Source organism: Piliocolobus tephrosceles, chromosome 1 (assembly GCF_002776525.5).
Source record: "Piliocolobus tephrosceles isolate RC106 chromosome 1, ASM277652v3, whole genome shotgun sequence".
In the NCBI taxonomy this organism is placed as follows: domain Eukaryota; kingdom Metazoa; phylum Chordata; class Mammalia; order Primates; family Cercopithecidae; genus Piliocolobus; species Piliocolobus tephrosceles.
The window spans coordinates 178,934,946-179,003,249 of record NC_045434.1 but is presented as its reverse complement, the minus strand read 5'-3'; the positions used below and the strand labels follow the sequence as shown (position 1 = coordinate 179,003,249).

At 48.4% G+C, this 68,304-nt stretch overlaps 6 protein-coding genes across 13 annotated transcripts in view; 4 read left to right on the top strand and 2 right to left on the bottom strand.

Moving 5' to 3' along the window:
* TIE1 (tyrosine kinase with immunoglobulin like and EGF like domains 1) overlaps nt 1-2,653 on the top strand; it is a 23,182-nt gene extending 20,529 nt beyond the window's left edge. Inside the window, exons 20-23 of the mRNA XM_023221569.2 lie at nt 816-856; nt 943-1,039; nt 1,163-1,262; nt 2,196-2,653. Coding sequence (XP_023077337.1) covers nt 816-856; nt 943-1,039; nt 1,163-1,262; nt 2,196-2,267 — 310 coding nt within the window. The 3' untranslated portion in view covers nt 2,268-2,653. The remainder of the gene's footprint in view (nt 1-815; nt 857-942; nt 1,040-1,162; nt 1,263-2,195) is intronic.
* Nucleotides 2,654-11,170: 8,517 nt separating this feature from the next.
* MPL (MPL proto-oncogene, thrombopoietin receptor) lies at nt 11,171-28,764 on the top strand. The gene is made up of 12 exons (XM_023221348.2): nt 11,171-11,280; nt 11,452-11,584; nt 11,899-12,077; nt 12,634-12,932; nt 13,327-13,489; nt 13,746-13,872; nt 20,068-20,252; nt 20,415-20,557; nt 22,422-22,581; nt 22,839-22,935; nt 25,711-25,798; nt 26,002-28,764. The coding sequence occupies exons 1-12, from the start codon at nt 11,202-11,204 to the stop codon at nt 26,254-26,256; spliced, it is 1,908 nt and encodes a 635-aa protein (XP_023077116.1). The 5' UTR covers nt 11,171-11,201; the 3' UTR covers nt 26,257-28,764.
* Nucleotides 28,765-32,173: 3,409 nt separating this feature from the next.
* On the top strand, nt 32,174-36,730 carry CDC20 (cell division cycle 20). The gene is made up of 11 exons (XM_023221349.2): nt 32,174-32,526; nt 32,687-32,916; nt 33,013-33,161; nt 33,248-33,344; nt 33,492-33,620; nt 33,716-33,912; nt 34,022-34,116; nt 34,256-34,484; nt 34,643-34,768; nt 35,719-35,836; nt 36,483-36,730. Exons 2-11 carry the CDS (start codon nt 32,736-32,738, stop codon nt 36,659-36,661), a joined length of 1,500 nt encoding a protein of 499 aa, XP_023077117.1. The 5' UTR covers nt 32,174-32,526; nt 32,687-32,735; the 3' UTR covers nt 36,662-36,730.
* A 193-nt stretch (nt 36,731-36,923) lies between these two features.
* ELOVL1 (ELOVL fatty acid elongase 1) lies at nt 36,924-41,612 on the bottom strand. 5 transcript variants are annotated; one of them, XM_023221351.2, is made up of 9 exons: nt 41,434-41,574; nt 39,803-41,125; nt 39,094-39,153; nt 38,719-38,909; nt 38,448-38,528; nt 38,258-38,314; nt 38,062-38,167; nt 37,844-37,980; nt 36,954-37,659 (listed from the first exon to the last, which is right to left on the bottom strand). In XM_023221351.2, exons 3-9 carry the CDS (start codon nt 39,137-39,139, stop codon nt 37,438-37,440), a joined length of 840 nt encoding a protein of 279 aa, XP_023077119.1. In that variant the 5' UTR covers nt 39,140-39,153; nt 39,803-41,125; nt 41,434-41,574; the 3' UTR covers nt 36,954-37,437. The 5 variants fall into 5 exon arrangements, with proteins under 5 accessions (XP_023077118.1, XP_023077120.1, XP_023077119.1 ...); XM_023221353.1 differs by having other exon boundaries at nt 41,022-41,125; XM_023221350.1 differs by lacking the exon at nt 39,803-41,125 and having other exon boundaries at nt 36,924-37,659; nt 41,434-41,612.
* A 16,698-nt stretch (nt 41,613-58,310) lies between these two features.
* MED8 (mediator complex subunit 8) lies at nt 58,311-64,183 on the bottom strand. Of its 2 annotated transcripts, XM_023221354.1 has the most exons (8): nt 64,133-64,181; nt 62,683-62,801; nt 61,883-62,027; nt 61,238-61,378; nt 60,969-61,050; nt 60,359-60,607; nt 59,427-59,487; nt 58,311-58,936 (listed from the first exon to the last, which is right to left on the bottom strand). In XM_023221354.1, exons 1-8 carry the CDS (start codon nt 64,136-64,138, stop codon nt 58,720-58,722), a joined length of 1,020 nt encoding a protein of 339 aa, XP_023077122.1. In that variant the 5' UTR covers nt 64,139-64,181; the 3' UTR covers nt 58,311-58,719. The 2 variants fall into 2 exon arrangements, with proteins under 2 accessions (XP_023077122.1, XP_023077123.1); XM_023221355.1 differs by having other exon boundaries at nt 58,320-59,487; nt 64,133-64,183.
* Nucleotides 64,184-64,268: 85 nt separating this feature from the next.
* The window catches only part of SZT2 (SZT2 subunit of KICSTOR complex), a 61,199-nt gene continuing 57,163 nt past the window's right edge, over nt 64,269-68,304 (top strand). For all 3 annotated transcript variants that reach the window (XM_023221356.2, XM_023221357.1, XM_023221359.1), the window contains exon 1: nt 64,269-64,360. In XM_023221356.2, coding sequence (XP_023077124.1) covers nt 64,334-64,360 — 27 coding nt within the window. In that variant the 5' untranslated portion in view covers nt 64,269-64,333. The remainder of the gene's footprint in view (nt 64,361-68,304) is intronic.

The window sequence follows — 68,304 nt, the reverse complement described above, 5'->3', positions numbered from 1 at the left end:
TAAAAATGTTAGCTCGGCTGGCTGTGGTGGCCCGCGTGTGTAATCCCAGCACTATGGGAGGCCAGGCAGGCAAATCACTGGAGACGTGGAGTTTGAGACCAGCCTGGGCAAGATGGCAAGACCCTGTCTTTACTAAAAATACAAAACATCGCCGGGCGCGGTGGCTCACATCTGTAATCCCAGCACTTTGGGAGGCCAAGGCGGGCAGATCACGAAGTCAGGAGATTGAGACCATCCTGGTTAACACAGTGAAACCCCGTCTCTACTAAAAATACAAAAAGAAATTAGCCAGGCGTGGTGGCGGGCGCCTGTAGTCTCAGCTACTGGGGAGGCTGAGGCAGGAGAATGGTGTGAACCCGGGAGGCGGAGCTTGCAGTGAGCTGAGATCTCGCCACTGCACTCCAGCCTGGGCGACAGAGCAAGACTCTGTCTCATAAATAAATAAATAAACAAATAAACAAACAAAACATTAGCTGAGCATGGTGGCATATACCAGCTACAAGGGAGACTGAGGCGGGAGGACCACCTGTTCCTGGGAGGTTGAGGCTGCAGTAAGCCACTGCACTCCAGCCTGGGTGACAGAGTGAGACCCTGTTTCAAGAAAAAAAAAATTAGCTCTAATAGTGTTGAGCCCAGGGATGGGGGCAGTATGAAGGAGCTTCACTGGAGCAGAGACAACAGCTGGCCAAGGCCAGATACTGAGAGAGTAGACACATACAGAGGGCTGGGAGGTACTGCACATCTTGGGTAGGTAGAAACTAAACTGCTAGGGGCCAGGGCCTAGAAGGTAACTAAGTGCATCCTTCTTATTTCAGCTGGTCCTTTGGGGTCCTTCTATGGGAGATAGTGAGCCTTGGTGAGTTCCTAACCCCCATTGCCCAGAGTGCCCCACCTTACCCCACGTGGAACGCTGGACCAAGAGCACTTTGTCCCCTCCTGCAGGAGGTACACCCTACTGTGGGATGACCTGTGCCGAGCTCTACGAAAAGCTGCCCCAGGGCTATCGCATGGAGCAGCCTCGAAACTGTGACGATGAAGTGTGAGTCACCCCATCCTTGAGTTCCATGACCCTGTTTCTGTGATGAGTGACCTCAGCTTTGATCCCTGTGACCCCATCACCCCAGCTGGCCTGACTCCTCATCTCAGCAATGCCCCCTCGCAGGTACGAGCTGATGCGTCAGTGCTGGCGGGACCGTCCCTATGAGCGACCCCCCTTCGCCCAGATTGCGCTGCAGCTAGGCCGCATGCTGGAAGCCAGGAAGGTGAGGAGACTGGGGCTGAGGTGGCGGGGTGGGCTCACAGAGTGCTCCAGAGTGCCCTCTCAGAGGTGTCGTGACCCTGTCCCAACCACACTACCTGCCCAAACTCCCTCACTAGGGGCTGTCACCACGCTAGGCTGGGCCCCAGGATGCAGCCTGCCTTTCCAGCCCTCACTGGGTTAGACACCAGGCCCTTCCAAAACTCTTTCAAGGCCACTGCTTAGCCCCAGCAGCAAATCCCTCCCTTGAGTCCCAAGTCCCAGACTGCTTGCCTGTCCTCTGCTGAGGCCATCAGCCCATTCTCATCTGGGACACCTCTCCCCACCTGCCAGAGCCAGAGCAGAGTGCATGAATGGTCACTAACCAAATGGATGGATGGGTGAATGAGTGATACAGTAACTGTATGAATGAATGAATGGATGGAATTAGTGGATAGATGATACAATAATCATATAAACATGTAATTCAATAACTGAATCTACTAACCATGTGAATAAGTGAATTATCAAATAAATATAATGAAAAATATATCAGAATTAGTAAATATGAACAGTTCTTCAAGTAAATGAATGATTAACCATCTTAAGAATGAGGGAATGATCAAATAACCATATAAATGGGTGAGTCATCTAAAATGGCTTTTGAACAGATAAGTTACTTAATGAATGAATGTATAAGCCAAGAATTCACTGAAAGAGTGCATGTAAAAACCGTCCTCTAACAATGGCATTGAGGGCCTCTCACCTGAGGCCCCAGCTGTGGCCTGCTGCCTTCACTGCCCTGGGCTGGTAAAGGCCGCTCTTGGCCATGGGGCCATCTTGAGTCTCCAGAACAAATCAGTGTCAGTTCAAATGCCCCAACCACATGGAAGTCAAAGAGCTTGCAGCCAGATTCATCCCCATTCCTGGCCCCTACTAAAGCTTGCTCTGCCCCCAGGCCTATGTGAACATGTCGCTGTTTGAGAACTTCACTTACGCGGGCATTGATGCCACAGCTGAGGAGGCCTGAGCTGCCATCCAGCCAGAACCTGGCTCTGCTGGCCGGAGCAAACTCTGCTGTCTAACCTGTGACCAGTCTGACCCTTACAGCCTCTGACTTAAGCTGCCTCAATGAATTTTTTTAACTTAAGGGAGAAAAAAAGGGATCTGGGGATGGGGTGGGCTTAGGGGAACTGGGTCCTCGTGCTTTGTAGGTGTCTCATAGCTATCCTGGGCATCCTTCCTTCTAGTTCAGCTGCCCCACAGGTGTGCTTCCCATCCCACTCCTTCCCCAACACAAACCCCCACTCCAGCTCCTCTGCTTAAGCCAGCACTCATACCACTAACATGCCCTGTTCAGCTACTCCCACTCCCGGCCTGTCATTCAGAAAAAAATAAATATTCTAATAAGCTCTATTCAATGTCTACCTTTTACTGCTGGTCAATCTTGGGGTGAGGGGCGTAGTTAAACCCAAGAGACAGAAATTGGTTGGGCGCGGTGGCTCATGCCTGTAATCCCAGCACTTTGGGAGGCCGAGACAGGCAGATCACGAGGTCAGAAGATGGAGACCATCCTGGCTAATACGGTGAAACCCCGCCTCTACTAAAAATGCAAAAAATTAGTTGGGCGAGGTGGTGGGCACCTGTAGTCCCAGCTACTCGGGAGGCTGAGGCAGGAGAATGGCGTGAACCCAGGAGGTGGAGCTTGCATTGAGCCAAGATAGCGCCACTGCACTCCAGCCTGGGCCACAGAACAAGACTCTGTCTCAAAAAAAAAAAAAAAGAAAAAAGAAACAATACATAGACATGGCCTCTACCTCGCTGGATCTTCAGACTTATATGGGAAACAAACATTAAAGTATACAAATTTTTTTTTTTTTGGCAAACTTTTTTTTGGATCTGAATAGACCTTTCTCCAAAAAAGAAAAAGAAATGGCCAATAAGCACATGAAAAAGATGTTCAACATGAGGAGTCATCAGGAAATGCAAATCAAAACCAATGTGAGATACTACTTCATACACACTAAGATGGCTATAATGGAAAACATAACAAGTGTTGGCAAGGAAGAAAATGGAACCATCATACACTGTTGGTGGGAATGTAACATTGTGCAGCCTCTTTGGAAACCAGTCTGGCAGTTCCTTAAACATGTGGAAACTCTACACATAGAGTTCTCAGAAGACCCAGAAATTCCACTTGTAGGCATATATGCCCAAGAGAAATGAGAATGTATGTGCACACAAAAATATGTACATGGATGTTTATAGCAATATTATTCATAATAGCCAAAAAGTAGAAACAACTCAAATGTTCATCATCTGACGAATGGATAAATGGTATATGGTATATCCATACAGTGGAATATTATTCAGCCATTAAAAGGGAATGAAGGCTGGGCATGATGGCTTGTTCCTGTAACCCCAGCACTTTAAGAGGCTGAGGCAGGCAGATCACTTAAGCCCAGGAGGTCAAGACCAGCCTGAGCAACATGGCAAAACCCTGTCTCTACAAAAAATACAAAAATTTGCCAGGAGTGGTGGTGCATGCCTGTAGTCCCAGCTACTCGGGAAGCTCAGGTGACTGGATCACCTGAGCCTGGGAGGTCAAGGCTGCAGTGAGCTGTGATGGTGCCACTGTACTCCAGCCTAGGCAATGGAGTGAGATCCAGTCTCAGAAAAAGAGTGGGGGGCGGTGAATGAAATACTAATGCATGCTGTATTGTAAATGAACATTGAAAATACCATGCTAAGTGAAAGAAGCCAGTCACAAAAGACAACATATGGTAGTCGTATTCCATTTATATGAAATTTCCATACTAGGCAAATCTATAGAGGTAGAAAGTAGATTAGTGGTTGCTTAGGACTAGAAGGAAGTTGGGGAGATAAAAGGATGAGTGTAAAAGGTACAGGATTTCTTTTTGAGGTGATAAAAATGATCTAAACTTGACTGGTTGCACATATCTGTGAATATACTAAAAACCACTGATTTGTACACTTTAAATGGGTGAGTTGTACGGTGTGTGAATTATATATCCCAATAAAGCTGGGTCGTTTTTTGTTTGTTCATTAGTTTTTTTGAGATGGAGTCTCGCTCTGTCGCCCAGGCTGGAGTGCAGTGGTGTGATCTTGGCTCACTGCAAGCTCCACCTCCAGGGTTCACACCATTCTCCTGCCTCAGTCTCCCAAGTAGCTGGGACTACAGGCGCCCACCACCACGCCTGGCTAATTTTTTTTTTTTTTTTTTTTTTTAGTAGAGACAGGATTTTGCTGTGTTAGCTAGGATGGTCTCAATCTCCTGACCTTGTGATCTGCCCGCCTTGGCCTCCCAAAGTGCTGGGATTACAGGCATGAGCCACCACGCCTGGCCAAGCTGGGTTTATTTTTTAAGTGAAGGCAAGGAGATCAGTGAAAGACCACTACATATAGTAATGTGAGTGAAATGATGGTGTGGTGGTAGCAAACTGGAATAACACGAAGAAAGAATGGACAGGGGTTGAATATGGGACTGAAAGGAGAAGAGTCTAGGATCGCTGCCAAGCTTCTGTTTATATGATGGGTGGGTGGTGATACCAGTCACTAAAAGAATAAAAACAGCTAATAGTTACATAGTACTTAATTGCTGGGCACCATTCCAAGCATTTTGCATGTATTAATTCATTCAGTCTTCAACAATCCTATTAGTAGGTACTATTATTATTCTCATTTTACAGAGAACAGGACCAGAGTGGCTAGTAACTTGGCTAAAATCTGATAGCTAGTAAGGGGCAGAGCGATTTTTTGTGGATGTTTTTGTTGTTCTTGTTTTAAGACAGGATCTCACTTAGTCTCCCAGGCTGGAGTGCAGTGATTCAATCATAGCTCACTGCAGCCTCAACCTCCTGGGCTCAAGCAATCCTCCTGTCTCAGCCTCCCAAGTAGATGGGACTACAGGCATGCACCACCATGCTCAGCTTTTTTTTTTTTTTTAATTTTTTTGTAGAGAGGGGTGTCTCCCTATGTTACCCAGGCTGGTCTCAAACTCCTGGGCTCAAGCGATCCTCCTGCCTCAAGCCTCTCAAAGTGCTAGGATTACAGGCGTGAGCCACTGTACCTGGCCAAGAGCTGATATTTAAACCTGGATATTCTGGCTCCCTCTCTTAGCCACAGTACTATGCTGCTTCTCTGGCACAGTGTTTGAAAGGGCTAGATTTGGGTATAGTACACTTCCAAATTCACCACAAATATATCAGTCACACACCACGTTCCAGGCTGTGGGCCCCAAAGATACCCTCCCCCAACAGAAGGTCTCCCCATTCCCACTGTAGCACTGAAGACCCAGAACCCTAATACACGCAAGTCAGCAAACTGCACGTCCAGAGCACAGTCCTAAATGCTCAGCCTCGCCTGCCCGCACCTGTTACAGCCTCAGTTCTCACTGCTTCACTCAACAGCCATATTCTCACAGGAGATGGCCTGGGTTGGGTGGGGCTTGGAGCAAAAGACCAGACCAGTAGCACAAACTTGTTTCCAGGTATAGAATGGAAAAGGTCAGAGGAAAAGCCTCATTAGGAGGCAGCTGGGAAAGGCGAACCCAGTGAGTACTTCATCCCGGGAACCTCCCTACAGCCCATCCTGCCCCCAAAAACAGAACTCCCACCAGTTGGCCGAGTCATTCATTCCCCTCCCGCCCCCAGGGAAGGGGTGATTTCCTGCAGGCAGCTCAGGCTCCTCCCAGGGGCTGTGCGTCGCACACTACACTCCTGCCTGGGTGACAGAGTTAAGACTGTCAAAGCAAAAACAAACAAACAAAAAAGTTGACAAAGATGTGGGGGAAATACAGCACCCTAACGCGCTGCTAAATGTATAAATGGAACCATCATTATTTGTTTATTTATTTATGTGTTTATTTATTTATTTTGAGATGGAGTTTCACTCTTGTTGCCCAGGCTGGAGTGCAATGGCACAAACTCGGCCTACCGCAACCTCCGCCTCTTGGGTTCAAGCGATTCTCCTGCCTCAGCCTCCCGAGTAGCTGGGATTACAGGCATGTGCCACCACGCCCGGCTAATTTTGTATTTTTAATAGAGATGGGGTTTCTCCATGTTGGTCGGACTGGTCTTGAACTCCTGACCTCAGGTGATCCGCCCGCCTCAGCCTCCCAAAGTGCTGGCTGTGAGCCACCGCGCCCAGCCAGAACCATCGTTCTAGAGAAACAACTAGCAATGTTGAGAAAGAGATGAGGCGATAGAGAATCCTAGTGCCTAAAGCTACCTGTTCCAAATTTTCTAACTGGAAAAAAACTGGCAGGTGTTGGGAAATCTGAAAACATGGGGAGATAAAGGGCAAGTGCACAGGCACAGGCTCACGAGAGCCAAGAGCCAGTTATCTTCCCAGCTCACTGCTCAGTGACATCATTTTAGTAGCTTGAAACAGGCCATGACAGAAGTATTTACACCACAAAAAGCAGCATATGCTACCAAACGGAACACCCTACCCCACCCCAGCCAGTTTGTCAGCACACTATAGCCTGAGCCAATCCTCATCCAGCAACCCCTTGAGTTCTCTGAACGATAGCTACCCAGAGATCAAGTACCAGTTTTATAAGCCAGGTCTTTGGCCTTATATCCCAAAAGGAAAGCCTAGGCCTGCTGAGCAGTACTGGACCTTCAAGAGCCTGCAGAATTCCTTCACCAAAGCAGGCAGACCTATATGGCCTCCTTTCTCCTAGATATCCCAGTTCCTGCTTGATTTTCTAAAGAAATCAAGGCCTGGGCCAGGCGTAGTGGCTCACGCCTGTAATCCCAACACTTTGGGAGGCCAAGGCAGGTGGATCACGAGGTCAACAGTTCGAGACCAGCCTGGCCAACATGGTGACACCCCATCTCTACTAAAAATACAAAAATTAGCCAGGCATGGTGGCAGGCACCAGTAATCCCAGCTACTCGGGAGGCTGAGACAGGAGAATTGCTTGAACCTGGGAGGCGGAGGTTGCAGTGAGCCGAGACCGTGCTATTGCACTCCAGTCTGGGAGAGAGAGCGAGACTCCATCAAAAAAAAAAAAAAAAAAAGTAGGGGGGAGAAGGAAGGAAGGAAGGAGGGAGGGAGGGAGGAAGGGAGGGAAAGAGGAAGGAAGGAAGGAAGGAAGGAGGGAAGGAAGGAAGGAGGGAAGGAAGGAGGGAAGGAAGGAAGGAAGGAAGGAAGGAAGGAAGGAAGGAAGGAAGGAAGGAAGGAAGGAAGGAATCAAGGCCTGGAGAAGACTACTTTTTTCAGCTGTGTGGAAGCAAAAGAAAATGGGAAGGCCGGGCGCGGTGGCTCAAGCCTGTAATCCCAGCACTTTGGGAGGCCGAGACAGGCGGATCACGAGGTCAGGAGATCAAGACCATCCTGGCGAACACGGTGAAACCCCATCTCTACTAAAAATACAAAAACTAGCCGGGCGAGGTGGCGGGCGCCTGTAGTCCCAGCTACTCGGGAGGCTGAGGCAGGAGAATGGCGTAAACCCGGGAGGCGGAGCTTGCAGTGAGCTGAGATCCGGCCACTGCACTCCAGTCCGGGCGACAGAGCGAGACTCTGCCTCAAAAAAAAAAGAAAAAAAAGAAAATGGGAAAATGACAGGGATAGAGAGTGGACCACCTCCCATGCAGAAGCAGAGAGCCCCTTTCTCAACTCTCAGAAAGCCCCTTTCTGACAGTAATACACAAGCCCCTTGCGGTCTCTGCACCTTTAACCGCTATTATACTGCCTCCCTGTAGAAGACACAGGACTTAGATGTAGGTGTAGAAGGAGAAGGAAGATTTGAGGATAACTCTCAGGTTCCAGGCTTAGGAGCCTAGGTAGCCCATGAGAGATGCAGAACAGAGCTTGAAGAGAGGACCCAAAGGGTGTATGGGAGTTAGTTATATTTGGGGCTTGGGGAGTTTGAAGTGCCTATGGGATAACAAATAGAGATGTCCAATTGAGAATCTGAAGTTCGAGAGACTGATGAGATCTTGCAAGTTACCAGTGTGTAGACAGAGTTGAAGCCACGCAATCACTGTGGCAATAGAAAAGGCTGAGCAGGGACACCTGGAGGCAGCAAGATTTAAGAGAAAGAGCAACCACAGAAGGAAACTGAGTGGGGATGTGATAGGAGGTAGCAGGAAACCAGGAGAATGTGACATTGGAAGGATGAAGATTATCAAGTGTTGCAGAAAGGTTGAATACAAAGAGGATTAAGATGAGAGACACAGTGAGATGACTGTGGCTGGCTGAGAGGGAAGAAAGAAAGTAGGAGATAAGATTCAAGTAGGCAGGGGCCAGGTCAGGCAGGGCCTGGCATGCCATCAGAAGGCATTTGAGTGGTATTCTAAGTGGGAAATCTTTGGAGGATTTTAAGAGGGGAGTGAAGAAATCCAATGTGCATTTTAAACATATCACAGTGTTGTGTGGAGGACAGCCTGGGGGGTGAGGGTGGGAATGGAGGTGGGACACCAGTTAGGAAGCTATTATAGTAACCCAGACTTGGACTAGGACAGTAAGAGTGGAGGTGGTTAAATGTGTTCAGATTCAGTATACATTTTGAAGGAAGGTCTGACAGGACTTGCGAATTAATTGGATGTAGAATGCAGAGTAAGAGAAAGACAGGGATCAATGAGTATGGAGGGTGTTGGTTCGAGCAACTAAGTAGGAGGTAATGCTATTTATAGAGGTAGGCAAGGCTAGAGGAAAACAAAATCAACAGGGTTAGAGGTGGGAATGAGAATCCAGAGTTTTATTTTGACCACCTTAAGTATAAGATGCTTGCCGGGCATGGTGGCTCCCACCTGTAATCCCAGCACTTTGGGAGGCTAAGGCAGGTGGATCACCTGAAGTCAGAAGTTCGAGACCAGCCTGGTCAACATGGCGAAACCCTATCTCTACTAAAAATACAAAAATTAGCCAGGTGTGGTGGTAGGCGCCTGTAATCCCAGCTACTTGGGAGGCTGAGGCAAGAGAATTGCTTGAACCCGGGAGGCAGAGGTTGCAGTGAGCTGAGATTGCACCATTGCACTCCAGCCTGGGCAACAAGAGCAAAATTTCGTCTAAAAAAAATTTTAAAAAGTATAAGATGCTTTTAGATATGCAAGTGGGGAAGTCAAGTAGGCAGTTGGCTATCCAAATCTGGAGCCCAGGGAAGAAGTCACAGCTAGAGATATCATTTTGAAGTCATCGGCATATACAGAGTATCAAAGCCATGGGACTGCATGAACACTCAAGTTGTGTTTCCCCTCTCACTTTATCTCACAGAAGTTTGGGTAGCCCTTGCCTGGGGACTGGGGAAGGCATCCAATGTCACTACCATCAGTCCTCATAATGTGAGAGCCAGGTACAGCTAAAGACAAATCTGAGTCAGGGACTGCTTGCAGAGAAATGGTGCCAGAGAAACTAAGACTTCACAGGAGGGCTAAAGGAGTTCCAGCTCCTCCAGCACCTCCCACAATTCTGTTAGTAAAATTAATTAAGAAGGAAGAAGACAGGAAGGTGATATTGAGGATGCTTAGTCTGTACAGCCAGCAATGGGAGCCCCAGCTAAGGCCTGAGGGGCTAAAAATGGGAGTTAATGTGGCTATGCACCCTCCCCCCAACTCACCTCCTGTCCCCACCCCCACCCACACAAGAGTCAAGGCTCCTAGAATTGGCATAAAATCCACATACAGAGCAGTCCCAGGAGAAGGCTTGGGGTTCAGTAACAGGAGATGAGCACGGGCTGAAGAGCTGAGACCAGCCATCCACCGAATTTTTTTTTTTTTTTTTTTTGAGACAGTCTTGCCGTGTCACCCAGGCTGGAGTGCAGTGGTGCAATCTTGGGTCACTGCAACCTCTGCCCCCTGGGTTTAAGAGATTCTCATGACTCAGTCTTCTGAGTAGCTGGGACTACAGGTAAGCGCTACCACGCCTGGCTAATTTTTTTTGTATTTTTAGTAGAGATGGGGTTTCACCATACTGGCCAGGCTGGTCTCAAACTCCTGACCTCAGATGATCCACCCAGCTTGACCTTCCAAAGTGCTGATATTACAAGTGTGAGCCACTGCACCCAGCCCGACCCAATGGTTCTGAGCAAACAGGATAAAAGTACTGAAGACCATTGCTTCTCCAACTTTAAGTTACATTCAAACCATCTGGGGATTTTGGTAAAATGCAGGTTCTATTTTAACAGGCCTGGGGCGGGGCCTAAGATTCTGCATTTCTAATAAGTGTCCACCTAATGCTGTTGCTCCTGGTCTACAGACCACACTTTGAGTAGCAAGGGATTAGAGGCAGCCGTGGAGGCTGCCCATAACGGAGAGGGCATGTCCAGTTCCAGAGACAATGTGTTTATTCATGCACAAAGTCACAGAACTATTAAAGTGGAAATACCCACCATTTGGCATGTTGTGGGGCAGACAGTCATTTCTCAGCAGATTAGCCTCCTAAGAGCATAGCACAGCATGGTTGTTACTCACATGGGTTCTGAAGGTGGACCTCTTGAGCTTTACGTCTTAGTACATATGTAATCTTGGGCAAATCCTTAACTTCTCTACATCTCCGTTTCCTCATCTCTATAATGGAAATAACAAGACTATTGTGAGGATTGTCTAAGTGAATGGATATAAAGTGCTTAACACATGGCAGCATAGTAAGTACTCAGTAAAGTCTGCTATTCTGATGCTGTTATACCATTCTATAATCATTAACATAGATACAGAGGCTGACTTGCCTTTTGGTACACGGTCAAATATACAACCCCCATCTCCCTCCCACCAAAAGGCCTGTGTCCTCTCTTTCAAATTCCTCCTTCCCTCCTGCCCACTCTCCCTCCCCTGGCCCCTGGCCCCAGTGTGGTCTGGATGGGCCCCAGAGGGGCAGGGACAGGGACAGGACGTGGGGCTGTATCTGACAGGAACCTGAGGGGCTGGCCTGGGAGGGGATTGGGGCCCGGCTTCCTGAAGGGAGGATGGGCTAAGGCAGGCACACAGTGGCGGAGAAGATGCCCTCCTGGGCCCTCTTCATGGTCACCTCCTGCCTCCTCCTGGCCCCTCAAAACCTGGCCCAAGTCAGCAGCCAAGGTGAGGTGCACAGAGGGTGGAGATCACCTATGCCCAGGAAGAGGGAGCCCTGGGAGGTGATGCAAGGCCCTGGGAAGGGAGGTAGAGTAAGAGGCTCTCCTGCTGGTCCCCTCCTCTTCCACGTAAACATGCCTGGGAGGACCCAGGGCCAACTCACCAGCTGTTCCTTAGATGTCTCCTTGCTGGCCTCGGACTCAGAGCCCCTGAAGTGTTTCTCTCGAACATTTGAGGACCTCACTTGCTTCTGGGATGAGGAAGAGGCAGCACCCAGTGGGACAAACCAGCTGCTGTATGCCTACCCGGGGTAGGTGCTGGACTGTGCCCCACTCCCCACATATCTATCTGTCCCTGAACTTAGCTGAGTCCCACACCAGCAGCTTTCCTGCCCATCCGAGGATCACTCTGAATACAAGCCCTAAGTACCCAGTTTTTGAACAGATGTGCTTTGGATATATGTGGGCCCCAACTCCAGCCCTACATAACCCCTAATCCCACCTATCCCAGGCATTAAGAAGAAAAATGGCAGTACTAGAGACAAAAGTTGGGCATGAGCCCAGGTCGGGGTCCTCAGGGCTCTGCCTGGTGGCTGTGTAGGAGGGATCTCTGCTATGCCAACAGGGAGAAGCCCCGTGCCTGCCCCCTGAGTTCTCAGAGCTTGCCCCGCTTTGGAACCCGATACGTGTGCCAGTTTCCAGCCCAGGAAGAAGTGCGTCTCTTCTTTCCGCTGCACCTCTGGGTGAAGAATGTGTTCCTAAACCAGACTCGGATTCAGCGAGTCCTCTTTGTGGACAGTGTGGGTAAGAGCCATCCTCCCGTCACCCGGCCCCCTCCACTTGCTGCCCCCAGTCCAGCTCCTGGAATCAGACTTATCTGTGCCCTTCCAGCTCAGCACGGATACCCCTATTAACAGACCCCCGAGGCACCCCAAGACTCCCTTGTCATTCCTCCCAGCCTTGGCATCTAGAGCTAGAACTGCCCCACATATCATTTCACACCAGGGACACCCTGGTCCTCCCATCATCAACAAATCATTTATTCATCCATTCAAGAGTTACAGAATACCTACTGTGTGCCAGACACTGGGCTACGTGATGGGATATGGAGAAAAAGGGATCCCTGCTTCCAAGAAGCACTGAGTCTTGCTAGCCATCATACTGCAATGAAGTCACTGTTCTCATGAGGGAAGAACAGAATCAGGAGCCTCCCTAGCCTTCCCTCCAGGAGAATGACAGCCTACAATTTTTGAATCCAGAAGCTGCCCCAATTCAGCCCCCAGCACCCCTCTCTGCAGTCCAGAGGCTGAGCCATAGACTGTGGTACTCAGAGTTCTGATGTGCCCTGTCTCACCCTTAGGCCTGCCGGCTCCCCCCAGTATCATCAAGGCCATGGGTGGGAGCCAGCCAGGGGAACTTCAGATCAGCTGGGAGGCCCCAGCTCCAGAAATCAGTGATTTCCTGAGGTACGAACTCCGCTATGGCCCCAAAGGTCTCAAGAACTCCACTGGTCCCACGGTCATACAGTTGATCGCCACAGAAACCTGCTGCCCTGCTCTGCAGAGGCCACACTCAGCCTCTGCTCTGGACCAGTCTCCATGTGCTCAGCCCACAATGCCCTGGCAAGATGGACCACAGCAGACCTCCCCAACTAGAGAAGTATGCTGACCTTCTTCTGCCTCACCTCCTATCTCCTACCTTCAATCTTGCCCCAGGAAAGGACAGACCATACTTTGGGGATTCCAGACCTGGGTTCGTCCTTGGAGAGTTAGTATAGGCTCAGATATGAGCCATGTCCACTTAGGGGCTTCCTACTTTGGGTCATTCCCACTGATAAAAGTGAAGCCTTTCAGGCCTCCAAATTAATGGAGATTTCCCAACAAAACCCTGACCACCACCTGAAACCCACCAACTTGGCCCCTGATCTGTGTGTATATCTATTCAGCAAGGAGCTGAGCTCCTCTCCACAGGGATGATGTGCAAATATAAGGGTTGGAGGTTGTCTCAGCTGACAGGCAGACCTAGATTGTGAAGCTGGGATTTTCCTCCCAAGGCTTCAGCTCTGACAGCAGGGGGTGGAAGCTGCCTCATCTCAGGACTCCAGCCTGGCAACTCCTACTGGCTGCAGCTGCGCAGTGAACCTGATGGGATCTCCCTCGGTGGCTCCTGGGGATCCTGGTCCCTCCCTGTGACTGTGGACCTGCCTGGAGATGCAGGTGAGTCAACAAAGGAATAGGGAGATGGGGAGGAGATAAAAGAAGATCTCTAGGGAAGCCTGGGCTGGATCTGAAGCTCTGGGAACCAGGGTCCTTCCTGATGATCTCGAACTTGCCATTGGACAGGATGAACTATGTTCAGGGAAAGAAGAGAGAATAGGAGTCCATGTTCTAAGTTGTATGTGTAGAAATGATCCGAACACCCTATACAGTAGGGGCACACGGACCCTGATGGGACTTACTTCTTTGACTTTAGTGGCAATTGGACTGCAATGCTTTACCTTGGACCTGAAGAATGTTACCTGTCAATGGCAGCAAGAGGACCATGCTAGCTCCCAAGGTTTCTTCTACCACAGCAGGGCACGATGCTGCCCAAGAGACAGGTGAGAGCTGAACTGCTGATTGAGGTTGGTGTCATGGGAGTGAGCCACAGTCTTGCAGAAAAAAGGAAGAGAGTGTTCTTGGTCCTCTTCACTCTCCTCCCTTGTCCCAAAACCATACAGCTTTCAATGCTCTCTTATCTATTCTCTCATCCTCCAATCGATATTTTATCTTCTCAACCCCTCTCTGTTCCCATTGGGAATGCTTTGGTTTAGTTCAGCCTTAGTCATGTCACTGGGACCACTGCAACAGCCTACAGTCTAATTCACCTCCAATGTATTCCCCATGCTGCTAACAGAGTGACCTTTGTTAAGCTCAAACTGTGTATGACCTTTGTAAAGCTCTAACTTTGCATGGTCTCCCCCTACTCAAATATGTACTGCAATTTCTCATTATCAAAGCCATAAAAAATTTAGCCTGGCCTTCAAAGACTTCCACCAAGCACCTCATTAATTATTCATCCTCTCCATATCTAAATCTATAACCAAGTCGTATTGATTTTACCTATTAACTAACTCTACAATCTGCCCAATTGTCTATCACTGCCGTTATCCTCCTACAACTCATCATCAATTCTCTCTTCAGCTACTGAAAAGATGTAGTAACTGACCACCCTGAGTCTTCCAAGTAATTCTTCACACAGGTGCTGAAGGGAACTTTTTGTTTTGTTTTGAGACAGAGTCTCACTCTGTTGCCCAGGCTGGAGTGCAATAGCACAATCTTGGCTCACTGCAACCTCCACCTCCTGGGATCAAGTGATTCTCCTGCCTCAGCCTCCCATGTAGCTGGGATTACAGGCATGTGCCACCACACCCCATTAATTTTTTTTTGTATTTAGTAGAGAGGGGGCTTCACCATGTTGGTCAGGCTGATCTCGAACTCCTGACCTCAGGTGATCCACCTGCCTCAGTCTCCCAAAGTGCTGGGATTACAGGTGTGAGCCACCGTTCCTGGCCTGAAGGGATCTTTTAAAAGTGCAAAAATGAACATAACACTCTCTGCTTAAAAATCTTCAATAGTGGCCGGGCGCGGTGGCTCAAGCCTGTAATCCCAGCACTTTGGGAGGCCGAGACGGGTGGATCACGAGGTCAGGAGATCGAGACCATCCTGGCGAACACGGTGAAACCCCGTCTCTACTAAAAAAATACAAAAAACTAGCCGGGTGAGGTGGCGGGCACCTATAGTCCCAGCTACTTGGGAGGCTGGGGCAGGAGAATGGCATGAACCCAGGAGGCGGAGCTTGCAGTGAGCTGAGATCCGGCCACTGTACTCCAGCCTGGGCGACAGAGCGAGACTCTGTCTCAAAAAAAAAAAAAATCTTCAATAGCTTTCCACTAGTCTTAGGATAAAAACAAAAAAACCTCTATCATGGACTTGAAAAGTTCTGAGACTCAGACCCTACCTAACTCTTCAGCTTCATCTTGTGCTATGCTGCCCTTTGATCCCCATGTTCCGGCACGGGCCTTCTGTGGTCCACTCATATCTAGCATATTCCCTCCTGCTCTAGGTCTTTACACTGCTGTTTACCCAGCCCTCCTGTCTTTACTTAACCTCTACTTACCCTCCAAATCTCAACTCAAGCATCACTCTCTTAGGGACCCTCCCCTGGCCTTCTTTATACATTCTTGTTGTACCATGTACTGCTCCATTTTTTTTTTTTTTCTTTTGAGACAGAGTCTCGCTCTGTTGCCCAGGCTGGAGTGCAGTGGTGCGATCTCGGCTCGCTGCAAGCCCCACCTCCTGGGTTCATGCCATTCTGCTGCCTCAGCCTCCCAAGTAGCTGGGACTACAGGCGCCTGCTACCATGCTTGGCTAATTTTTTGTATTTTTAGGAGAGACGCGGTTTCACCGTGTTAGCCAGAATGGTCTCAATCTGACCTTGTGATCCACCCTCCTCGGCCTCCCAAAGTGCTGGGATTACAGGCATGAGCCACCGCACCCGGCCATACCTCTCCTTCTTGAGTACTTATCATAGTCACACTTTTATATTTACACTTTATATGATTATTTGGTTGACAATAAAAATCTCGCTGGCTCACACCTGTAATCCCAGCACTTTGGGAGGCTAAGGTGTGAAGATCACTTGAGGCCAGGAGTTTGAGACCAGCCTAGACAACATGGTGAGACTTCGTCTCTACAAAATTTCTTTTTTTTTAATTAGCCAGGCATGGTAGCATGTGCCTGTATTCCTAGCTACTTGGGAGGCTAAGGTGGGAGGATGGCGTGAGCCTAGGAGTTTGAGGTTACCGTGAGCTATGATTGCACCACTGGACTCCAGCCTGGGCAACAGATCAAGATTTTGTCTACAACAAAACAATCTCTTAGATCTCCAATTGAGAAAGTCTGATCTTGATCAAATATGATCCATGAGGGCAAGATCAATGTCTGTTTTTATTCACCAATATACTGTCATCTACCAATACTAGGTGCCCAGTAAAAAATTGTTGAACTAATGAATAATGAAAAAAAACACTATTAACTATTTAAATATATTCTTCCAGTTTTTTCTATGTATTTACATACATCTATATACAACATTTACATTTTATTATTTTTGAGATAGGGTCTTGCTCCGTTGCCCAGGCTGGAGTACAGTGGCGTGATTATGGCTTACTGCAGCCTTGACCTCCCAGGCTCAAGCGATTCTCCCACCTGAGCCTCCTGATTAGCTAGGACTACAGGCATTTTCTTTCTTTTTTTTTAAAGTGGAGACAAAGTCTCCCTATGTTGCCGAGACTGGTCTGAAACTCCTGAGCTCAAGCAATCCTCCCGTCTCAGCCCTGCTACCACACCTAGCCTAATATTTAATTTTTTTTTTTTTTTTTGAGACGGAGTCTCGCTCTGTTGCCCAGGCTGGAGTGCAGTGGTGCAATCTCAGCTCACTGCAACCTCCACCTCCTGGGTTCAAGTGATTCTCCTGCCTCAGCCTCCCAAGTAGCCGGAATTACAGACATGCACCACCACGCCCGGCTAATTTTTTGTATTTTTAGTGGAGACGGGGTTTCATCATGTTAGCCAGGCTGGTCTTGAACTCTTGACCTCAAGTGATCCACCCACCTCAGCCTCCCAAAGTGCTGGGATTACAGGCATAAGCCACCACACCCAGCCTAATATTTAATTTTTCAATATAAATTGGATTACATTATATATGTAGTTTACCTTTTTGCTTAAAAACATGTCTCAGAGATCATTACAAAAAGATGTACCTCATTCTTTTTAATCACTGCATAGATATCCATAGGATAGAGATGCCTGAGTGGACTAAAGAGTAGCAAAACTGAAGTCATCATTTCCTCTATCAAAACTTGCTTTTCCTGCCGGGCACAGTGGCTCACACCTGTAATCCCAGCACTTTGGGAGGCTGAGGTGGGTGGATCATTTGAGGTCAGCAGTTGGAAATCAGCCTGGACAACATGGTGAAACCTCATCTCTACTAAAAATACAAAAATTAGCCGGGCGTGGTGGCACATGCCTGTAGTCCCAGCTTCTTGGGAGGCTGAGGCAGGAAAAATGCTTGAACCAGGGAAGCGGAGGTTGCACTGAGCTAAGTTCATGCCACTGCACTCCAGCCTGGGCGACAGAGAGAAGACTCCTTCTCAAAAAAAAAAAATTTTTTTTTTAAATTGCTTTTTCTTTATTGTCCCCGATCCTACCACGAACTCAGTTTTCCTGGACTGAAAAACAGAAATCATCCTGGACTTCTCTCATTCCTATACCCTCCAGGCCTAACCAGAAATAGTCTCGTCATTTTCACCTTTTCAATATTTCTTCAGTCGTCTCTTTCCCTCTATCACTGCCGCTACTCTATTTTCATATCCTCATCACTTAGCACATGAAAAACTACAAGAGTGTCATAATGGATTTCTCTGCTTCTAGTCGGCCCTCACAAATTCTTTCTACAGACTGTAGTTAGAATGATCCTCCTAAAGTACAAAGCTAGTTTAAGCACTTCCCTGCTTAAAATCCTTAAATGTCTACATAACTACTACAAAGTTAGCAGTAATTCAAGTTCAAGCTCCCCAGAAAGGCCATAAGGCCATCCGTGACATGGTCTGCAGTCTCACGTTTACCACTTACCACCAGGCCCTTTATGCGAAAACCATCTGCACCACTTAGGATCTCCCCCAAAGCACCACGCTCTCTTATCTATGCACAACCATGTGCCTGGGATGCCTATTTGTCCCTTTTGCCTATCCTATTTTTAGTCCAAAACTCAGTCTAAACATCACCTTAACCAGGAAGCATTCCCTGACCCTCCTAGTCTGGGTTGGATGCTCCCCTTTGATGCTCCCAAGCCAGTCTATGCACATCACAGAAAAATAGCATGTTTGTTTTTCTGTCTTTCCCACTGAAATTAGAGCTCTTTGAAGCTTATTCCTCTATGCACTCATAGGGCCTGGCACAGTACCAATTGGCACATAGTATAAATTATTTGTTGATTAAATGGGTAAACATACCCATTTTAGTGATGGTGAGCCACTTAGGGGTTATAATCAAGAGGGAGACATGATTCAATTGTTCAATAAAGAATTATTGAGGGTGACTTTGTACAAGGCACTGGGGATAAATAGTACAACAAATAAAATGGAAAAGGGGCCAGGCTCAGTGGCTCACACCTATAATCCCAGCACTTTGGGAGGCCAAGGTGGGCAGATCACTTGAGGTCAGGAGTTCGAGATGAGCCTGGCCAACATGGTGAAACCCCATCTCTACTAAAAATACAGAAATTAGCCAGGTGTGGTGGTAGGTGCCTGTAATCCCAGCTACTCAGGAGGCTGAGGCAGGAGAATCGCCTGGACCCAGGAGGCAGAGGCTGCAGTGAGCTGAGATCGCACCACTGCACTCCAGCCTGGGCAACAAAGCGAGACTGTCTCAAAACACTTTTAAAAAGAAATAAAATGGAAAAGGTTCCAGCATTGTTGGGGCTTACATTAGTAGAGGGGAGGGGAAAAGGAGGGGGAGACAAGTAAGTAAAGAAATAAAGGAACAAAGTTATAATAGAGACTAAAGGGGGGCGTGTGGTGGGTGGGGGGGTGGGTACTGCTAATTTAGACTGAGTGGCCAGGAAAAGCCTCACCAGGGAGGTGACAGATAAGCCGAGATCTAAATGGCAAGAAAGAATGAGTCACATGAAGACCTGCAGTCAGAGCAATCCAGGGCAAAGGCAAAGTGCAAAGATAGCACATTCGGCATATCTGCAGCACAGAAAGAAGGCCTGTGTGGATAAAGGGTGATAAACTGGCATGAGAATCATAAGAGATGAGAATGGTGAGGCAAGGAGAAACCAAATCACAGACTCCCATAGGCCTGGTAAAGAGTTTGGGTTTTATTCAAAGTGGGATGAAGAGCTGCTAAAGGATTTTAAGCAGTAAACGATGACAATTTGATTTACATTTTTAAAAGATGTTTCTCTGTGAATAAATACATGAGAGTAGAAGCAGAATCACCAGTTAGAAATTTGCCTTAATCCAAGCAAGGAATAATAGTGGCTTCATCTAACACAGCAGTGGTAAAGATCAAAATCAATAGATTTGTGACATTATATTCTGTACATTATCACATCAACATTTGTGGAAACAAATTCTGGTAGCCATGTGGAGAACAACTTGAAGGTAGTGGCAAAAACAAAAGCAGAAAAGCCAGTTAGGAGACTATTGTAATAATCTAATAGCAAAATAACACATAGGGGAGAGTAGGAGGAATGACGTATGAGAACACGTTAAAAATATAGGATATTTTTCTCCAGAAAGATGAGGGTTCTTTAATCTTTGAAACAATCCTGTGAGGTTGGTATCATTAACTCATTTTGCAAATAGAAGGAAACTGGAGCAGAAATAAACCAAGTAATTTGCCCAAAGTTATACAAAGGTAAGCCAAGACCTGAACTCTTGGTGAAAACCCATGCTGTTTTCACATATCATGCTATGTCTTTCCTCAAAGGGAAGAGGCCAGACACCAAAGCTGACTTCAGAAACCATCATGGCAAAATAGCAAAAACAAATGATCAAATGAACAAAGGAAAAAAAAAAAAAAAAGAAAACATCATGGCATACAGACAGAGGGAAAGCTCTAGAGGCTCCTCGAAGGAAGGAGTTAGATGATAATCCCTGCAGGCCATCATTCTTGTGGGATGGGAAGCCTTGGGATTAGTCTCTGGGGCAGGCCTGATTCAATGACTCTGTGGGGCTGGGTCTTAGGTACCCCATCTGGGAGGACTGTGAAGAGGAAGAGAAAACAGATCCAGGATTACAGACCCCACAGTTCTCTCGCTGCCACTTCAAGTCACGAAATGACAGCATTATTCACATCCTTGTGGAGGTGACCACAGCCCGGGGTGCTGTTCACAGTTACCTGGGCTCCCCTTTCTGGATCCACCAGGCTGGTAAGAACTTTCTTCCCCATTCTTCCCACATAGTTCCCAGCCCCACTGAATCTGACCCTGTGCCCAGGATCCCCAACTCTGACCCTTCTGAGCAATGGTTCTGGTGGCACGACACCTCGTACACAGAAGGACTTAAGCTGCTCCCTGCTGACATCCCTGTAGTGCGCCTCCCCACCCCAAACTTGCACTGGAGGGAGATCTCCAGCGGGCATCTGGAATTGGAGTGGCAGCACCCATCGTCCTGGGCAGCCCAAGAGACCTGCTATCAACTCCGATACACAGGAGAAGGCCATCAGGACTGGAAGGTATGGTCAAGCAACAAATGCCCACAGACCTCACTACGCAGGGGATCCCTGGAGTTGGCCATGCCTGTTAGCAGGAGTGAAAGTGTCTATGTATCCAGTCTCTGCTAGTATACCTATGTTTATCAGATTCAACTGGTATCTTAGTCTCTTCTGAGTATCCGATACCTCTGGCTACTCCTACTTAACATTTCTCTTCCCTTTGTCTTTGGGATATCAGTCTTCCCCGATTTTCCTCCTACCTCTCTGACTGAACTTTCTCACTCTCCTCTCCTGTCTCCTCCTTGCCAGCCTTCCACAAAATGCTGTGCTTCCTAGAGTCTCATCCTAGGCTCTTTTCTCCTCTGATAAAAAAAAAAAAATCTTCTCCCCAGGTGAGTGCTTCAACTCCATGGTTTCAATGGCCATACATTACAATCGCAATTTCACCATTCTAATTCCCATATGGAAAGGAATTTACAAACCACAGGCAAATTACCAAAACGTTTGAAGTCTGTTTCCTCATTGGTGAAATGGGGATGAAGCTATCTACCTTATGGAGTTATAGTAAAAATTAAATACTATATCTAAATACTGGCATAAGGAAGGTGCCCAATATACGTTACTTAAATATTAGTTTGTCAACTTTTATTCTCATTTGCCACACATATATACAACTATGTGCAACATCTTATGGTTCCACCAAAACTTTCTCCCCCTGGACATTTCAGACTCAGTCTATCCAGAATGGAACTCCTCTTCCTCCTGAAGCTTTACTTTTTTATTGTGATAAAACTTACGTACAACAAAGTGTACAAATAGTCTGTACATGTGTATACATCCATGTAACCATAACCAGGATCAAGACATAAATTATTTCCAGCACCTCAGAAGCTCCCAATGCCCCGCCACCAAAGGTAATCACCATCCTGACATTACCATTGATTCATCTGGACTGTTGTTGAACTCTATAAAATGGAACTCTAAAGTATATCTTCCTCAAACTTACTTCTCTTCTGTTTCCTGTCTCTGACAATGGCACCACTACTTACCCAGTACCCAAGCTTGGAAGCACCCTTGACTCTTCTTGCTCTTCCCTTATCCCTTCCCCTTACTCATCAACAACTAAGTTGATGGCAATAATGTACTAACAGTCCTCAAATTCCTACCAGGATTGCCTTAGCCTTATCTGTGACCATCCAGCCTTGTCATCCAGGCTTTTAGCACACTAAACTACTCTGTGGCACAAAACCAAGCATTAAATGCTTCTCTGGACTTCCATGGTGCCTTGCACTAATTAATTGTTGTGATTATTTACCTGTTTGGATGTCTCCCTCATTAGACATGTAGGAGACGATGCTTTATTGCTTTCTCCCCAGTGCTTACTTAACCCAATGTTTGAAGTATCACACAGTTCATAAATGTTTGCTGTCTTCCTGCTTGTACACATGATGCTTGTACCCCAGCGCCTAACGCAAATCTGGCATCCTCCGCAGCATGAGTATTATTTGTGGCATGGTCAATGTGACTCTGAATATATCTGTTTCTGGGGGTGTCCATCGACCGACCTGGAGTTGTGAGAGCACACGGCAGGGTGTGTGTGTACCGGGATCCTTGCCGAGGGTGTACCTGGGTGTTGGTGTTAGGATACGTAGCTCTCTGAGGTGAGGTCTGGCGCCTTTCTCTCGGGCAGAGCGTGATCCTGTTGGGGAGAAGCTCTCGGTTAGGGCGCTCTATCCTGTTTCTGCCGGGAAGCGTGTTTTATGCCGGTGGGGCTCTTTGTGGGGATCTCCGACAGCCTGGGGATTCGGAGCTGTAGGATTTGGGTCAAACAGACGTCAGGCTGTCGAAGCCCCGACGCCGGGCCACTGCACACTTCTTTGTGCAGGTGCTGGAGCCGCCTCTCGGGGCCCGAGGAGGGACCCTGGAGCTGCGCCCGCGATCTCGCTACCGTTTACAGCTGCGCGCCAGGCTCAATGGCCCCACCTACCAAGGTCCCTGGAGCTCGTGGTCGGACCCAGCTAGGGTGGAGACCGCCACTGAGACCGGTGAGGCAGGCCCCGGCAGCGCCAAAGCCGCACAGCGCCTGCGCCAGGGACGGGGCGCCGGGTGCGGGAGGGACGTGGCGTCGGAGGCGGGAGGGGCGGGGCTCGGAGAGGGGCGGGGCCCTGGCCGCACGGGTCGACGGCTGCGCGGGTGCCCGCAGTGCCCAGGGCGGCGAGGCGCGGGGCCAGAGCAGGGGCTGGCGGACTGAGGGCGGGGCTCAGGCCCGGTGGGCCGAGGTCTGACCCTTTTTGTCTCCTAGCCTGGATCTCCTTGGTGACCGCTCTGCTCTTAGTGCTGGGCCTCAGCGCCGTCCTGGGCCTGCTGCTGCTGAGGTGGCAGTTTCCTGCACACTACAGGTACCACCCCCGCCAGGCAGGAGACTGGTGGTGGACCGGGCGGAACCGGAGGCCTCTAAACAGGCATTCTCGGTTCGCTCTGTGACCCCAGATCTGCGGTCACCGCCCATGCGCACCTACAGCTTCGCCGCTTCCTGCACGTCTCCTCTGGGACTCGCCGCTACTCCTTACACTCTAACAAGCCCACTATACCGCACCCCTCGAACAGCTCCGCCTCCTGCTGCTCACCTTGGCGACTAGGCCACCGTCCACCCTTCAGCCAAACTGCCCACTCCACCCCCATCCAATTGGCCATCAGGTCCCACCTCCTAAACCTAGTCCAAACAATGGCCCCCTTTCTCTAGCCCTACGGACACGACCTGACTCACTGAAACAGAACCTCTTCCCCCTCCTATCTAGCCTCACACAGCCACCAGAATAATCTTTCTAAAATGCGCACATGAACCTATCAATTCCCTCCTTAAATCCCTTTAATAGCTCCCAGGATATAGTCCAGGCTCCCTATGATGACAAGCGAGGCTCTGCAAAATCGACCCCTGCCAGCAAGCACTTCAGCCTCTTCTACCCTGTGCATCATCAGCCTTTCCAAACTGGTTTTCTCAACAAGTCAGGTTTTACTTCTCGGTGCCTTTGCACATAATGTCCCCTCTGCCTGAAATAGCCTCCCTGTCTGACTAAACCCATTCATCTGTAAATAACTTTCTTCACCAACTCATAAGAAACCTTTCCTGACCCTCCCCCGTTTGGCCGCTGCTTTGTGCTCCAATACAGTGCCAGTAGTGTTTTACTGTGTTTATTTCTTTATATATCTTCCCTATTATACCTTACTTGGTCATCTTTAAATCCTTAGCACAGTGCCTGCCAAAAAGCAGGCCCTTAAATAAATGTTATTAATGAGTGACTCATTTATGTGGGAAGACGAAGGCTGAGGAGAAATGCCATTGGAGGCTATAAACATGAAGGGTAGAATGCATCCCACCTCCGTCCTTCATCTGCTGCTTCTTGAAGACTTAGCTCAGAAGTCAGCTCCTCCAGATGGTGTCTTTTGATGGTCCTGGGTTGGTTCAGGTGCCACTCTCGTGGGCTACCATCTCCCTCTGAACATACCTCTCTTTGAACTTTTAATCTGCCCATATGTATGAGCAGACTGAAAGGTAGCCTCCATGAAGGTAGCCAGATCCAACAAAAAAGTTGGAGAAGTAGGAGGAGGTGGTCTGCTGAGAAGGCATACTCAGTTCCTTTTCCCCAATTTACCAGGTAAGTGACACCTCCTCCTCTGGAGAGATATGAGAGAACCTGAAATGTTCTGCTGACGTCCCTCCACATGGAAATATGAGGCTAAAGAATTGAGGTTCTGGCCGGGCGCGGTGGCTCACGCCTGTAATCCCAGCATTTTGGGAGGCCAAGGCAGGCGGATCACAAGGTCAGGAGATTGAGACCATCCTGGCTAACACGGTGAAACCCCGTCTCTATTAAAAATACAAAAAAACTAGACAGGCGTGGTGGTGGGTGCCTGTAGTCCCAGCTAGGCAAGAGAATGACGTGAACCTGAGAGGCGGAGCTTGCAGTGAGCGGAGATGGCGCCACTACGCTCCAGCCTGGGTGACAGAGCAAGACTCCGTCTCAAAAAAAAAGAATTGAGGTTCCTCCAACACACCTTAATCCATATTCTTCCCAGATAACTTACTAATAAGCTCCACTGGTTTTATTCATTCATTCATTCATTCAGCTAATTTACTGAGCACATACTACGGGTCAGACACTATTCTACACCCTAGAAATATAGGAGTGAATAAATAGACAAACTCTCTGTTCTCGGGGACCATATGTTCTAGTGGGGTGAGACAGACAAAAAGAAATATATGTAACAATACAATAAATGTACAACAAGTCAAGTGCTATAAAGAAAAATTAAGTACAGCAGGAGATAGCCTGTCATGGGGAAAGGAAGTGGTACTACAGTGGTCCCCTCTTATCCACAGTTTCACTTTTTGTGGTTTCAGTTACACGCGGTCAATTAAGGTCCGAAAAAAATTAAATGGAAAATTCCAGAAATAAACAATTCACGTATTTTAAATTGTAAGTAACATGATGAAATCTCTTGCCACGCCGCTCTGTCCCACCCGGGATGTAAATCATCCCTTTGTCCAGCATCTCCACGCTGTATATGCTCTCTGCCGCACAGTCACTTAGCAGCTATCTTGCTTATCAGATTGACTCGTTGAGGTATTGCAGTGCTATGTTCAAGTAACCCTTATTTTAGTTAATAATGGCCCCAAAGAACAAGAGTAGTGATGTTGGCACATTATTATGCTTGTTCTATTTTATTATTAGTCATTGTTAATCTCTTACTGTGCCTAATTTATAAACTTTATCATAGGTATGTACGTATAGAAAAAACATCTGCTGGGAGTCTTGAAACATATCCCCTGCAGATAAAGGGGGACTACTGTGTTTCAGGCAGGGTAGTCAGGGATGACATTTGAACAGAGGCCCACAATGAGGTGAGGGAATGAATCCAGTGTTCCAGACAGAACAAACATTGGAATGTTTGAGGGAACTGCAGCACCCTTTGTTGAACCTGCCCACCACTGACTTCCCTCCCCTACCTGAGGTTTTCTTCTTACTCTACTCCCTTGCCTGACTTTGTTGCCTTGACCATGCTGTTATCTCTCCAAGTCTTACTCCCTGGCCTCACTGCTCCCCCACCCCAACTGCTCTCCTCCTCCACACCAATTTACTGCCATGGCTCAATCTGCTTCTCTTCTCCCCCAGGAGACTGAGGCATGCCCTGTGGCCCTCACTTCCAGATCTGCACCGAGTCCTAGGCCAATACCTTAGGGACACTGCAGCCCTGAGTCCGGTGAGTGAGGTTCCCTCCCCTGTGCCCACCACCAACCCTGCCTGGTACTGGATCTTTGCCCCAACAACACAACTTGTTCAAGGTCCTTGCCCTACCAGCGTGCCATACCCCAGCACTACCCCAGCCGTTCTCCTTCCTGTACAGTCCAGCCCCTCCTCCCACAGGATCTGCTCTAATCCAATGCCTCTCCTCATCTCTCCCAGCCCAAGGCCACAGTCTCAGATACCTGTGAAGAAGTGGAACCCAGCCTCCTTGAAATCCTCCCCAAGTCCTCAGAGAGGACTCCTTTGCCCCTGTGTTCCTCCCAGTCCCAGATGGACTACCGAAGATTGCAGCCTTCTTGCCTGGGGACCATGCCCCTGTCTGTGTGCCCACCCATGGCTGAATCAGGGTCCCGCTGTACCACCCACATTGCCAACCATTCCTACCTACCACTAAGCTATTGGCAGCAGCCTTGAGGACAGGCTCCGCACTCCCAGTTCCCTGGACAGAGCTAAACCCTCAAGACATCTCTGTGAACTTCCATACCCTACCCCCACAACACAAGTACCCCAGAGCTCACCTCCATCCCCTTCTGTCTGCCCTCATAATTAGGCTTCATAGCACTGATCTTACTCTACTGCTGCTGACATAAAACCAGGACCCTTTCTCCACAGGCAGGCTCATTTCACTAAGCTCTTCTTTTACTTTCTCTCTCCTCCTTAATGCCACACACCTTGAAAACAAGCCTTCACTTCCCCACACTCCCCATTTACTCTTCAGACTACTTCAATTAGTTCCCCTACTACACTTTGCTAGTAAAACTGCCCAGGCAAAGTACACCTCAAATCTTCTAATTCCAAGATCCAACAGGATCTCATTAATCATCAGTTCCTTTGATCTCTCTGTGAGATTTGTCATGGCTGACTACTCACTTTTCCTTTAAATTCTTTCCTACCTTGGTCCTGCCTCTTTGAGTAGACTAGTAGTTTTTTTTGTTTGTTTGAGATAGGATCTCACTCTGTCACCCAGGCTGGAGTGCAATGGCGCGATCTCAGCTTACTGCAACCTCCACCTCCTGGGTTCAAGCAATTCTTGTGTCTTGGCCTCCCTAGTAGTTGGGATTACAGGTGCACATCACCACACACAGCTAATTTTTTTTTTTTTTCCGAGGCGGAGTCTCACTCTGTCGCCAGACTGGAGTGCAGTGGCGTGATCTCGGCTCACTGCAACCTCCACCTCCCAGATTCAAGCAGTTCTGCCTCAGCCTCCCAAGTAGCCAGGATACAGGCGCCTGCCACCACACCTGACTAACTATTTTGTATTTTTAGTAGAGATGGGGTTTTGCCACATTGGCCAGGATGCTCTCAATATCCTGACCTCATGATCCGCCTGCCTCAGCCTCCCAAAGTGCTGGGATAACAAGTGTGACCCACCGCGCCCAGCCCCAGCTAATTTTCGTATTTTTAGTAGAGACAGGGTTTTGCCATGTTGCCCAGGCTGCTCTTGAACTCCTAACCTCGGGTGATCCACCCACCTTGGCCTCCCAAAGTAATGGGATTATAGGCATGAGCCACTGCGCCCAGCTGAGTGTACTAGTAGTTAAGAGAATAAACTAGATCTAGAATCAGAGCTGGATTGAATTCCTGTCCTTCACATTTGCTAGCTGTGCAACCTTGGGCACATAACTTAATGTCTTTGAGCCTTAGTTTTTTTCATCTATAAAACAGGGATAATAACAGCACCCCACAGAGTTGTGATGAGGATTGAAGTAATCTAAGTAAAACACAGTACCTAGGACATAGTAAATGATTAATATATCTGAACTACTCTGGTAATTATTCCTTCTTACTCTCTTCTAGCATTTCTTCCAATTATTACAGTCCTTCAAGATTCCATTTCTTAACAGAGTCTCCAATCCCATCTATTCTCTGCCTTTACTATATGTTGACCATTCCAAAGTTCTTATCTCTAGCTCAGACGTCTACTACAGCACTGTGATGCTTTATGCAACTAACTGTTTACATGTCTGTCCCCTGCTACTAGATTGTGAGCTCCTTGAGGGAAAAGACCATGATTTATTTGTCCTTTTCCCCCAGCACCTAGAGTAGTGCTTGCTGCATGATAGTAGGCCTTCAATAAATTTTCTCTAAATGAATGAAATCTTTCTGGGCAAGGTTACCTTAATCCCATGCCAGCTGTTCTCATCCTCTAAACCATTCACAGGCAGTAGTAAATGTGCTCAGACCGCTCTGGTTATGGACTCTCCTAACACATTCTAATTCTCAAACAAATGGTTTTGTTGTCATTGTTGTTTTTTGTTGGCTCCAAACATACCCACTGTATCAGTCAGGGTCTTGGCAGAAATAGATGACACACTCAAATTGGGTAATATGATGAGAGTGTAATAAAGGGCAAACAGTATTTACAAAGATGAGGGCAAGATTTGGGAAAACCATCAAGGAATAGTGCAAGTGCCTCTGAGGCTAACAACAACAAGGTGCTGGCACTAGCCCTAGGCATCAAGGGGTAAGGGAGGGAGTGGCTCCCAGATCACCAGAGAGTAGCTGTAAGACAGGGCTGCCTGGAAGGAGTCATGGCCTTTCTTTGGTGGAGGGATGTGGCCAGCCTATGGGCAGGTGGCAATGAGAGAGCCAGGGAGATAGACAGCTCAATTTCATGCTCCTCCCATTCCAGTCTTGGGTCCCTAGGAGTAAAGTCAGAGCCTTTCACATGGCTGGGGAGGAATTATGGAGATTGGGTATACTGGATGTCATCCATTTGTCCCACCCAGACCTATTCTCCATTGTTCTGCATCTTGTCCTATGCTTAGCAAGGCTGATTCATATGGCCTGCATCAAAATCAAAGCATTCTCTCGGGCTTTGGTTTCTGCTTGGGTTCCAACAATGGGAGGATATTATGGATTGAATGATATTCTCCTCCTCTCCCTCAAATTCACATGTTAAAGTCTTCTTCTTCTTTTTTTTTGGCCAGGCGCGGTGGCACACACTTGTAATCCCAGCTACTTGGGAGGCTGAGGCACCAAATCACTTGAAACTGGGAGGCAGAGATTACAGTGAGCCAAGACCATACCACAAAAAAAGACAAAAGTCTTTATTTTTTTTTTTTTTTGAGAAAGGTCTTCACTCTGTCTCTGCTGGAATGCAGTGGTGTGGTCATGGCTCACTGCAGCCTCAAACTCCTGGTCTCAAGCAACCCTCCCACCTCAGCCTCCCAAGTAGCTGGGACTACTAGACTTACAGGTGTGCACCACCAACTTGGCTAATGTTTTCTGGTTTTTTTTTGTTTGTTTGTTTTTTTTTTTTTTTTTTGATGGAGTCTCGCTCTGTCACCCAGGCTGGAGTGCAGTGGCGTGATCTCAGCCTACTGCAAGCTCAGCCTCCCGGGTTCATGCCATTCTCCTGCCTCAGCCTCCCAAGTAGCTGGGATGACAGGCACCTGCCACCATGCCCGGCTAATTTTTAAAATATTTTTAGTAGGACGGGGTTTCACCATGTTAGCTAGGATGGTCTCAATCTCCTGATCTGGTGATCTGCCCGCCTCAGCCTCCCAAAATGCTGGGATTACAGGCATGAGCCACCTCACAGGCCTGTTTTCTGTATTTTTTTAGAGACAGGGTGATACTATGTTGCCCAGACTGGTCCCTAACTCTTGGGCTCAAGCAGTCCTCTGGCCTTGGCCTTCCAAAGTGCTGGGATTACAAGTGTAAGCCACCACACCAAGCCAGATGTTGAAGTCTTAACTCCCAGTACTTCAAATATCACCTTATTAGGAAATAGGGTCATTGCAGATATAATTAGTTAAGATGAGGTCAGGGCCCCAATTCAATGTGATTGGTATTCTTATAAAAAGAGAAAATTGGACACACATACACAAAGAAAGCCAAGTGAAGATGAAGGCAGAGAACAGGGTGATTCTTCTACAAGCCAAGGAATGACAAAGATTGCTGGCAAACCACCACCAGAAGCCAGGGGAGAGGCATGGAACAGATTCTTCCTCACAGTTCTCACACAACTCTCATGACACCTTGATCTGGAACTTCCAGCCTCCAGAATTGTGAGACAGCCAATTTCTGTCATTTAAGTCAGTTTGTGGTACATTTTAAGCCAGTTTGTGGTACTTTATTACAGTAACTTTAGCAAACGAATACAGAGGATATCAGGGGATGGGCTACACAAGTCGCCTATGCTTGCCGGCTTCCTGTTCTCCCTATTTCATTCTTTCTGCAACTCCTCCAAAATGGATCTCAGGCCACCCACTTTCCTGATCCTGCTCTCTCCAAAGTCATCGGGGATTTGATTTTCAATGGACAAATCTGACCCTTTCTGTCATCATTTCACTTGACTACTTTACATCATATTAGAGTATCTCCCACTTCAAGATCCATGTCTGGATAATTTCCATTGCCTTCATTCATTCCTTTATTATTATTATTTTAAGACAAAATCTCCCTCTGTCACCCAGGCTAGAGTGCAGTGGCGTGATCTCGCTCACTACAACCTCTGCCTCCCAGGTTCAAGGGATTCCCCTGCCTCTGCCTCCCGAGTAGCTGGGATTACAGGCATGCACCACCGCACCTGGCTAATTTTGTACTTTATTAGTAGAGACAGGGTTTCGCCACATTGGCCAGACTGGTCTTGAACTACTGACCTCAAGTGATCTGCCCGCCTCGGCCTCCCAAAGTGCTGGGATTACAGGAGTGAACCACCACACCTGGCCCAAATCCTTTATTTTTAAATGTGCAAATTCCCTGAGGTTATACCCTTTATCCCTCTCTACAGCTACCATTAGTCCAGAAGTTGCAAATTATTGCCATATTCCCCCGCTCAGATATGTTTTATTTGGTCCTTCCCTACACAGAAACCCCACAGGTTCCACAATGCCTAGCAGATAAAATCCAAAGTCCTTAGCTTGACATTTAAGACCCTGACCAACTTGACATGAGACAAACTTTTCTGTTTTCTGGGAACTCCCCACCTCTAACATAAGTATATCCAATTCCTCATTTTCCAAGGTAATTGGAAATACAGAATGCAAAGTCTTCAAGTCAAAGATAATAATATTATCTGTCAGCATCAGAGTGGACTTTAGGCTAATGATTGAAAACTTGATTTTTCCAGCCTCTTTCTGGGACAGTATAGCGTATTGTTAGGATTGCAGGGATTAGTCAGATAGTTTGAATCCTGGGCTTCCCTACTTATTATTGGCTGCAAGCCTTTGGGCAAGTTTCTAATCTTTCTGACCCAGTTTCTTTTTTCTGTAAAGGGAAGATAGGGTATCTATCTGCCTTATTGGGATTAAGGATTGAACTCGATTATGTATGTAAGCTTTTTTTTTTTTTTTTTTTGAGACAGAGTCTCCCTGTGTTGCCCAGGCTGGAGTGCAGTGGTGCTATCTCTGCTCACCGCAAGCTCCGCCTCCCGGGTTCACGCCATTCTCCTGCCTCAGCCTCCCGAGTAGCTGGGACTACAGTTGCCCGCCACCACGCCCGGCTAATTTTTTGTATTTTTAGTAGAGACAGGGCTTCACCGTGTTAGCCAGGATGGTCTCGATCTTCTGACCTCGTGTTCCGCCGGCCTCGGCCTCCCAAAGTGCTGGGATTACAGGCGTGAGCCACTGCGCCCGGCCTGTAAACTGTTTTAACACAGTAGTTAGATGGTCCATAAATGGTACCATTATTATTTTTATGATTGCTGCTCCACCCCTGAGCATGTTCATACAATTCACTCAAGTCATTATTAGAGCACTGGACTGAATGGAGTCAGAACTAGATTCCCACAAACTTCTTTGTATGACCTCGGGCACATCCCTTCCCTGGGCCTCGGTTTCTCCATCTGTAAAATATGGATTTGTTGTCGGGGTGGGGAGGGTGCACCACGCACAGATTAGACTAATGGATCTCTAAGGTCCTCATATCTCTTTAAAGCCCCAAGGGGGTAAGCCACAGTGCCTCCTGTAGGGCAGTCTAAGCTTATCTTCAGATAGGCAGGTTTGAATACCGATCCTTTTTCCTGACCTTAAGGAATTCATTCACCCTTTTCAAACTCATTTTCCCTGTTTGTAACAACAGCAGCAAACAAGACAAACACACGTTACGTCCTTTCTAGCAGGGTTCCTATCCAGCGCCAAGCAAAAGTGGAATGTACCCTAAGTAGCTCTGGCCTTCTTCCTGCTCCCTAGCTTCCCAATTCCGTCCCCTGCCCCGCTGCCGCCCGCGGCTCTCCTTTCCCTCCTAGGAACAGCTCAAGCGCCTTGGTCACCTCCAGCGGGTTCTGCACCGAGTTCTGCATCATAAATATGACCCTCGTGTAGGATTTAACTGTGAACTTCTGCAGGCTCTCGGACCCTGAAGCACCCGGGGCCAGACACTCAGAGCTCGCGGCGGTAGAGGGGACGCAGAAAAACAAATCGGGACGACTCGAGGACGCTGAGGCAGACCAGGCCCGCCCCGGGACAGCCCCGACCGCTTTCCAGCACCAGTTCTCTGGGGCCGGCTCCCAAGTCCCTCTCGCACCCTTCAAATCGCGCTCCGCGGCTGGATTCTCGTGATAGCTGAGACTTGTCCCGGAAGGCCCGCCCCCTTCGCCGGAGAGGCCAATGGGCGAGGGCAACGGTTGAGACGGTTGGGTTTTGAAGGAGCCAATGGGCGCTCGGAGCGGAGAGTTTAAGAGGCGTAAGCGAGGCGTGTTAAAGCCGGTCGGAACTGCAACTTGCTCGGGAGGGCACGGTGAGAGGCGGCGGGGCTGAGCCTGGTTCGGGCCGAGGCCAGGGGGAGGGGGTGCTAGGCCGGAAGGGGCTGCAGCCGAGGGTGGTCCTGATTGTGTGGCCGGCCAGGAGCGAAGGGGTCCTTTGCTGTCCCCTGAGCACCGTCGCCTCTTTTCCTCCAGGGCTCCGCAGGCACCAACTGCAAGGACCCCTCCCGCTGCGGGCGTTCCCATGGCACAATTCGCGTTCGAGAGTGACCTGCACTCGCTGCTTCAGCTGGATGCACCCATCCCCAATGCACCCCCTGCGCGCTGGCAGCGCAAAGCCAAGGAAGCCTCAGGCCCGGCCCCCTCACCCATGCGGGCCGCCAACCGATCCCACAGCGCCGGCAGAACTCCGGGCCGAACTCCTGGTCAGTGAGGTGCCAAAGGGACTGGTTGAGAGCAGCCTTCATACTTTCTCCCCCCCCGGGAGCCTGGTCAGACTGTCTTCTCTTTCTCCGCCCCAGGCAAATCCAGTTCCAAGGTTCAGACCACTCCTAGCAAACCTGGCGGTGACCGCTATATCCCCCATCGCAGTGCTGCCCAGATGGAGGTGGCCAGCTTCCTCCTGAGCAAGGAGAATCAGCCTGAAAACAGCCAGACACCCACCAAGAAGGTATGTGTCCCAGAGGGGCTTAAGGTACGGGACCAGACTGTTCTTTGGATAATACCATCTTGCTTCTCCACTACCCTTTATGCCAGGAACATCAGAAAGCCTGGGCTTTGAACCTGAACGGTTTTGATGTAGAGGAAGCCAAGATCCTTCGGCTCAGTGGAAAACCACAAAATGCGCCAGAGGGTAAGACCTGAAGTTCCTGGTTCCTGGAGGGAGCTGTCAGTTCATCTCCAGGGCTGAGCACAGATATCTGTCTGCTCTTCCTATCGAAGACTGAGGGCAAGGGAGGTGTTGATTTTCCCAGCGTCTAGACCCACTCTGTTGCCACAGGTTACCAGAACAGACTGAAAGTACTCTACAGCCAAAAGGCCACTCCTGGCTCCAGCCGGAAGACCTGCCGTTACATTCCTTCCCTGCCAGACCGTATCCTGGATGCCCCTGAAATCCGAAATGACTACTGTAAGTGCATCCTTATCCTTGCCTCATGGATGGAGAAAGAGGGCCTGGGACCACACAAACAAGGACGCTCATGCTCTTCTCTCCGCCTCTGACAGACCTGAACCTTGTGGATTGGAGCTCTGGGAATGTACTGGCCGTGGCACTGGACAACAGTGTGTACCTGTGGAGCGCAAGCTCTGGTGACATCTTGCAGCTTTTGCAAATGGAGCAGCCTGGGGAATATGTATCCTCTGTGGCCTGGATCAAAGAGGGCAACTACTTGGCTGTGGGCACCAGCAGTGCTGAGGTGCAGGTGAGACATGTCCTGTGCTGCCATTCACACCAGTCCCAATGGGCTTGCACAGCTGGAGGATATTAATGCCAAGTCCCAATCTCTGATCCTAGTGGGCTTCTCTCTCTAGCTATGGGATGTGCAGCAGCAGAAACGGCTTCGAAATATGACCAGTCACTCTGCCCGAGTGGGCTCCCTAAGCTGGAACAGCTATATCCTCTCCAGGTCAGTGGTTTTTGTTGGTCTATGGTAGTCTGATATTTGCCCACCCTACCCTTGACTATACAACCCTGAACTGAACTACCTCTGGCTTGCTTGCATTTGGTGCTGCCACAGAACCTGATTCCCTTCTTTCCTCCTCCAGTGGTTCACGTTCTGGCCACATCCACCACCATGATGTTCGGGTAGCAGAACACCATGTGGCTACACTGAGTGGCCACAGCCAGGAAGTGTGTGGGCTGCGCTGGGCCCCAGATGGACGACATTTGGCCAGTGGTGGCAATGATAACTTGGTCAATGTGTGGCCTAGCGCTCCTGGAGAGGGTGGCTGGGTTCCTTTGCAGACATTCACCCAGCATCAAGGGGCTGTCAAGGTGAGTAGGGTTGGGCTGAAGCCTCTGCAGACCCTCACCTATAATCTGGGGACTATTAAGGGGAGAAGGGATGGTAGGATTGGACTGGGTTAATCTGTGACCCCCCGAGCTCCTTGTCTAGCTCTAGTACCTGCTGACCCCACCTTTATCCCATCTAGGCCGTAGCATGGTGTCCCTGGCAGTCCAATGTCCTGGCAACAGGAGGGGGCACCAGTGATCGACACATTCGCATCTGGAACGTGTGCTCTGGGGCCTGTCTGAGTGCTGTGGATGCCCATTCCCAGGTAATCTTTTGCCTGTTCCTGCCTCTCCCACATGCATTCTTACTGGGCATCCACATCGAGAGTGCATCCATTCCAATGTCTTCACCAGCTCGGTGCCTTGGTGATTCCTAAACTTCTAACTCATGAGCTTCATTTCCAACAGTCTGTGGCTATCTCCAATCCTATGTCCTATAGGCACCACTACCTTGATCTGTCCCAAATTAACCTTGTCACTTCCCCTTGCCTCCCTGAAATGTGTTCCTTCCTCTGTCACATTGCTTTGGAATGGCAGAACCTGCTCAGAAATCTGAAAAACCTCCTAGAATTTTTCATCCTCCTCACCAGGATCTATCAGTTTTACCTTAAAATATCATTGACATCTGTCCCCTCCCCTCAGCCTCATCCTTCCCAGTGGAGGCCCACTACAATGGCTTCCTCATTGGTGTCAAGCATTCTTTGTTATCTCCTGCAATGCATCCTCCATGCTGTGGTTTGTTACACTGTACTGTCCTTAAACCTCTGATGGCTTCTCATCACCTATGGCATATAATCCAAATCCATTAGAAAGATACTTGAGGCTCTTTCCTTCCACTCCCCTCACATTCAGCCTTCACGGTAGATACGGACTCTAGAGCCAGACTGCCCAAGTTAAAATTCTGGCTCCGTCATCTGCTAAACTTGAATGTAACCTTTGGCAACCTATTGAACTTCCTTCTGATTGATTCCTCATCTATACAATGGATAATACAGACACTCCCCAATTTAAGTCCCAGTAAACTCATTGTAAAGTTAAAAAATGGTTACGTCAGGGAGTATCTATAATTTGCCTCTCAAGGAACTTTTGTATGGACTGTGATCATTCAACTCTTGAGTCTGGAGCACGTGGCAGGGTGCCTAACACTAGAATGGGCTCAGTTCTGACTTAAGTAGCCTTGGCTATATGTCATGCCCACGCCGGCTCCTCTCCACAGGTGTGCTCCATCCTCTGGTCTCCCCACTACAAGGAGCTCATCTCAGGCCATGGCTTTGCACAGAACCAGCTCGTTATTTGGAAGTACCCAACCATGGCCAAGGTGGCTGAACTCAAAGGTAAGTGGCTAGGTAAGAAGCCGGACATAAAAGGCCACATAATGTATGACTGATATGTCCAGAATGGGCAAATCCACAGAAAAAACACATTAAAGGTTGCCAGGGGCTGAGGAGAGAGGGTAATGGGAAGTGTTGAAAATGTCTTAGAATTAGTTTTAACAGTTGTACAATTTTGTGAATATACAAAAAACCACTAAACCGTATACTTTAAAAGGATGCATTTTATGGTATGTGAATTATATCTCAGTAACACCATTGAAAAAAGAGAGGAGGCCAGGCGTGGTGGCTCACACCTGTAATCCCAGCACTTTGGGAGGCCAAGGCGGGCTGATCATGAGGTGAGGAGATAGAGGCCATCCTGGCTAACACAGTGAAACCCTGTCTCAAAAAAGTAGCTGGGCGTGGTGGCGGGCGCCTGTAGTCCCAGCTACTTAGGAGGCTGAGGCAGGAGAATGGTGTGAACCCGGGAGGCGAAGCTTGCAGTGAGTCCAGATCGCGCCACTGCACTCCAGCCTGGGTGACAGAGCAAGGCTCCGTTTCAAAAAAAAAAAAAAGAAAGAAAGAAAGAAAAAAAGGGAGGCATGTGCCTTTATGGGAGGGCTATGGCTGCATCAGCATTCATATGTACTGTTCTCATTTGCTCCAGGTCACACATCCCGGGTCCTGAGTCTGACCATGAGCCCAGATGGGGCCACAGTGGCATCCGCAGCAGCAGATGAAACCCTGAGGCTATGGCGCTGTTTTGAGTTGGACCCTGCGCGGCGGCGGGAGCGGGAGAAGGCCAGTGCAGCCAAAAGCAGCCTCATCCACCAAGGCATCCGCTGAAGACTAACCCATCACCTGTTGTTTTTTATTTTTCTAATAAAGTCATGTCTCCCTTCATGTTTTTTTTTTTAATCTGTTTCAGCTAATCCCTCTTCTTTCATGACCTGTGTCCCAGCAGCCTTCCTAGGGGCTCTACCAGGATCAGAGAGCTAGATATGTCCTCTGGGAGCCTGGACCATCCATTGCTCCTGTTTGTGGACAGGGCTAAGCATATTGTGTTCCCCCACCTCCTCCATTCACACATGTATACACACAGCCTCTGTGGTTTCCTCTGTCACTTTTAATTTAAGACACAAGTGAGTAAGCAGCCTCTACAGGCTGTATTCCCAGGCCCCCGCCCACCCTGACCTTTGGCCCAGAAGCCACTGCTTCAGTGTGTGGGGTGGAGGAGGGAGACTGGGTCCACAGTGACATTATTGCTGACCTCTTCTGTGAGAAAAAAACCCACGAGACCCTTGTGGGGCCAGCCCTGAGTGCTCCTCTCCCAAGTTTAAGGCAGGGAGTGGGAAGTAACTGTACAGCCCTTTTAGCCCCCAGCTCTGGAGTGGCAGACAGCAATGAGGCCACATCCCTGGAGCTGGCCAGGGGAAGTGGGTGAGGAACCAAAGCCGTGGTCCCTGTAGAGCAGCTGTGGGGAGGGGAGGGCCAGTCCCCTGCTCAGTCCTGGCCACATAAGCCTTGGTCACAGGTGTAGGTGGAAAGGGCACTGACGGACGCTGCCCAAGGTGCAGTCAGTCCTGAGGCACTTAGGTGGGCGCCTATCTAGGCCATGCTTCTCAGTTGGCCTTGACCTTGGCAATACCTGGAGCTCCATTTTGCTGAAGTGCACGGGGCAGCCGCTTGCCCTTGGTATAAGAGTGATACCAGAAGTTGGAGAACAGCATGAAGAAGATGGTGCCATACATCCAGATGAGGTGAATAATGACTGGGTACTGGTAGTTACAGCTGGACATAAAGTAGTACTGGGAGATGTGCAGTGAGACCAGGACAAATTGGATCTAGGATAGATAAAGGCCAGGGTCAGAGGGAATACTGAGAGAACTAGAGGGGAAGAGCATGTAGAGAAAGAGAAATGTTGAGTAGGGAGAGATGGGGTCAAAGGTGAGACAGACTGGATAAAGGGAGGATCCAGGCTAGGAATGTGGGGGGATGGTTATAGGTAAGTCAGGCCAAGCCCCTCACCAGCTGAATGGCTGTCATGTGCTTTTTCCACCAAAGGTAGGGTTGAGCCACAGGGCCAATGGCAGACAATCCGTAGTACAGGTACATTATGACATGCACAGAAGAGTTTATCATGGCATGGAAAGAGCCCATTCCTCCTGTGAGTGGACAATAAGACAGGGTCAGCAGAGTCCAGCCTCTGGTGCCCACCCTTTCCCATAGTGGCCTTCACCACTCACCCGGGGCAATCTTTACCCCCCACCACCAGCTCCAGGGAAGCACAGAGTGATGGAAGACATGTAGGAAGGTCACCTGCCCGTCTTTCTTTCGGAGAATAAAGATCACCTGAGAGAAGAGTGAGGGAAGGGGATTCAGAACCTGGGCCTCTCCACCTCATTCTCCCCACAAGTTCTCACATCTCATATAACTACTTACTGTGTCCATCAGCTCAATGAACTTGGAGAAGAGAAAGAGCCAGGCCACCCGAACCATCTGCAAGAAGTTGGGATAGCCTTAGGACCTCATACACTATTCTAAGAGCCTCCCTAAATTGGGCCTTGAGCATAGGCCCCAAACTGGTCATATCTACCAGGTTGCTTATGACCTAGCCCCAGCCCCTACTTACCCTAAGTGCCTCAGGGCTGTTGGAATAGTCCACAGGGTCACAGCGCCAGGTATAGGTGCTCAGCCAGCCTGACATCAGGAACTAGGAAGGGATGTGGATTAGACCATCCTCTCCTGGGAAGGGAGAAGGGAAGTTCTCCCTTCCCAGCCATCCCTCCACTTCGCTAGCTGAGGACATGAATCTAAACCTCTCTGGAAAGGAGAAATGCCATGCTCTCCCCTGCTCCTTATCCTGCTGACAGAAATTAAAGCCCGGCATCCCAGGGGCCCACCTCATAGACAATGTAGAGGGAGAGTGCCACCAGTGAGAAGTTGTAAACAATCATGAAGCCACGGAGCTGGAAGGGCTTTCGATTAGCCATGATGCGAGGCCCAAGTGACAGAACGAAGTACACGTAGGTCAGGAGGATGGAGGTCATTAGCAGAGGGGACCCCATCAGAGGGTAGCCCTGGATCCGGGGATCTATGAATAAGGGTCAAAGAATCAGGAAGAGTCACAGGGTTTGAAGGGTCTTCATTAGGTCTACAGACATGAGGTCAGGTCGCAAAGGGTCAAGGGGTTCATAGGAACCCTCCATTAGAAGACAGCCCTAGATCCAGGGATCCCAGGAAAGAAGAGAGGAAAGGGCTGGTGGACAGTGTCTTACCTGCGTGCTTCATCATCTCTTGGTACAAGTTCATAACAGCCTCCATCCTGGCTCAGGACTCTGGGGAGGTACAGAGGGTGGATGTCAGACAGAGCCCACTGCACACCCCCATCCCACAGAGATAAGACACAGAACCAGACAAGAAAACTCCCAATGCCTCATTGCAGAAAGGACAGAACAGTGAAAGGAAGGAATTACTGGGAACTAGAGGGAGGAGGCAGTTTAGTTGAGGCATCTGCTCCCCACACGTCCTCCCTGCCTGGGAAGGGCTGTTCTACCCTTCCTCTCCACACCTTACTCTCCTCTCCTCTCCACAGTTTTACTTCCTGGCCTCCCTTCCCCTCTTCCTCCACAAAATGACTCTCAATTCCAGGTCTCTCATTGGAGAGTCTTACCTTCTCACTAACAGGGAGCTCTTGAAATCCGTCTCCCTTCCTCACCCGAGTCCCTCACCCCCCCAGCTCCGGGTCTTTCTTCTCTCTCGGGATTCTCCCCTTCAATCTCTCCTCTCCTGCCCTCTCTACTTTCCGTCCCTCTGGACTCTTCCAGGAACTCTCTTCTTCTCCCCAGGGTCCCTCCTGCCCCTGCCAGGACTCTCACCTCCCTGGGCCCTTCTTTTCCCTCCAGAACCTTATCCTGGGATTCCTCCTTGCCTGTGCTGGGACATTCATCTCCCTACGTTTCTCCTCTGCCTTCCCGGGGCTCTCACCTCCAGCCTTTCCTCTCCAGCGCTCTCCTCTCTCCTCTCGCAGAGCCCTTCCTCTCCTGGAGCCTGGCTCTTTGAGACTCCTGCCCCGGCGGCTCCACCTGTCTGACTAGATCTGGCAGCAGCCCCGCCCTCTGCCCGCCCCCGCTGTACTGCGCATGGGGTGGAGGGTGGGTCCAGGCCACAGGTCAGTGCCTGGGGAAGCAGGACCCACCAGGATTGGGAAAGCCAAGTAAAGCCCCAGGCTCATCACCCACCAACCCGGAACCAGCCTGATGAACTAAGGTCCTAGGTTCTGAGCCAGAAACCTCCTCCAACCCTAGTCCCAGCCCCAGCTCTGGCCCAAAGCACTGCTGAAAATCCACACCCAGCATCCTCTCCTAAGCTGGCCAGAACTTCTCAGTTTGTCCTACTTCAGAATGGGTACAATCACTCTTCCCTTCTTGGGAAGGCAGGGAAGCCAGTGGCATGTGAGGGGGTTGGGGAGCGGGGGAGGTCGCAGGAATCTTCCCCTCCCTCGGGGGGGGGGGGGGCCCAGGGGGGGGCGCCCCCCCCCCCCCCGGGCCTGAAGGAATGTCCGGGGAAGGCTCCCAGGGACACAAAAGCCTCTGGCCAGACCCAGGAGAGCATGGTACTGACAGTCCCTGAGGGACAAGGCATTCTTGGAACAGAGCAGGGCCCAGGGCAGCAGGTGCCCCAGACTCCTTGCTTCCAGAGAAGCACCTGTGCAGGTGCGAAGTGAAGAGGCGCACCTCTGTCACCTCCCCGCCCTGCACACCCCTCACCTCCAGGAGGCCCGGCTTCTTTAGGCCCACCGTGGTCTAAAGAACCCCAAGCCTGCGGTCCACACCCACCCCTCACCCAGCTCTCCACCCCCAACAGCGAAGGCGCCACGCCAAGGGCTGGCACACGTTTCCTGCCTGACACACCACCCAGCACCTCCGTGGGCTGACACGCATGGCTCCCGGCCCTCACGCAGCTCGGCCGCCGCCCAGGCACACGCACGGGCTCACCCGCGGGGCCACTCACACATGTGTGCGCGCTGCCTGGCCACGCTCGGATCCCCTCCTTACTTGCTCCCCCACCATCGGGCTTGCTGGCCGCCCATCCCAGGCAGGGCCCAGGCCGGGGCGAGGGCGCCAACACAGGTTCCTCCCTGACACATGGGAGCCAGCCAGCCTGTTATCTCTCAACCACCAGCCCCCAAGATCAACCCACACACCCGGCAGACCAGGAGGGACCAGGGCTCCTGGGAGGACCTCTCCCCAAGCTGCAGGAAAATCTGGGTGTGTCTCTCGTCCTGGAACTCAGCCCGTCCCTTCCTTCCTTTAAGATGGATCGAAGGGAAAAGAAGCCTGACAAAGTTAGGGGAGCGGGGGGAGGGAAGGGAGAGGAGTAAAAGCAGGGGTGGTGGAGGAAGGCCTGGGTGTAGGCAAATGGGGGCCAGAGACGGGGGTGTGGGGGAGGGAGGGTGCTGGCGAGGCCCGGCCCCAGGGAGCTGGGACCTCCCACCCACTGGCCCCGGGAACAGCCTCTCCCACAGCCTGGGCAGGGCAAGGCAGGGCAGGGCTGGGCCGGGCTGGCAAGGCAGGGGGCGCCGGCACGTGGAGAGCCCGTGGAAGGTCCAGACTCACCCGTAGGGGCCAGGCGGGCAACGGCGGAGGGCTTGGAGGGAGCAGGGCCACAGAGAAGTCCCCGGGGCCAGCCTGCCTGCCTGCCACTTCCTCATCTGCTGGGCCGACTTTCTGTCACCAGAGGGGGAGGGGCGGGCCGCGCGGGGGGCGCCCGCTGATTGGGCGGCCAGCGGGGCCGGAGGCCGGCAGCGCAGGCTCGGCCGGGGCGGGGGCAGGGGCAGGGGCTGGGGCGGGCCGCCGGGTCCTGGCAGGAAGCGCCGCGGCCCGGGTTCCCCACCTCTTCCCTCGCCGCCCGGGCCCGCCCTGGCCGATTACAGCGGCCTGGCCACCTCGGGAGCACGCCGTCTCTTCCCGACGTGCAGCCCCAGGCCCGGCCCTGTCCCCGGGTGACTGCTCCCCGGCAGGACCGCGCATCTGTGTGCGGCAGGCCCAGCTCAGGGCTCGGGGAAGGGTTCGGCCTTGCCCTCAAAGAGCTCCCTCTCCTGCAGGGTGAGCGCAGAGCGGCGGGCGGGAGCACACTGCGTGTGCTGAGGGCGGACTGGTCTTAGCTGGAGGGAAGCCTCTGTGCAGTGTACAGGCTGAGCCTGTACACTTGTAGGAGCCCTAAGCGTTAGGATCTGCTGCGAGGGCTGCCTGGAATGGAGGTGGGAGGATACAAGTGGCCCGGGGCAAGCATAGTGAATCACTGGCTAAACTGGCCTTCGAAGTAGTGAAAGGAAAAAAGGGAAATGAAGCTGACTGCGGCTGAATGTAGTAGGTCGTGAAGGCCAAATGAGCGATCTGATTTTTATTCTAGAAGCAGAGGAGAAATAGTAAAGATTTTTGAGGAGACTATAATCAGGCTTGTATCATTAATTCATCAGACGTTTATGGACCACCCAACGTCCCTGCACTCACGGGGCTTGCAGTCTCTCTGGCTTAATCATTTACTCTGGCAGCCAGTGTGAGGAGGGCACAGGAAGGAGACCAGGTGACAAAGCCAGTCTGACCAAAGATGTGGCAACTGATGGGATTGGAAGAGGCGGACAATGTCGAGCTTTCCTCCATACAGGAGGAAACTGTCTGGAGGAACAGTTTCTGGACTGGCTCTCTATATATTTATTTATCTATTCTACACCCCCAGCCCCCACCTCCACACTCACTAACTGGACTCAACTAGTGGGTGCAAAGGACGGACTAGATTTTAGTGAAATGGAATTTCTACCTCCAGCAGCCTCTGGAACAGGAGCACACAACGATCTAGTAACTGCTTGCAGGATTGGATTTTGTAAGTGTGGACAGAATTTGGGAATCTGGGCTACTCTGGGCACACTGCCTATGGGGCAGCCCTGCTCCGCAAGGAAAATAAACACAGTTTTTTTTTAAAAAAAGGCCGGGCACGGTGGCTCATGCCTGTAATCCCAGCACTTTGGGAGGCCGAGGCGGGCGGATCAGGAAGTCAGGAGATTGAGACCATCCTGGTTAACACGGTGAAACCCCGTCTCTACTGAAAATACAAAAAGTTAGCCAGGCGTGGTGGTGGGTGCCTGTAGTCCCAGCTACTCAGGAGGCTGAGGCAGGAGAATGGCGTGACCCCGGGAGGTGGGGCTTGCAGTGAGCCCAGATTCCGCCACTGCACTTGAGCCTGGGCGACAAAGCGAGACTCCCTCTCAAAAAATAGAAAAAAGAATTGGCCGGGTGTGGTGGCTCAAGCTTGTAATCCCAGTACTTTGGGAGGCTGAGGTGGAAAGATCACCTGAGGTCAGGACCAGCCTGGCCAACATGGTGAAAACCCATCTCTACTGAAAATACAAAAATTAGCCGGGCATGGTGGTGCATGCCTGTAATCCCAGCTATTCGGGAGGTTGAGGCAGGAGAATTGCTTGAACCTGGGAGGCAGAGGTTGCAGTGAGCCGAGATCGAGCCACTATACTCCACCCTGGCGACAGAGCAAGACTCCATCTCCGAAAAAAAAGAGGGAATTCGGAAGACGTGGTGGCTGGGAGAATAAGATGTTCAGGCCAGGCGCGGTGGTTCACGCTTGTAATACTAGCACTTTGGGAGGCCACGGCGGGAGGATTGCCTGAGCTCCGGAGTTCGAGACCAGCCTGGGCAACACGGTGAAACCCTGTCTCTACTAAAACACACACACACACACACACACAAAATTATCCGGGTGTGGCGGCGTGTGCCTGTTGTCCCAGCTACTCGGGAGGCTGAGGCAAGAGAATTGTTTGAACCTGGGAGGTAGAGGTTGCAGTGAGCCGAGATTGTGCCATTGCACTCCAGCCTGGGCGACAGAGCAAGACTCTGTCTCCAAAAAAAAAACAAAAACAAAAAAACAAAAAAAAAAGGTGTTCATAAATGGTAGGATAGGCTGGGGATGGTGGCTCACGCCTGTAATCCCAGCACTTTGTAAGGCCGAGGCAGGCAGATCACTTGAGCTCACAAGTTTGAGCCTGGGCAACATTGTGAGACCCCGGCTCTACAAAAAATACAAAAAATTAGCCAGGCATGGTGATGCATGCCTATAGTCCCAGCTACTCTGGAGGCTGAGGTGGGAGGATGACTTGAGCCCAGGAAGTGGAGGTTGCAGTGAGCCAAGATCACGTCACTGCACTCCAGTCTGAATGACAGAAACCTTGTCTCTAAATAAATTAATAAATAAATGACTTCACAAATGGTGGGATATAGCTATGTGAAAGTTTAGTCCTAGAACTTAGGTAAGAGGTCTGAGCCAAAGTACAGATATGACCCAGCCCATTAGTACCCACCCTTGAAAGGAAATGGCAGAAGATTTCACTATTTAAAAAGCTCTAACACTAAGGCCCTAACTGATCTGGTCCCTGCCTTGTCCTCTCATTCTACCTGTGACACTCTCCTGGGCCCCATGCAGTGCTTTAACCATTCCCCGAGGATGTCAGCATCTTTCATAACCCCCTCAACCCTCGCCCCCTGGCTCAGCACAAGGAACAGTCAGGTCTCCCAGGCAGTAAATCACTCCCTCCTTTTGCTCCCACAATTGTAATTATCTGCTTATCCGCATCGCAAAACTGTAAGTTCCTCTCAGTATGGGCCATGTTTTGTCATCTCTGTATCTCCAGCATCTGACCCATTATCTGGTACTCAGTTGACCCTCTACATTTGTTGAATGAATGTTAGTGTGAATGGGATGATGTGGGAAAGGAAGAGAGGCCAAGGGAACCAGAGTCAAGGGGAGAAGACAGTAAGAATTTGAAAGCCTTTCCATTTCCCTTGGGAACAGTATCACTGAGTCCATAAATATTTATTGAAAGCCCGTGTTCCAGGTATACTCTAGTGATGTTGGGTTCACACCTGACTCCAAAGCCATGAGTTTAAATGTGCCAGTTAGTACCTGTGTGACCTTATGTAAGTTGCTGAACTTCTATAAAATTGGAGCTATAAGAGTACCTATCTCATAGGACTGCTGTGAAGACTGAAGGAGATAACACATGTAAAGTGCTTAGCACTGTTTCTGTCTCAACATTTAATGGAGAAGGTGGGAAAGTGCCCAAAATATCAGGAAGATACATACTTATATGTAGATTCATGAGCATTCTTTTAATAATATTTCCTAAACAGTTATTCTGTGCAAACCACTGTTGTGAGAGCACTATTGAGAGATTTTGGATTAAATGTCCATCATAAGAGTGCACTAGAGACAAAGAAAGCAGACTATTATAGATGATGAAACCGTCCTAGAGGCCAAACACAGTAGTGATAGGAAACTTCAACTGTGTCCAGGTAACTGGACCATATTGGTAAATGACCATGGCAAGCCCTCAATAAATGGACTGACTGACTACATGAATGAACATGCTCAAAGACATTTGTTCAGCTCTCCAGGTTCTATCACATCCCTCTCCCCTTTCTTGAGTTTCTTTTGTTCAGTTTGGCAAACAATGAATGGATCGGAGAGAGCATCCTTAAATATCTGATATAGACCACTTAGCCCCAAATCCTACCAAATGGCATCTTCATGGCGCTGGGGTTCCTGCAAAACACTCAGTCTGATAGGAAAGACAGACATATAGATGAGCAATTATATATGTGGTGAGTGTTCCCATAGAGATAAACCCAGAGGGTTATGAAAGCACTGGGATGCGGGGGCACCTTAACTCAGTGTGGAGGCTAATTCTTGAAGGTGATGCAAAAATGACACTTAATTGAGCATTAAAGGTCACTTTCTAGGCTGGGTGAGGTGGCTCGTGCCTGTAATCCCAGTACTTTAGGAGGCCGAGGTGGGTGGATCACCAGAGGTCAGGAGTTCGAAACCAGACTGGCCAACATGGTGAAACCCCATCTCTACTAAAAAATACACAAAAATTAGCCAGGCCTGGTGGCAGGAGCCTAAACTTCCAGCTACTTGGGAGGCTGAGGCAGGAGAACCACTTGAAGGCAGGAGGCGGAGGTTGCAGTGAGCCGAGGTTGCACCACTGCACTCCGGCCTGGGCAACAAGAGTGAGACTACATCTCAAAAATAAGAAAAAAAAAGACACTTTCTAGAAAGCAGGGAAAGGCATTCTAAATAGAGTGAAGCATGTATATGAAGGCATAGAAGCAAGAGATGTGGCGGATTTGGGAACGCTAAGTAGTTTGGTATGACTCCAGTTCAGAGGGCATATGGAAGGGCAAGAAAGGCATGAGTCAGTTTATGAAGAGCCTTACATGCCATAGTAAGAAGACTGGATTTTATTCTGTTTGTTTTTCAGCCCTGGCTACAACTAGAATCAACCGGGGAGCTTTTAAAATATCAGTGCCTAGCTCTCACCTCCAGATTGATGCTAGATGGTTGTTCTCAATGGGAAGAGGCCGAAGCATGTTTATATGCTATGTGGAGAGAGACAATGGGATCCAGCATACACATGAAGAGAGTAGCCTCTGGCTAAGGAGAACGGAAATAGAGTAAGTTCGTCAGTGGAATGGGAGGAAATTGAGGGAGTTTTGTCTAAAGGAGTCTATTTTTTCCTTCAGTCAGATGTCAGGTATTTGCTGAACATGGGGGATGGGTAGGTGGTAGGATAAGGAATTGTAGGGAAGTGGTACAGTCTAGAGTAGCTGATGATGGAATGATGGGAAAGCTTGGTGAACAGAGTGGAAGGCCCCGCTGGGTGGGAGACCATAAGGAGTGTACCAGTTTAGAAGGCTGTGATGTTCTCCAGCAGAGCTAAATGAGTGGGAGTCAGGAAAGCGGAAATAGGGATCTGTAGGGAAGCCAGATGGAAGGCCTTGCTTGGGAGAGGGTTCAGTGAAGGCTGAGTAGACTAAACTAAACCAAGGGTACACTGATAAACTGGAGAAACTGAAGAGGTCAAGGAACTCATAGGTTTGATAAGGATGAAGGCCAGGTACAGTGGGGAAAGAAAACCCAGTCCAACAACTAAAATTCCATCCCTTTCATGGAGCCTTCCTGACTAATGGGAAATGAGGTGGCGACTTCCCCCAGGTCCCACCCTGTCTGACTCACTCCTCACTCACTGCTCTTCAAAGGGCCCGTCTCCATCCTCTTTCTCAAGAAGATAAACCATGGATGTCGTTTCTCCAGAAGTTCAACCTGAAAATCACTATCTATATGAACTCGATTCCCATGATTTTCTTAGGCTTTATATGTTTCAGCACAAATATTAAATGGAGGTAGGATCAGAGAAACAGAAATGGCAATGAGGAAAAAAATGGAAAAAGGTACGCGTGCATGTTCATGAGTGAATGAGTGAGTGGAAGAGTGGAGGAAAAACACAATAAGAGACAGGGTATCAGCTATGAATAGGAACTGAAGGTCCAGACTGAGGGGCAACAGAACTGGCAGGTGCAGATGGAAGCAGCCTCCTGGGGGCTGTGTCAAGCTTCTCCATTTTCCATCCTGTAAAGGACAAAGGATACTTCCTACACAGTACCCACACAGAAGAGCTGATGGGAGGGTTAGCCTGTGAGGATGGGAGAGCGAAGATGAGGGCAAAGAGTTTGCCAGTTAATAATTCTGCATGTCCCTGGGCCCCAGCCAACTAGTTGGTATCCTCTTCCAAAGCAGGCTGGGACCTTGGCTGATGGAACCAGGGCTGGAAAGACATCGGGCTGGCAGAGGGGAGAGACTGCATGCAAACATTCTTTGGATCTTCTGGAATTTGAGGGTTGGCCTGGACCCCTGAAAGGTCAGGGCCAACGTCTGATCCATCAGTGGGTAACCAGTGCCTACATACTATAGGTATCATTCACTGTTCATTGAACTGAACAAAAGAAACTTAGAGAGGGGGAAAGGGATGTGACAGAACCTGCAGGAAAAGCTCTGCAGAGAAAAAAGGAGAGGCTTTTTGTTAGGGGGCAAACCAGGGGATGCTATCAAGATGGAGGAAAGGGAGTTAGCAACATCCAGAAGACACGTGAGAAGGACCAAGAGGGAAATGAGAAACTTATTATTCTATTAGTACTTTTTCTGGCAAGGATGAAGCCAGCTGCGTTCCATATGTTCGAATGTTTCCATCCTGTAAGGTAAGTTCTATGATCACCTCTTAACAGATAAATTGAAATCAGAGGTTGAAGGCAATTTTTCCAAGGATGGGGACTTGTGGGGTGATGTGGGGGGCAAGGGGCAGGGGGATGGTTTCAGGAGGAAACTGTTCCACCTCAGATCATCAGGCATTCGTTAGATTCTCATAAGGAGCGCACGACCGAGATCCCTTGCATGCACAGTTCACAATAGGGCTCCCGCTCCTATGAGAATCTAATGCTGCTGCTGATCTAACAGGAGGAAGAGCTCAGGTGTTAATGCTTGCTCACTTGCCCACCACTCACCTTCTGCTGTGCGGCCTGATTCCTAACAGGCCACAGACCGGTACTGGTCCATGGCCCTGGGGTTGGGGACCCTTGGACTAAAGGATATGGTTAATGAAAGGCCTTCATATAATAGAAGGTTAATGAGTGGCCCCAGATCATGAAGTGTTTTGAATTTTTAAAAATGAGGAGCTTACTTTATATTGGGATGTCTCTGAAGATTTCTTTCTTTCTTCTTTTTTTTTTTCTGAGATGGAGTCTCGCTCTGGCGCCCAGGCTGGAGTGCGGTGGTGCCATCTCAGCTCACTGCAAGCTCCACCTCCCGGGTTCACACCATTCTCCTGCCTCAACCTCCCGAGTAGCTGGGACTACAAGCGCCCGCCACCACACCCGACTAATTTTTTGTATTTTCAGTGGAGACGGGATTTCACTGTGTTAGCCAGGATGGTCTCCATCTCCTGACCTCGTGACCCGCCCGCCTCGGCCTCCCAAAGTGCTGGGATTACAAGTGTGAGCCACCGTACCCGGCCCGTCTCTGAAGATTTTTTTTTTTTTTTTTTTGAGACGGATTCTTGCTCTGTCGCCCGAGCTGGAGTGCAGTGGCCGGATCTCAGCTCACTGCAAGCTCCGCCTCCCGGGTTTATGCCATTCTCCTGCCTCAGCCTCCGGAGTAGCTGGGACTACAGGCGCCCGCCACCTCGCCCTACAGGCGCCCGCCACCTCGCCCGGCTAGTTTTTTTTGTATTTTTAGTAGAGACGGGGTTTCACCGGGTTAGCCAGGATGGTCTCCATCTCCTGACCTCGTGATTCGCCCGTCTCAGCCTCCCAAAGTGCTGGGATTACAGGCTTGAGCCACCGCGCCCGGCCCCGTCTCTGAAGATTTTAAGTGGCAGGCTGACATATCAGACATCCCCACCGTGCTTTAAAAAGACAAATTTGGGTATGGGCATAGTGGTTCACACCTGTAATCCTAACACTTTGGGAGGCCAAGGTGGGTGGATCACTTGAGGTCAGGAGTTCGAGACCAGCCTGGACCAACATGGTGAAACCCCATCTCTACTAAAAATACAAAATTAGGTGGGCATGGTGGCATGTGTCTGTAGTCCCAGCTACTTGGAAAGCTGAGGCAGGAGAATCGCTTGAACCTGGGAGGTGGAGGTTGCAGTGAGCCAAGATCGCACCACTGCACTCCAGCCTGGGCAACAGAGCAAGACTGTCTCAGAAAGAAAGAAAAAAAGACAAATGTGGCAAGAGTAAGGTATATTATCAAGAGGAAAGCAGAAGAAGGCAGGGATACCAGCTGGGAGCCAGCTCAGAGGTCTGGGTGTGACATAACAAAGGCCTGACCTAGAAGAATGGCAGTGAGAAGGAAGAAAAGGGGATAGAGCAGAAAGAAGACCCAGAACTAACAGCAGATGTCCAGCTGGATAACTCAGGTGGGGCAGGATGGAGAAAATGAATGCAGTTTGGGACATCCTGAGTTTGAGGTGAGATGGCCCATTCAACAAGCAATCTAAAACATAATACTGTGCATTCAGGAGAAAGGACGGAGCTTGAGAAAAAAATCTGAGGATTCTCTATATAGAGGTGAAACCACACAAAGTGGACTGGAGTGTGGTAGCTCTAGTTTTGGCTGTATTCAGAAACTTTCCCATCCCCTGCTTTCATTTCCTTTGAGAAATTCCCTACCCCATTGGCTCATTAATGCTGGTATTCTTCCCTACTTCCTCCCAGTCCAAGCTCCTAACGGCACATAATCCAAGCGAAACCAGAGCTCTCCCATGAGATGAGTTCTAATAATGTAGAGTGGAGAAATGCAGAGACAGAGAGTTCAGACAACATTTGAGCCTCTGAGCCCACCTAGAGCCATCCACATAACCCAAATACAGCTGGTTCTTTTTTTTTTTTTTTTTTTGATTAAGCCAGTTTAATTGTAATTTTTATTAGGCTAGTTTAATTATAATGTCTTGCAATCAAAACAGTCTACTAGACCATCACTTAAAAATGAGATTGCTCAAGAGAAAGTAGAAGAGACTAACAGTTACCACTTGAGTGTTGACTATTTGCCTGAAGGGCCTTTTTAAGAAGCTTGGACTTTATCTGGTAGAAAATTAAGAGCTACTAACTTTAAATATGTTTTGTTGAAGGCGCTCTTTGAAGTTGTTACTATAATCCCATCCTATAGAGCTGGAAACTGAGGTTCTTGGAAGTAAAGTAACTTTTTAAGGCCACACAGTGGATAAGTGTCCAAAGCAGGATATGAACTTGAAAATAAATAAACTGCAATAGAACTATGGGTGCGAGAATGGAAGTGTGTACAGGGCACAGGAGAGGTACAGTTTAAGAATGGTCAAGTGTACAGGAGAGGAAGTAGTAAAGACTTTACAGGAGTAGGTGACATTTGAACTAGAAGGATGAATTATTTATCAGGTGAATAAGGGGGTTGGAGCAGGAAAAAGGGAGGGCGTTCTGCATAGGGCAGAGCATGTGTAAGCCACGGAGGTATAAGGCAACACCTGACTCCCAGCTATGTCCTTATGGCTGCAGCTGAGAGCACTTATGGCAAAGTGGCAAGAATCGTGGAGTATGCCATGACAAAACAAAGTCTGAAGGACTGGTGTTCAATGTGGTGGGAAAAGAGGCAAGCATGGCACCAAAGAGCTCTGGTTTTGATCTCCAGTGAATTATACACAGCCACCCACAAAGAACTGAGCCCGACCCAGCAAGCACAGACAAGCGAGGCAAGAATTCATCACAACTGCACAGAGAAAGCTATGAGTGGTGAAGGGCCCCCTTTAGGGACAGACTGTAGAAAGACTATGGAACTGAGTGGTTAGCTAGTTTAGACAGGGAAGAGATACAGTTCAGAAGGCATGAAAAATAGTATTTCAGGAGAGAGGCCTTGTCATTTGGCCGCAAGTCAAAAGGATACAATTTCTTAATGAAAGAATGTAGGCAACAACTAGGTGGGAGAAATAAAATTCACAAAACTAGATTTGAAATTGACTTAGGTAATCCAATGTAAAAATGCTCCAGTGCCTACTCTGCACGTTACTAGGGAGATACCACGGGGGATGAAGTTATGCACAAAAAGCGTCTCCTGAGGCTAAGCGCCTGAGACATGAGCACAGGGGAGCTGCAGAGGGAAGGAGAGGTTATGACCTCTTAGAGGAATTGGTCAATCGTTTATTCAAACAACAATCACTGACAGCAGAGATTTCCAGATGTTACCCTATGGATATATAATATGTATTGAGCTTCTACTGTTGTCAGCATTATCCTAAGCACTTCATATGTATTAACCCATTTAAACTTCACAGCAACCCTATGAAATAGCCATTGTTACCAACCCCAGGAATAAGAAAACAAAGGCATAGAGAAGTGAACTAACTTACTCAAGGCCACACAGCTGGTAAGTCGCACAGCTAGGATCTGAACTGGAGCAGTCTGGCACAAGAACCTGCTTTTTAAACCATAATGTTATTTTATACTACTTCCCCAAAGACAAACAAATCTTAATAGTAATAATAATAGTAGCACTACCATTTATGGTGTTTATGATGGGCTAGATGCTATAGTATGCCAGGCACACACATTATCTTGTTTAAGATCACTCAGCTCTCAGGTGGAAGAGCTGGGATGCTTGAACCTGGGAGACAATAAAGTGCACCAGGAGCTAGAAAAGTTTGTACAAGGTACAAATGTGAAGCATAAAAGAGGACGTAATTAATCTTACCTGGTGGGACTAGTGTTGAGTTGTGGGTTACTAAAAAATTTCACATAGGGGTGACTTTTTTTTTTTTTTTTTTTTTTGAGACAAGGTCTGGCTCTGTTGCCCAGGCTGGAGTGCAGCGGCACAATCACAGCTCACTGCAGCCTTGACCTCCCAGGCCCAAGCAATCCTCTCACCTCATCCTCCCAAGTGGCTGGGACCACAGGTGTATGCCACCACACCTGGCTAATTTTTTAGTAGAGACAGGGTCTTCCTGTGCTGTCCAGGCTGGTCTTGAACTCTTGGGCTCACACAGTCCTCGTGCCTCAGCTCCCAAAGTGCTAGGATGACAGGTGTGAGCCACTGCACCAGCGAGAGTGGGGTGACTTGTGAGCTGAATTTTGAAAGATTGGGTATCTGTCAGACAGAATGATAGGGCAAAGTGTTCCATGCAGAGGGAACAGTGGGAATAAAGGAATGGAGGTTTGAAAGAGCTGTCACCTTCAGGAAACTGCAAGCAATGTGGACGGCTTGGGAATTGAGTGGGTGGCATGACACTAAGAAGGAGGCAGGGGGCTGCATCACATAGAATCTTACTTGCCTTTCCAGAAAATCTGAGCTATTTTTAAAGCTTTTCCAATGAAGTAAATGTAATGGCCAAAAAGAGTAAGTAAATATTCCTAGGGAATCTGGTGGCTTAGTCTGAAGCTGTTCAGACTAGTAGGAATTTTTTGAAGACTATTTATCTTTTTTTTTTTTTTTTTTTGAGGCGGAGTTTCGCTCTCTTGCCCAGGCTGGAGTGCAGCGGCCGGATCTCAGCTCACTGCAAGCTCTGCCTCCCGGGTTTACGCCATTCTCCTGCCTCAGCCTCCGGAGTAGCTGGGACTACAGGCACCTGCCACCTCGCCTGGCTAGTTTTTTGTATTTTTTAGTAGAGACGGGGTTTCACTGTGTTAACCAGGATGGTCTCGATCTCCTGACCTCGTGATCCGGCCGTCTCGGCCTCCCAAAGTGCTGGGATTACAGGCTTGAGCCACCGCGCCCGGCCGAAGACTATTTATCTTAATAACGCATGCATGCTGGCTGGGCATGGTGGCTCATGCCTATAATCCCAGCACTTTGGGAGGCTGAGGCACGAGGATCACTTGAGCTCAGGAGTTTGAGACCAGCTTGGGCAACGTGGCGAAACCCCATCTCTACCAAAAATTCAAAAATTAGCCAGGTATGGTGGCGTGCACCTGTAGTCACAGCTACTTGGGAGGCTGAGGTGGGAGGATCACTTGAGCCAGAAGGTGGAGGTTGCAGTGAGCCAAGATCACACCACTGCACTCTAACCTGTATGACACAGTGAGACAGTATCTCAAAATAAAATAATAATAATGCATGCTAAATGTGTGTTCTCTGTTTTAAATTACTCTTAAGTAAAATGAACATTCCAGGATAATTTTATCTTGTAATTTTCAGTATGCCTGGCACACCCACCCCTACCAACCCACCCACCAGGTATGGTGGGTCCATATACCTCCACCTCTACCAAAAATACAAAAATTAGCCAGGTATAGTGGCACGTGCCTGCAGTCCCAGTACTTGGGAGGCTGAAGTGGGAGGATCACTTGAGCCTGGGAGGTGGAGGTTGTGGTGAGCCAAGATCGCACCACTGCACTCTAGCCTGGGTGACAGTAAGACAGACCGTGTCTCAAAATAATAAAATAATAATAATACATGCTAAATGTGTATTCTGTTTTAAATTACCCTTAAAATGAACATTCCAGGATGATTTTATCTTGTGATTTTCAGTATGCCTGGCACACATGGGGAGTAAACTATCAAAAGGCTTTCAATCAAAGGAATAATGTGACCAGCTCTGCAGTTCAGAAAGACCTATCTGGCAGCCTTTTGGAAGACAAGTTAAAGTGGGCAGGACTGAAGATAAAGGATTTGAATCAGGGGAGTAATGAGATCAGATCTGCAGTTTAGAAAGACCTATCTAACAGCCTTTTGGAAGATAAGTTAGAGTGGGCACGGCTGGAGGTATGGAGTCCGAACAATACTTTTAGTAAGAAAGGCCCAGAGCCTAAACTGTAGGACAGGGTAGAGACAGAATTGGTAGGATTCAGTATCTGATTAGGTATGAGGGGGTTGGGGACCCAGAGGGAGAATAGTTTAGAATGGTTTCCATATTCCTGGCTTAGAAGAAAAACAGGTGTGTAGGCTAGAATAACTGGATTTGGACATTCAACCAGCTGTGGATCATATAGGTAGAGATATCCACTAGGAATCTGCAGCTCAGCAAAGAGGTCTGAGCTGAAAATAAAACTCACTTAAGTTATGCACATAAAAGTGGTGGTCACAGAGAAAGCAGGCAGAATAAGAAGAAAAGGGGGTTAAGGACAAGTGCTAGAGAATAACATCTAAGAAGCAGGCAGAGGTATAAAAGTCCAAAAGCTGCAGAGAAGGAATGGCTAGAGAGGGGGATGAACAAGGAGAGTGTGTGCCATAGAAACCATGGGGGAGAAAGAGACTAAAGGAAATGGTCAGCATTAAATGCTGCAGATACATTACTATGAGGATTGAAAAAACTCTGGGTTTAGTCATTAGGTCAACAGTGATCTCTGAGTTTCTGAGGAATGGTGGAAGTTGAAGCCCAACCACAGGGGTTGAAAAGTGAATGGGAGGTATAAGAAACAGTGATTCTAAGCACTGTGTTTCAAGAGCATGGCTGTGAGTGAGTCAGTGAGAGGGGATGTAGGGTCAAGAAGGATCTTTTAAAATGGACGAGACACTAAAATGGCACTACCTAGGGCCATGAAATGTAGCCCAGAGAAATTGGCAAAAAGAACAAAGGATAGACTGGGTGTGGTGGCTCACGCCTGCAATCCCAGCACTTTGGGAGGCTGAGGTGGGAGGATCGCTTGAGCTCAGGAGTTTGAGACCAGCCTGGGCAACACAGAGACCCTGTCTCCATTAAAAATAATAATTTAAAAAATTAGGTGGGCATGGTGGCACATGCCTGTGGTCCCAGCTACTTGGGCGGCTGAGAGGTGGAAGGATCACTTGAGCCTGGAGGATCACCTGAGTTGCAGGATCACAGTGAGAGGTGGTCGTGCCACTGCACTCAAGCCTGGATGACAGAGTGAGACCTTGCCTCAAAAAAAAAAAAAAACAAAGGATGTCTACATGGGGAATGTGGGCAAGAAAAGATGAAGAATCAAAATGACCACAAACAAGAGAAATTAGGGTTAGAATTAGGGAAGGCATTGGAATGGTAGAGAAAACACAGGAAGACGAGCATCCCAAGGCACTTTATATTCGACTCAGTAGGAAAGGTTATCTTTTTTTTTTTTTTTTTTTTTTTTGAGACGGAGTCTCGCTCTGTGCCCAGGCTGGAGTGCAGTGGCCGGATCTCAGCTCACTGCAAGCTCCGCCTCCCGGGTTTACGCCATTCTCCTGCCTCAGCCTCCTGAGTAGCTGGGACTACAGGCGCCCGCCACCTCGCCCGGCTAGTTTTTTGTGTATTTTTTAGTAGAGACGGGGTTTCACCGGGTTAGCCAGGATGGTCTCGATCTCCTGACCTTGTGATCCGCCCATCTCGGCCTCCCAAAGTGCTGGGATTACAGGCTTGAGCCACCGCGCCCGGCCTGGAAAGGTTATCTTCATGTGGAAAAAGTACAATTTATTGCCTATACTGGAGGAGTGTCTTTATATCTTGCCCGGGGAGAGAGAGATGTCTGAGAGTGGGAGGGTGACTTCTAACACACAAGGTATGTCAGAACTTGTAACTTGTGATAACTTTGTGGTAACTTACCATCTCTTTGATGAATCTTCACTTAGAGAAAGATGTTTTAGAAAGCAGTTCAATGTTGTGGTCTGAAGGACGTTGGTATGTTAAGGTGTAGGTGACAGCGAGGAAACTTCAGGAACAGTTTATAGGAGTTTGAGGGACTTGGGGGCTCATTTAGGAAAATTTTGGCCGATTTATGTAACAGTCATGCACCAAGGAAAACAAAACAAAACGCCTGGGGATAAATGGGTTTGAAAATCACTGCCACAGACTTTAGACCTAAAAAGGATCACTGGGACCACCAACTGAGAAAACTGAGGCTCAGGGAAGTGAGGTGCCTTGTCCATGATGTACTTAGGGAAGCTGCCATGTCCAAATGGCATGTGACTCATTGAGAGACCACAACAGGAATCCAAGAGCTGCCTCAGTGACACATGGAGCTCAAAAACAAGAGATGGTAGTTAAAGGGAAGAAGAAAGGAACTTTGTCTTGTGGGACAAAACACATGCTGAAGTGATGGGGCACCATGGTCTCGTCGGATGGGTTGGAGTTTGCCTTCTGTTCCAATTAGAAAGCCCCATGTGCACAGTGGCAAGCCCTTTCCAAGGGTTAGTCCCCATGTGTTCAAGGTTCCAGGCAAGAGTCACATCAAGCCTCCATAAGTAGGCACTGTGAACCCTCAAGACTGAACAGAAAAAGACCACAGTCCCTGTTCCTACTCCTGGCCCAATTCTATACACTTCAGTAGGCTATTCCCTAATTCTGGAGCAGATAGGAAAAGCAGATGGAAGAGAATGTACACCCCTTCGTAGTTCATCTGGACTGTAATCAGGAGCTGACCCAGGGTGGGCGTTTGGAAGGACTCAGCCTCCGTCCTGCCTGGTGCTGGGATCAGCTTACACAGCTCCTGTGTCCACAGGGCACAGAGAATACATTGTCCATAAGGAGGATTATTCTGTACAAGAAGCTCAGACAAAGGGAGAGGTTGTTTCCAGCTGCCTGGGGGAGGTGAGAAGGGGGTGGGAAAAGGGACCAGCCTCACACTGGGGCATTCCTGCAGAGTTCAGCTTCTTTTCTGCAGCAGCACAAGAGGAGGTGGGCAATTACACCCCCTCCAGCTCAATCCTAATGCTGGGACCCTTACACTATGGAGTTGTAAGGAGCACTTGGCTACAATCTATCTATCTTGGCTGTTTCCCAAAAAACGACAGGGTTGAATGAGGTGGACCAGCTAAGTAGGGCAGCAATAAACACCAGAAGGGGAACAGAATGGGGTGACTGGCACAATAAGCAAGAGAGAGGTTCAGCAATGACTGAATCCCAGGCTCAGGGCAGGACTGGAGAGAGGTCCTAGGCAATGGGCCTTATGCTGACATTGATTGGATAAGCTTCCGCCTTCAGCAGGATGAACTCTGTCCTGTAGTAAGCTCTTGACGTTTCACAGCTGCTGCTTCTTTCTCCATCCTAGACACAAACCTAGGAGACAATGGCCTAATCTCTTTCTCCAGGGGACCCAAGAATAGGAGAAAGCACGATCTCCAAGCAAAACAGGGCAGTCAAAAACAGAGGCATGTTACCAGAGTAGGCCAATAGTCACCTTTTGCAAATCCTAAATCTGAGCCAGTAAATAGGTCATGTCCCCTTCTTCAAAGGAAATGCTATATGTATTCCCTCCTGAGGGAATGAGTATGTTAGGGGTGGGAGATACATACTCTCTAGAGGCAGTTACTAGACTGTATGGACCCCAAAGTGGGAGACACTCGTGAGATAAGTGTACCCCAAATGATTGTTTTGAGGATGGGGGATAAAAATGAGAGCATGCACTCCTACAGTGCTGAATGTAGAGGAGTCCCTCTAGAGGAAGGAGTGTTTGCTTAGGGAAACAAGATGTAGGTGACATCCTGCATACGTTCCTGTTGGGGCAAGAGGACATTTCCATTCTTGGATGACAAGGAATCCATTTTAATAGTATGGTGGGGATGAAGTCAGTATTTGCCTGGGACACAAAAAATCCTGTGGTTGGTGCCATTCAATAGGAGGGAACCTTTTGGTGGAGTAAAGGGCAACAGTCACCAATAGATGCTCCAGGGGTTTCAGAGAAGCACAGATCCAACTCTACCCAATATGCCAGTTAGCTTTGACATTTCCAGTGGGAAGGGAAGAGGTGAGAAGACAGAGAACACCTCAGCAGGCTGATGAGTTGTCACAGTTTAAGTAGGGGAAAGGTCTGTCTTTGCCTCAGAGCTGGTGACCAGACTCCCCTACTGCTATGTATTGTGGTCAGTGAGCTTTGTGGATACCATTCCTTGTCTTGATGGAATGGTAACAGATGTGACATCTGGGACCACTTTTCCAGTCCTTTGCTGCCACGGCCTGGCAGAACTTTGTTTGGCACTGAACAAATGCCAAAGCACCAGTGTATTGTAGAAGAGAACAGAAAAAAGGCAGCTGGAAGGTATGAGCAGGAGGGAAGTCACCGGATTTTTAAATCAAAGCTAATTAAAGATATGAAAACTTTTTTATGGAGAGCAAATTAGAACTGCCTTGCAGCACTCTTGAAATTGCCTCTGATCCCTATGTAGTGCTCTCATAAATTACTGTCAGACAACCCTGAGCCAGCGAACATCAATTTGAATAACTTTATTCAGAGGAATCCTTTGGTCCACTTCTGCTGACTCAACCCCTGCCCATGCCGACAAACAAGTACTAAGAAAGGCAGGTCAGCCTGAATGTCTAAATTCACTCTGTTCAACTTTATAAAAACAGGCAAAGTTACTGGAGGTTGCCCCCTCCCACCATCAATCTGGTTCACCATTTGGGCCACAGGTTTAGGGAAATGAAGGAAAGCCATCCTGGCCAGTCAAGAAACTGGGCACCATTATGAGGTCAACTAAACCCTGATGGCAGTGTGAAGTGCAATTCCCTTCTCCCTCCAAAATAAGAAACACGAGTCCAGGGGAAGGGGCTTTTTCATGTGCTAAGAAAAAACCCTTTCCCACATAGTCCTGCCTGGCAGAGCCACTTCCTAAGAAAGCCTCGTGTGATAAGGGTGGGGTAAAGAATAGGGGACTTTATGACTATTTGCCAGGTAAGAGCCAAGTTGGCTTTTCAGAGGATAGAAAGGAGAGCAGGCCCAAGCTTCACCAGAGTTGTAGGTGGGCGTTTTCTTTTCTTCCTGACCCAGAAGCTTCTTCACCTTGCACCTTAGAGGGATAGCCAGAATGAAAACCGGGCAGGAGGGCCTGCAAAGACAGTGTGCCTCTAAGAACAGAGGTTGCTACAGTTTCTGGCAGCATAAAATAAGCAAAGCCTTATTTGATCTTGTGTCCATCAGCTCACCATTGACATGAGGCAGTATCAGATTAGGGTAAGTTCTGGATCAAGGACTGTGGAGGGTGGTGGGGAGAAGGATTTGTAGAAACTATCATTTATTGAATACCCATTATTTCATATACTGTGCTAAGTGCTTTACATTCATTTCCTCATTTTAATCCTCACAACAACTCTATGAGGTACGTATTATCACCATTTACAAATGAGAAACAGGCTCAGAAAATTAGGTCGCTTGTCCAAGGTCACACAGCTAGTCAGTGGTGGAAGTGGGATTTGTCTGTTGCTGAAAGCCCATGTTCTTTTTATTGTACCCATCTAGGTGAGCCTTGAGCAACAGATAATTTCACTGCCCAACTCTGCAAACAGCACCAGGGAGTCGAGGTTGCCAGCCACACTCACCGCTGGTAGGGATGCATTGAAGCCGACTTGATGTTGGTTTTTATTCCACTTGGCATTTTCCCTGAAAGGAACATGAAGAAAGACATCTCAAGCAAGGTAAGACTTTCATGACAAATCAGAAATGTGGTATCTCACGTTCCCTCTGTCGCCTCCTTTATCATCTCAGAACCTCTGTAGCATCTGACCCTGTTTGACAAAGGTCAGAAGTATGGTTCTTCACCCGGCTCTCTCCCTGAAGGTGTCCAGGAGGAAAGAAGTGATATGGGAGAATAGTCTGTTCATCCACTCCTAGAAAAGATAGCTAAACCTGTGTGACCCCCATTTAATGTCACAGGTAAAAAGAGTACTTTCTCTCATTGTTTTTTTTTTTTATATCATAAGAACTGCAGAATCTTTGTTTTAATTGTCCCTTTTCCTAGACAGCTTGGAGGAAGTAACTCTTCTAGCTGCCTCCATCTAGACTGTTCTAAAAATGAGTAGGAGAGAAAGCAGGAAGCCAAGAGCAAGAGAGGCATAATACAGAGAAAAGAATACATGTAGGACTGGAAAACTGGCCTGCATGTCAATTCCTAATGCACCTACCAAATGGTCTTAAGATCTGACCGCTGATTTCTCTACCTAAGAAGAGACACTGACAACATATCTAATACCAGAATAAATGGGACCGAAGGATAGTTGACACAGAGATGTGAGATGGAGATGGGAAATGAGAGCAGTTTCTGTTACTCAAAGTTCTTCCTCACTCTCTGGTGCCTGTTGCAGAGACTCAAATGAGATTTTTTTACTTCTGAAAATTATTTCCTGGGTCACAGTGCAAAGGAGAAATGGAGAAAATCTCTAGGTCTAGAGATGCTGGAGGCCCAGATAATCTAGCTTATTCCCTCCAACTCCCCTGCTCAAAGTCAACTTCATTTCAACCCCTGCCACCTTACCTGGTTGACCTGCTTGAGCCATTTGTACCCCACTGAGCATTGGCTGCTGCTGGCTTGGCGCTCCTGCCATCTGCACCTGCTGTAATCCTGAGGTTCCTGCAAGGATCGTCCCAGCTCCTGGCTGGCCTGGCTGGCCAGGACCACTGCTGCCTGAAGGTCTCCAGTTAGACAGTCCTTTCCCAAAGGCAACAGCTGCCACCAAGGCATTAGTGTCTGTAGGGTTAAAGGTCTGCTTGTTTGGCCGGAGACCTGAAGAAAAAGTAAGTGGGGATCCTGAAGTATGTTTCTGATGCAGGACTGAATGTGGCAGCTGGAAGACCAGTATGAGTGCCAGGGTTAGAGTTCTGAATTCAGCAGCATCTAGACTCCCTCACAGCCCATAAAAAGAGCCAGAGGACCCCCAAGCCTATCTCAGAATTCTCTCTTCTTACTTTGCCAATTTCCTCCACTGCTTCAGGGTTGGCCTTAAATACAAAAGGCTAACAGAATGGATGCAAACCCTAAAGCAGTTCACTCTTGTGTCCTAACTTCACTACTCTCAAAACAACCATTCCCATTCCAGTGATCTTATATATCTCTCCTTCTCTGTTTTGCCACCAGTCCACCATACCTCCACTCTCTGATTCTCGCTCCTCTTTGCTGATTTTCTCCAGAAGGTTTGAACACATTTTATTCAAGCTCTGGATCTGCTTCTGTAACACACAAATTTGTGCAGAGATTAGGGTAACTAGGAAATGATGTGGATAAATTTATTCCTTGGGTTCTGCCAGAAGCAACTTAGGTGCAACCAACTATGCATCCCTACTAGACAGGAATGGTAATGCCTAGCTTCTCATGATGGGATGGGGATGGGGCAGCAAGGCAGTGACTCAGTCCAACCTGGGCTGCATCTGCACCAATGCGGGCAGCATCTGTCGTCAGTTGCTTCTCCTGTTCTTCCACCTCAGGGTCAGGCTTGGTTCTCAGATGGTCAGGGACTACCTCATGGCTGAAAACGGGCACCCGTCCTTCAGTCTGCCGCTGCAACACACAGATTTTATTGATCCTACTATGCACTCCAAGAAGATTCTATCTGGCCTGATATACAGTCCCATCCACAGGCAAACAGTGCATTTTCAAGGAAAATACAACCTAAGACATAATATCTAGTTTCCTAGGACACAATCTCCTTTACTCCAGCCTTCATTTTTTGTGTCATCTCACATCCCTATCTCTACCAGACCTAGAGGCAAATTAAACTATCACTGTCTGCCACGTTTCAAAGACTGAAACAGACAAAGTCACCAAAGGGCAGACTTTGTGGCTTGAGACAGATGTTGGAGAAGGAAGGTACCAGCCTTGGTGACATACCCCTCAGGTTATTACAACACTATTTGGGAGTGGATCTCCCATTTTCAGAAGAACAAAAAGCAAGGCCTCCAAAATTATTTCTAAGCTCTCAGCTAAGAACTTAACTTCCCTAAATAGTAAAGAAGCCTAAAAAACTCCTTAATTTCCTAAGTTGTATTCTTTTTCTCCTCTTACCATGAGATCTTCATCTCGGTCTGGAGACAACACCAGAGGGATGATGACCTGGTTACGGAACAGCGGTGTTTTTTCATGCTTCAAGACCTTGTTCAGAGTGTTCAACTGTCCAGAAAGCAAGGCAAAGCTGTCCAGGACAGATGGCCTGTTGGCAGTAAGAAGGTGTCAGAATGTTACACCCCTTCCCTGGGTGGTTCTTAGTAAAATAGTCCTAGTTCCTTCAGGCTAGGAACACTCGGATTTACCCCCAAAAGTCTCATAGCCCTATGACTAGCCTAAGTGGGAACAGACTAACAGGGATGACAGGGCTATGAAAGAGGGACACAGTTTCAGTTTATGAAACAGATGTAGAAAAAACCCAGTTCACTGTTTGAATGAGGTGAGGAACAGTGGCAAAATAGGACTATACTGTTATAACTAAAACTCCAGAAACCCGGTAAAATCCTTCTTTTCAGCCTGGAAATAGGATCCACACTTCAGAGTAGGTTGGATCTAAAGGACTCAGCCATATTTGTGGCAAGAGATCCAGCACAAATAGAGCTGTAATAGGAGGACCTCCTCACCAGAGAAGTCAAAGGGTAAGAATTGAAAGCTATAAAGAACTTGGGTTAGGAAACTGAGCATTTCTCTACTTCCTTGCCATGGAAGCCACTTGCTAAATGTTAGGAAACCCAGCTCTTTCCAAATCAAAAGATGTTTGCAAACTGATAAATGGTTACATCATTAGAAATGTCCTATTCATCAGGAGGCTAGGCCCCCCCACCCATAAGCCCTCCCTAGCTTGCCCTGGCAACCCTTACCAGGTCAGCCGGCCATACTCGTTCTCCAACTTGCAAATGAAACTTCCCAGTGAGTTCTTCAGATCAGCCACTTGACTCAGCAGTGCATCTAATGATGCCTCGAGCTGCTTCTCCTCTCTCTGCACCAATAGGAACAGGTTGGTTACCCAGATAAACGAGTATGACACATAGAAAGGAGGGCTGAAAAGCCAAGGAGATGGTGTGCAAACACCAGACAGGTAACAGGATCTCATTGGCATAGGATAACCAGGTTGTTTCCTATCTGTGGTATTTGGGTTATAGACAGCATCAACCCTGAGACCTTTCAACCATTTGCCTGACCCCAAGTCCTTCCACCAACTGATTCCTTTTTCCCATCACCTCCTAATCTATGCCTGGTTTTTCTCTGTATTACGTGCACCCTACACTCCCTCATTGAGACATTTTCGACAAACCTAATGCCAGATCATTATCTCATGTACACCTCTGTAGCACATGTACTCCAGCTTCCTCCATCCTAGCATCTGTGAGCCTGGCTCTCTTGTCAGTCTCTGGGAAATCTGCCTACTCATGAAGACTTCTCTGAATACCAGCCCTGCTCTCCTCTTTCCCTCCCCCCACCAACCACTCCAGCTTTCCATCTGCTCTCATCATTTCATGTTTCAACCTTCTTGCTGAATTAATATGCACTCATCTATCTCTGTGTCAATATTCCCGTGCCTCTTTCACAAGCTCGGTCAACCCATTAACATTTCTTGAGACTACCAGCTGCAGGAAACTAAGTGACAAATGAAAACCAAAACCACACATGCTTCTAAGCACTGAAAAAACAAATTAAAATGGTGGGGGTCTGCAAAGCATTTCCTTCCCATCGGTGGTCTCCTGTTTTATTCCATTTCTTTACCCTTAACAACTATAGGGCACAGGCTGGGAAGAGTGATGCAAAACTGTCTTGCAAACCTGCTAAGGTGCCTGACAGGAACTTGATCCTGGGTCCCACCATGGCCTCACATTATAAGCTGCTTAGCTTTCGGACACCGCGGCCCACAATTTCCTCACTGCTTGGGCTTCTTTCCAATTAGATCCCCTGCTATATGGGCATCCACCAGCCTCCATCCAGCAGCTTAGGACAGGGCCTGAGCCAACCCACCACCTTCTTGAGCCGTCTTCCTTGGACTGCATCTCGGCCTCTCCGTATAACAACCTAATCCTTTCCCACGCCAAGCAAGTCAGTGCTGCCTCCTCCCTCCGGATTTAGCCCGACCATCTTCTGTCAGGCGAGCTCCACCCCCACCTCTCATCTGCGCCGCTCCCTCTCCAATTAACCTCGCCCCCCAACCCACGTTCCCTTATCAGCCGTGGGTTCTGCCCTCTCTTCTCAGTCCCAACTTTTCATTCTCCTTAGCCAGCCCAGTCTGGCTCCCTGTACCCGAAGCTGGCCAGCCGCTAGCACGCCCAACGCGACTCTCACCTGCATTGCGGCGGCCGAGGCGGCTGCAGCGATTTCCACTTCCGGTTTTCCTGTCAGCAAACGCCTCTGAGAAGGCTTCGTCCACCAATCAGAAAACTGGAACTCGGCCCTCCCACCCACTTCCGGTTCCTTCCAGAGGTAGCCAGGTCAGGGGTCAAGAGTGGAACACACAGGCCCGGGCCGGCGCTGGAGGGCTGTGTGATGGCCTCGGAGCGCCCCGAGCCGGAGGTGAGGGGCTGGCGGACGCAGCACTGGGCCCTGAGATCCGAGGGGGAGGGTCAGGCGGGCAGGCGTGGCGTTAGCCTCCTCTGGGTCTGGTGGTGGCCGGGCTGCGTAGCCTCGGCAGGGACCAGTCCAGCCCGGAAGGCCCGACTATGGTACCCCTGCGGACTATGGGACGCGGTCCACAGTTCCCTCGGGGAGCTAAAGGACTAACTCTTTTCGCTTTGTTTTGTTTACTGACGTGTCATCCGCGTCGTCAACTCTTTGACCTATGATAGTGGTATTAACAAAATTTGTATTTTGACTTTCTGTTACAGTTTCAATGGGCAACACTGCAGTAGATTTAGTTGGCCGGTTTTTGCATTTCTTTAGGCATTGGAATGCGGTAAACAGCATGAATTCATTTAGTTCTAGGGCCCATGCTTTTAGAAAAGCAGCTTTAATTTCATGAAAAAAACATTTGAGTCGGACTGAGACCTCGCTCCAATATTGGCGCTGTCATGTAGCTAATCTGTGCAAGCTCAGGCGAGTCTTCCCGGATCCTGTTTCCTTCTTTATAAAATATGTGTCTTACAGTGTGTTGTGAGGATCACATGTAATAAACCAGAAAGGGGATATGAGATATTCATTAGATGCTAAGGAACATGCAAGGAACCTTATATACATGGTGTCATTCAGACTTCTGCAAGGAAGATGGCATTCTCACAGAGGAGAAAACTGAAAAATGAGAAAGATTTAGTACCTTACTCAAATGCCACTCATCCAGGAAGTAGCAATTTGGAGTTAGAAGATCTGAGCTTAAAATCTCAGATTTAGATAAAACACCACCACTAGGAAAGGTGCCAGTATATTAGTAGGTGGAAAGGGTGAGAGATGTGTATAATGATACAAATAGTATTCATTACTGCATACATACCGCATGCTCGGCACCATTCTAAGCGCTTTACCAGTATCAGTTAATTCTCTCAGCCCTATGAAGTGGACACTGTTACCTCCTTTTTTTGGTTTAGGAACTGAGGCACAGAGATATTAAGAGTAACAAAGTAGGCTGGGCACAGTGGCTCACACCTGTAATCCCAACACTTTGGGAGGCCAAGGTGGGCGGATCACCTGAGGTCAGGAGTTCGAGACCAGCCTGACCAATATGGAGATAGCCCGTCTATACCAAAAATACAAAATTAGCTGGACGTGGTGGTGCAGGCCTGTAATCCCAGCTACTCGAGAGGCTGAGGCAGAAGAATTGCTTGAACCCGGGAGGTAGAGGTTGCGATGAGCTGAGATCAGGCCATTGCACTCCAGCCTGGGCAACAAGAGTGAAACTCTGTCTCAAAAAAAAAAAAGTAACAAAGTTACACAGCTGTTAAATATTATAGTCAGGACTCCAAAACAGATGGCCAGGCTCCAGTCCTTGTGTTCTTAACCGTATTGTTCATAGTATAAATAATAAAGTAGCCACAGAATGGTAAATTTCCAGTTCACTGGGATTTGGTGTGATAAGACCCAACATTGAATATGGTGGTGGAAAACCATGCCTTATTTAAAATAGTCATGTTCACAGAGGTGGTAGAATAGCCCATGCATCAGAAATATCAGTCAAGATCAATCAGAAATATTAATACAAGAAAAACTATGAAACAGTTTAGAGGATGTTTCATTATAAAGTGAAAGGACGTGGAGGGATGTTGTGGGGAAATACAACCTACCGTTTAGGCAGATAGTCTAGAACAACACCGTCCTGTAGAAATCTGAAGCAAGCCATGTGTGTAATACTAGGTTTTCTGATAGCCACATAAAACAATAACAAGAAACAAATAAATTTTAATGATATATTTAATCCAAACTCCCCACATTTTCAAAATGTAATAAAATACAAAATATTGTGAGATATTTAACATTTTTTTTGGTACCAAGTCTTTAAAATCTAGTGTTGTATTTTATACTTATAGCACATCCCATTTTGGTCTTAGCAACATTGTAGGTGCTCAGTAGCCCCATATGATAGTCTTTACCATATAGAGCAGTACAGATCTAAAGTCATTTCAAGTCAAGACACACAATCTGGGAGTCTCAGCCAAAAGTTAAGCTTTTTTTTTTTTTTTTGAGATGAAGTCTTGCTCTGCTGCCCAAGCTGGAGTGCAGTGGCGCCATCTTGGCTCACTGCAAGCTCCGCCTCCTGGGTTCACATCATTCTCCTGCCTCAGCATCCTGAGTAGCTGGGACTACAGGTGCCCACCACCATGCCCGGCTAATTTTTTGTATTTTTGGTAGAGATGGGATTTCACCGTGTTAGCCAGGATGGTCTCGATCTCCTGACCTCGTCATCCTCCCACCTTGGCCTCCCAAAGTGCTCGATTACAGGTGTGAGCCACCGGGCCCGGCCTAAGTTAAGCATTTTTTAAGTTCCTGATTTGCATTTCTGAAAATTTTATCAGAAGGTAAAGAGACTGAAGAGTTCTGCCCTGTGATAAAGTGATTGACTTTTAGAGGCTGTTAGGATCCCAAGAGAGAAAGATTGGGTATAGTCAGATTTAGGAAATCATTCATTCATCACACACTTGAAATATTTTATGAGTGCTGGTGTGAGTCAGAATCGTGCTAAGTATCAGGGTGGATACAGAGCAGTGTAAGACAGACATGGTCCCTATCTTTATGGAGAAAACAGGATTGAATTAGGATAATAAGTGCTGTAGAGGAGTGAATTAGGGTGTTTAGCAGTGGTTCTCAACCTACCTTGTTAAGAAGTGGGGAGGCAAAGGGTTGTGAATCAGGAAGACTCAGAAGAATGACATTTAAACTGAAGCCTGAATAGGTAGAAGTTGTCTGAAAGAAGAGGAAGAGAGCGTTGCAGGCAAAGGGAATAGTGAAGATCTTCAGGTGAGAAGGAGCCCATTGGAGCCTTCAGAGAACTAAGAGGAAGCAGCTCCTAGTGTGGATGCAGTATGACAATGAGAATAGCTAGCACTTACTGAATGGTTCCTGAGTATCATCTGATACTCAAAAATTATCCGAAAATAAGCACTTTTATTATCCCTGTTTCACAGATGAGGAAACTAAGGCATAGAGAGTATAAGTCTCTGCCAAAGCCATGTAGTTAATAATCAGTGGAACAAGCATTTGATCCTAGGTGCTGTAACACTGGAATACATGCATTTAACTGAGTGGGGATTGATGAGAGATAAGGCTGGAGAAGATGCAGCTTGAGGCCATGCTAAAGGCTCAAGACTTTGATGTATAGTGGCAAGAAGAGTTTAACCAGTTCAAGAGGGGAAATAATCCACATTATTTTGTGGGAATGTGTTAACAAAAGACAGCACAAGGGTTAGAAAAGGCTAAACAAATCAGACCTTAATCACAAAGGGACAGGTACAAAAAGACAAAGCAACAAATTAATGAGATGGACCATGCTTCATTCATCCTGGTATACATGGTATGCAGCACAGTGCCTGGTAATGTTTTATTCATCTTGGTATAAATGGTATAAATGGTATGTAGGCCTCAATAAACATTCCAAAGAATGATAGCTTTCCTCTCCTGTTTAATTGCAACAACATCCCTATGAAGATAATCTTATCCACATGCTATCAATAAAGAAACTGAGGCCTGGAAAAATTAAGTAACTTGTCCAAGGTCACCTAGATAGCAAATGATAGAACCAGATTTGAATCCAGGTCCCTGACTCCGAAACTCTTATTTTGTCTACCTTGCGAGACTACTCCAAGAGTAATGAACTTTAGACTCAAGAGGGATTAATATGAGCACTTGAAGCTCCATGTGAGTGTGGATGCTCTGAGAACTAATCCAGGGATTCTCAAATGTTAACATGGAAGAATCACTTGGAGACCTTGTTAGAATGTAGATTCTGGAGCCGATCAACTCTGTTTTTGTTTTGTTTTGTTTTGTTTGGAGATGGAGTCTTGCTTGCACTGTCACCCAGGCTGGAGTGCAGTGGT

What these genes read in the sequence shown, in the direction of transcription:
- MPL (XM_023221348.2), top strand. Translation starts at nt 11,202, where the DNA reads ATGCCCTCCTGGGCCCTCTTCATGGTCACCTCCTGCCTCCTCCTGGCC. An exon ending in AGACCTCCCCAACTAGAGAA is followed by an intron (nt 12,933 to 13,326) that starts GTATGCTGACCT and finishes TTTCCTCCCAAG; the next exon opens with GCTTCAGCTCTGACAGCAGG. An exon ending in CGATGCTGCCCAAGAGACAG is followed by an intron (nt 13,873 to 20,067) that starts GTGAGAGCTGAA and finishes GCTGGGTCTTAG; the next exon opens with GTACCCCATCTGGGAGGACT.
- CDC20 (XM_023221349.2), top strand. Translation starts at nt 32,736, where the DNA reads ATGGCACAATTCGCGTTCGAGAGTGACCTGCACTCGCTGCTTCAGCTG. An exon ending in ACCACAAAATGCGCCAGAGG is followed by an intron (nt 33,345 to 33,491) that starts GTAAGACCTGAA and finishes CTGTTGCCACAG; the next exon opens with GTTACCAGAACAGACTGAAA. An exon ending in CAAGGTGGCTGAACTCAAAG is followed by an intron (nt 35,837 to 36,482) that starts GTAAGTGGCTAG and finishes CATTTGCTCCAG; the next exon opens with GTCACACATCCCGGGTCCTG.
- ELOVL1 (XM_023221350.1), bottom strand. Translation starts at nt 39,139, where the DNA reads ATGGAGGCTGTTATGAACTTGTACCAAGAGATGATGAAGCACGCAG. An exon ending in ACAGCCCTGAGGCACTTAGG is followed by an intron (nt 38,315 to 38,447) that starts GTAAGTAGGGGC and finishes AACTTCTTGCAG; the next exon opens with ATGGTTCGGGTGGCCTGGCT. An exon ending in GGGGGTAAAGATTGCCCCGG is followed by an intron (nt 37,981 to 38,061) that starts GTGAGTGGTGAA and finishes GTCCACTCACAG; the next exon opens with GAGGAATGGGCTCTTTCCAT.
- MED8 (XM_023221354.1), bottom strand. An exon ending in GAGTATGGCCGGCTGACCTG is followed by an intron (nt 62,028 to 62,682) that starts GTAAGGGTTGCC and finishes TACTGCCAACAG; the next exon opens with GCCATCTGTCCTGGACAGCT. An exon ending in TCAATGCATCCCTACCAGCG is followed by an intron (nt 58,937 to 59,426) that starts GTGAGTGTGGCT and finishes CTGTCTTTGCAG; the next exon opens with GCCCTCCTGCCCGGTTTTCA.